The 72,089-nt window shown below is 35.5% G+C and overlaps 2 protein-coding genes and 1 long non-coding RNA gene across 3 annotated transcripts; all 3 read right to left on the bottom strand.

The window, feature by feature from the left end:
- Positions 1–272: 272 nt before the first annotated feature.
- On the bottom strand, positions 273–10,219 carry LOC126815616 (uncharacterized). The gene is made up of 4 exons (XR_007678000.2): positions 10,107–10,219; positions 5,098–5,186; positions 3,262–3,934; positions 273–932 (listed from the first exon to the last, which is right to left on the bottom strand). It is a non-coding gene; the product is annotated as an uncharacterized LOC126815616 (long non-coding RNA).
- A 13,991-nt stretch (positions 10,220–24,210) lies between these two features.
- Positions 24,211–37,258, bottom strand: LOC126815613 (3-ketodihydrosphingosine reductase). Its single transcript, XM_050541342.2, has 9 exons — positions 37,067–37,258; positions 34,870–34,959; positions 33,926–33,985; positions 33,680–33,745; positions 31,547–31,834; positions 30,753–30,836; positions 29,167–29,250; positions 28,936–29,037; positions 24,211–25,347 (listed from the first exon to the last, which is right to left on the bottom strand). The coding sequence occupies exons 1-9, from the start codon at positions 37,178–37,180 to the stop codon at positions 25,228–25,230; spliced, it is 1,008 nt and encodes a 335-aa protein (XP_050397299.1). The 5' UTR covers positions 37,181–37,258; the 3' UTR covers positions 24,211–25,227.
- A 19,590-nt stretch (positions 37,259–56,848) lies between these two features.
- LOC126815608 (A disintegrin and metalloproteinase with thrombospondin motifs 16) lies at positions 56,849–64,042 on the bottom strand. The gene is made up of 10 exons (XM_056099278.1): positions 63,830–64,042; positions 62,652–62,735; positions 61,867–62,026; positions 61,048–61,153; positions 60,555–60,692; positions 59,303–59,456; positions 58,914–59,012; positions 57,644–57,792; positions 57,269–57,332; positions 56,849–56,980 (listed from the first exon to the last, which is right to left on the bottom strand). Exons 1-10 carry the CDS (start codon positions 64,040–64,042, stop codon positions 56,849–56,851), a joined length of 1,299 nt encoding a protein of 432 aa, XP_055955253.1.
- Positions 64,043–72,089: the final 8,047 nt, after the last annotated feature.

The raw sequence follows: 72,089 nt of genomic DNA on the forward strand, positions 1-72,089 counted from the left end.
ATTCGCTATCCAGGAGGTACTACTTCCAATTCAGAACACTACCCGTGCAACACCGTGTCAACCGGGCTAGTCAAAACATATTTTCAATAATTTGAACTGCAGATAAAAACAACTAAATGGTCTTTGGAAGTACTGGTTTAATTTAAGATTTACATATATGAGATTGTGAACGTCCGTGTTACAATCTAATGTCTACTAAAAACTGAATATAAAGAATGGGTAGGCCTACAAGGTTGATTGTGACACAAACCAGAAGCCAGTATAAGGCCTTTTAAGTATGTGAGAGAAATGTTTGTAATTTGGTGCGGAAGTAAATATATAAATGCAAAATTTTAGAAATAAATATCATCTGATTTGTAGTTTTAGACTAGAGCGAAATAAAGAACTCTCTTTAGGAAGAATAATTTAATAATAATTAACTCTTCTTCCAATTTAAAGACGTTGAAATATTTGGTTCATCATTTAGACCCCCCGGGATATTCGAATTGTCGTGATCGAAACTCGTGTTCAGGTCTGTTTGTTAATTTCCAACAATTCAAGAAAAATGTCTATCACCATAAATGTAACTGATGGTATTAGAAGTGTAACTTAAACTGACTACTGTAAATATTAATTTATATTACAGAATGTAAGCATTCAGGGTAATTATCTCAAATGTTTATTTCAATCAAAATGTGAAAATAATCAAAATACGAAAATAATCAAAACATGGGTAACAGAAACATAAACTACAATAAACAATAAACAGGATTTCCTTTCAGCTGTATCTCTTGTGATTTAACTTAGAAAAATTAAAGATTTAGTTTATTTCTTCTTTAGTTTAGAAAACGTTCCACTGCCAGTAGCATGAACGCCTGTTCCTTTTTTAATTTCAGTGTGGCTTCCACCTCTAGTTCTATCTAAATTCAAACCCAAACGTCCCCGAATCTTATCTGCAAATATAAAAAACGCAAATAGACATTTAGTTTATTTTGTTCAAGATTCTCAAAAGTAACCAGGCCAACAGTGAGGCTGATGTCCCCCGCGGAAATCCCGAAATAAACAGATGACACATATTAAGTAATCGCACATTCATTTTTTTTCAAGAAATCAAACTGATTATCAACTATACACTAAGTTTCATCACTCTCTAGCAGATATAATCAAAGTTATCTTGTCCCAAAGCATCGACCAATGAAATTGCTTAGCTCTGCTTAGCTTTAGCTCGAAATGTTAATCATTGAACTCAGTCAAGACATTCACCTAATGAACATCTACATCAAGTTTAAACATTCTACCTCAATTAAAAGCAGGGTTGTTATGTTCCAAAGTCTTGACCAATCAAATTGCATATCGCTCCTTAGCCTAAGCAGAAAATGTTCATGGTCGAACTTAGTCAAGGTAATGATATAATGAATCTATTACTCGGAGTTTCATCACTCTCACTTAATTATAACCAACGCTATCGTGCCCCAAAGCATCAACCAATCAGATTGCTTATCCCTCCTTACCGTAAGTAGACAATGTTCATCATCAAACTCCATCAAGGCACCTAATGAACGCCTACACCAAGTTTGAACATCCCAACTTAAATAAAAGGAGCGTTATTGTGTTCCAAAGTCTCGAGCAATCAAATTGCTTAAAGTCGAACTTAGTCAAGGTATTGATGTATTAAACTATACACCAAGTTTCAACACTTTCACTTAATTAGAAATAAAGTTATCATGTCCCAAAGCACCAACCAATCAAATCGCATATATCTGCTTACCCAAAGCAGAAAATGATCACCAAGGCATTGCCCTACTAAACACCGACACCAAGTTTGAACATTCTAGCTCAATTAGAAGGAGAGTTACTGTGTCCCAAAAAGTGTGACGGACAGACGTACGGACGGACAGATATTTTCATATCGGACAACAAAATTATCTATTGACAAAATAATCAATTATAAATAAACCATGAATCATATAAATACGTGAACTTTAACGATATATCGGTGTTACACTCAGGCGTGTTACACTACACAGTCGAGCAAAACGATTTTGGGGGGCAATCATTAAATTTTGGGGGCAGTGGCCAAATGATGCAAAAAATAAAATGTCAGTGGATATTAAAGGAGAAATATTAAAATTATTCCATCCCCATTCAGTGGTGTGGTGGAAAGGGCTGAGGGCGGGGGGGGGGGTGCAATTCCCAACCGGAGTTCGGGGTTTCAGAAGATCATAAGATTCTGATTTTGATTCAGGGCGTCTAGTTCCCAAACTCAAACTGCAGTCCCAGAAATTATCTCCGCTAGGCGCTAATTTCAGTTACTTTTCGAGATTTACTTTGGTTATTTTGTGAATCTTGCGGCTTTGCCAGGCATTTACCATCCCGTGATTGAAAATGACATGGATGACATTATCGATACTTTTGGTAATTACGAGAATCGTAAATGCCGTTTCTGTCCGAATGAACTAGGTTGTTTTGCTGTATATTATTATTACAATCGGGGGATGAGGTGGGTGGATGGCCGAATGGTTAGCACGTGCGCGCTGTACCATAACGTCTGTCATTGAGTCAACTGTCGTGGTTTCGATTCCGATTGTACGTGATTGTACCTGTCCAACCTCGTGGGTTTTCTCCGAGTCCTCCGATTTCCTCCCACTGCTTAAGACCCCTACGCGCAAGCGAATTATTGAAATAAAATTGAACCATGTGTTAGTCCCGAAATAACCTGGATTGTGTCGAGTGGACGTTTAACCCTATTTTACTCTCTCTTTATTACATATTTGGCCTAGAAAACAAGTTCTTTATCTGGCCTGATGTATAAACCACTCAACAAAAATCCCTCGTCACAGCCAGATTACTATTTTATACATAGATCGATTTCGATTCAGATAGTTGTGTTATAACATGTTGTAAAAATATACGATAATTATTAATAAGGTGTGATGATGAATAATACAAGAGATCAGTCAGTGTACACATTTTAGTTCTTAGCGAATTTCACGGATTGTCGACCGGGCGCTATCTGGTAAAGTGATGAAAGTTCATTTTTTGGGCGCTGCCGTCGTATTTGGAAAAAATAATAGATTCAAATGACAACTAAATTATAATTAGAGGGCTAGAGAATTTAGAATGTTGTCGTTTATAGTAGTGACATATAACAAAGATAAAAATAATAAATTCAAATGACAACTAAATTGTAATTAGAGGGCTAGAGAATTTAGAATGTTATCGTTTATGATAGTGGAATAGAACAAAGATAAAATTGTACTTATACAAGTGTATTAATCCTACCAGTTATAGAACTTTGATCCAAGTGTCCTGATTCCATCATATGCGGTATATTTCGGCCAATTTTTCCAAGAAGATTTGGTCCTGCAACATTTTTTGCCAATTTAGAAAACACTGTCGGTTTATCATCAGGCTGTTTGAATTTATTCTCATTTTCTTGATCTGTGGTTCTTAGCTCTGAAAACTCTAACGCAGCATCTTGAAGGTTGACTTCGGTATCAGAATACAGTGTTCCTTCTACATCACTAATTTCTTCATTCTCATCTTCATCTTCTCCCAAAGCGCCATTTGGACTTAAGTTGAGATCCCTCATATATTCTGCCATGTTTCGTTCCATTTGAGCAGATTGTGTTCTTAAATACTCATCATCATCTATATTCTGATGAAGATCGGTGCGTCTTGCGCAGTGATGGAGATGACTGGCATCATCAATAGCTTCATCAATCGCCAAATCCGACAAAGATTCAGAAACGCTCATCGGTTCGCCTGAAGTTGGTAGACTTTGACAAGCTATTGTTCCTCTGACGTAAAATCCGGTATCTTCTTCATCTTTGACCATCATATCATGGTATTCATGAGTTATCTCTTCAAGGCGTTTCATTTCTTTTCTCTTAACATCAAGTGCAAAAGTTGTTTCATTAACTTGGTGTTGACAATCATATTCCAGTTCATCTAACTACAAAAACGAAATATACAAAACGAATATTGTACATGTAGAGAAAAATATGGATGACGTCATAGTAGACCCGACGTCAGTCATTTTGTTTGCGTATTCAATTCTACAAAGCAGTCGTCACAAATTAATATACTGAATACATGGCCTATAGTTCGTTTCTATTGTGAAAATACTTTAAATCTAATTCAATGGCCCAGGAAAAAAAGATATTGTTTCAAGCCAAAAGTGATAATTTGAATCCATTCAACCGACATTATGCAATATTTTTTATTTTTTTAAAAAAAATTATTTCATTTAATAGTATGCTTCGAGGATTAGAACTGAACGTTACAGTGCTATAACCTTTAATGTTTTACAAATGTTTATAAAATTACTCAGTGGATATTTTTTAAGACCCTTATAAATAGTTTTGGACTGTATTGTTCTCAGATTCTTCAATAATTCTGGAAAAACATTGTGTAGGCGTTGTATACGTGGTCCCAAATTTAAGCAATATTTTTTAAGACCCTTATAAATCAGTTTTGGACTGTATAGTTCTCAGATTCTTCAGTAATTCTGGGAAAACATTGTATAGGCGTTGTATACGTGGTCCAAAATTTAAGCAATTTTGTCTATACGTAGGCTTACACATGCAATCTCGTAAAAACAATTACTTGTATCAATCCCTGTGGATGTAGATGGGTGTAGATTTATCCCTGTGGATGTAGATTAATCCCTGTGGATGTAGATGGGTGTAGATTTAACGATGTGTTAGGAATATACATTAAATTATTATTCGAAATCTAGATGTATGCCAGATGCAAATTTTCAAATCGCAATAACCTGTTTTATAAATGAAATGAAATGGGGTTAGACGTCATACTGTTTTGCCCCTTCTTATAGGCTAATAAAGACGGGCATACGCCATGCAGTGTGCTATAAGGGAAATTTTGTCCGGAAAGCGGCACTATGGCCTACACTTATATCGAATTCCAACTGCCAAGGGATCTTTTATGTGCACGTTAATGTGTACACGGGGCCTCAATTTATCGTCACATCCGAACGACTAGACAGCTGTCCTTGCCAGGTCCTCCATCCTGCACCACTGACAAGAGGAAACCACGTCGGAAAATCCAGATGAACCTAATGGCTTTTAAACAATAATAAAAGAAAATTTGGCGTACCTCGGACAGAAGGTTTCTTTCTTCTTTACAAAGGTTTAACCATTCTAGGGCAGTATGCATTCTTTCACGGTCAACCCCTTCTGGTGATTCTATAAAATAATACAATTAGTCTTATTACTATTGTATTAATTACACTAGTTTGGCGTACTTCGGACAGAAGGTTTCTTCTTTACAAAGTCAAAAGTTTAACCATTCTAGAGCAGTATGTATTCTTTCACGGTGAACCCCTTCTGGTGAAGTTAGGATATTTCTAGGGGGATATTTCTGTATCTGTGTTAATATGATGAATGCATAATGCATAATTCATCTGTTCTATTGTCGTCGCCCCAGTCCATCCGTCCACAGTGTGTTTGTGGACACTATACAGGTCACAATTTTATATCGGATTTTGACGAAAACTTGAAATATCGGTTTATATCCCACAGATCTCGGTTCCTTTCGATATTGGCATGTATCGGGCTGTAACTTCGTGTATTAAGGCCCCTGATTATACAAAAAGTAACAATTTTTATACGCACACATTTTCATTTGGACGTAGGCCTATAGACGTATGGTGTCGTCGCCCTTGTCCGCCCGTTCAAAATTTTTACCCGATTATGACGATACTTGAAATAATTGTTGGTTTATCTCCCAAATATCTCGGTTCCTTTCATTTACTATGGCCCCTGATTGTACGAAAAATCACGTTTTTAGCTTGCCGACATTCTAGAGGTCACAAGTTTTATCCGATTTTGATTAAACTTGAAATGTATGTTTATAACCCACATGTCTCGGTTCCTTTCGATATTCGCACATATCGGACCGTAACTTCCTGAATTATGGCCCCTGATTGTACGAAAAATCACGTTTTTAGCTTGCCGACACTCTAGAGGTCACAAGTTTTATCCGATTTTGATTAAACGTGAAATGTATGTTTATAACCCACATATCTCGGTTCCTTTCGATGTTCTCAAATATCGGACGGTAACTTCCTGGATTTTGGCCCCTGATTGTACGAAAAATCACGTTTTATCCGATTTATCCGTTCGAATATATCACCGTTACACCATAATTATGACATAATGATGGCTGAGTTCGAATTTCGTGAAAATCGGACCGAAGCTGCCGGACAAAATGGCTGCTCCTCGTACGCAAATTGTGTAAAAGTATGGTATATCAAGGTTGTGGACCCTCTAGAGATCACAATTTTAATCCGATTTTATCCCATTTAAAAAAAACAACATTCGAATATATATATACTATTCAAAAAAAGTAGGGGATATTTGATTTTGGGGGCATAATACTAAAATATGCAAATGACTACGAAAAAAGTCACTATAGAACCTAACAGAAGAAACATTTCCAGTTACATGTGACGCTCAAAGGCACCAATAGCTACCGCATGGAATGCAGGTGATGCTTGGGATCATCATGGGGGTCCAACCCAAGATTTGCACGACTCTGACTTTGAATGTTACAGTCATTGTGGCATTGAATTCCAGGGTGGAAACATCAGTTTAATTGTTTTAGTGACCAGAAAACAAATTTTGATATGCGTCGGCTTACCCAAAATGAAAGGTTACGTGCCCTTGGCATGCTACAGATCGGCACAACACAGGCGGTTGTGGCGCGGACGATGAATGTTTCTCAGTCTGTCATAAGCAGGCTATGGTCCAGATACCGTGATACACAATCTGTACAGGACAGACCACGCTCAGGTCGACCAAGGGCGACAACTCAAGCCCAGGATCGATTTATCCGTACCTTGGCCTTGAGAAATCGTGTCATCACAGCAAATCAGATCAGCGCTCGTCTTCAAACAGACACTGGTGTGAGAGTGAGTGGCCAGACGATTCGGAATCGACTGCATAGGGGTCACCTTCGCGCCCTACTTCCTCGCGTGATCCCTTGTTTGAGAGATCATCACATTCAGGCAAGACGTCGTTGGTGTAGGGATCGTCAACACTGGGATAATCGACGCTGGAGCAATGTGATGTTTTCAGATGAGTCAAGGTTCACTGTTGATTTTTTGGACAGACGTAGGAGGGTGTGGCCTCGTCGAAACGAGCGCTTCCAAGACGTTAACGTCATCAGACATGATCGATTTGGGGGTGGTTCTGTTATGGTGTGGGGAGGCATCACTGTTGCTGGAAGAACGGCTTTACATGTTGTTGCAGGGCGTGTTACAGGCCAGTACTACCGGGACAACATCTTGGCAGTCCATGTTGTGCCGTTCGCACGACGTCATGGCCGCCGTTTCATCTTCCAGGATGACAACGCAAGATGTCACAGGGCCAGGATCGTTACAGGTTACCTCCAACAACAGAACATCACCACATTACCTTGGCCAGCACTGAGTCCCGACCTCTCCCCCATCGAGCATGTCTGGGACATGCTTGGACAGAGGTTACGTCAACGTCAACAACGTCCTGCCAATGTCCAAGAACTTGCTGCTGCGTTGCAACAGGAATGGGACAATCTGGACCAAAATGACCTTAGACGTCTCATTAGGAGTATGCCACGTCGGATCAATGCTTGTTTGGCAAACAGAGGAGGATTTACACGTTACTGACTTGGTTGTGATGCTGTGGTAACTTTGCTGTTTGACCCCGGGTATCATTTTACCCTTATAATGGTCAGTCTGTGCCTTACTTAGTCTAACGATCATTTGGAATAAATCGATGAATGTGAACTTCATTTCATTTTGTCATTTGTTTCTTCGTTAGTTTCATTAGGTGACTTTAATAACACTTAAAAATCAAATATCCCCTACTTTTTTTGAATAGTATATCACCGTTACACCATAATGATGGTTGAGTACAAATGTCGTGAAAATCGGACTGAAACTGCCGGAAAAATTCCGACTCCCTGTACGCAAATAGCTTTAAAGTATGTAACATCCAGGTCATAATTCTGATGAAACTTTAAACACGTATTTATATCCCAAAGATCTCGGTTGATGTCGATTTTCGCGCAAATCGAATTTTAACTTCCTGGATTATGGCTCCTGAATATGCGAAAAAATTGCGATTTTAGCGTGTGGACCCTCTAGAGGCCACAATTTTTATCCGATTTTAAACATCGTTTAAATGTATGACCACTACCCTGATGATGGTTGAGTTCGAATTTTGCAAAAATAGGACCGAAACTGCCCGACAAAATGGCCGCTCCACATACGCAAATAGTGTAAAAATATGTAATACAAATAGTCCAGGCACTTTAACTCCATTTATTCGCACCATTCCGGGCAGTTGCTGCAATAGAAATGCCGATCACGGTTTATGGTCTTTTAAGACGTATATTATCACCGAAAAAAGTCCAAGTCCGAAATCCGTACATGGGTCAAATTGTCCAAAATCCAAAATGGCCACCAGGTTTGACTCGAAAATGGCAAGTTTTATCCACTTATCATAATATGATAAAATGACCAAATTTGGTGTCAAAATATACGTGTTAGAGGCAGCTGATCCTATTTTCGACACATCTTTTCATCTTGGTAATTAACTGGCTCCCCTTGGTCAAAATAATAATATGTGAAAATCCCATTGGAGATTTCAGGATTAAGAGTAGTCCAGTCTGCTTCAGATCTAATACGATGGCATTCATCCAGCGTCGTCTAAATTTCATTTAGACACTCTGGCCAACCACTGCTTACTACGGAAGCAGCGTAGCAAGCATGGCGAAAGGGGCCACTCTCAGCCCACTGTGGACGCAGCGTCGTGGGTGTGTCCGATTTCGATCACCAACCTCGAAAAAAAAATTGAGACAAGATGGCCAAATCTATTAAAACACGTGGCGAATTTATTTCACAAAACGATTCATATGTTGAAACACAAATTGATACAGTATCGCCTGTTTGTCAGATATGCAGTGAACCATTTGATAATGAACTGCCCACCTTCATTTGGAAAATGACGGAAAGAGGCCGACAATAATGAGCCGATTAAGATCCCTGGCCTACGTTCAATAATGAGCGGAGATACCAATTTCAATGGCAGAAAAATTTAGGAAAGAGTAAAACTTGGTGTAAAGTCATAACTAAGTTTGACAATGAGCCAAGGGCGTGCTAGGGTAGGCAGACCAAAGTTAGGGAACTTTGGGAGGGGGGGCAGGATCGGGAAATTTGAGTTCTGTGGCACATGATTGAAGATTTGACACCTATGTGAGACATGACATACCATACATTGACATACCCCTACACTGCTATCGCAGTGACCTGGGGGACACTCCAAATGAAATTTAGTTAATACTGGATGAATGTCATTGTATTAGGTCTAAGGTAGGAGTATCATTAATCTCCAATCCCCAATCGGAAATCTAAATCCCTAATTGAAATTTCTCATACATTGACAAAGGAAGCCACTTAATCGCTAAAATATGTACAAAAATGGATTCACCCACCTCGAAAACGTATAATTTGACACCGAACTTGATGCTTATGTAAAATTCGAATTTCCCAGCCAAAACTGTCCGCCATCTTGAATAACCCCCAATATTGATTCAGCGACAACAATTATCACAAAAGTGTGTATGGAAATGGATTCAGTTACCCCAAAAACGTATATTTTGATACCAAACTCAATCATATTATGATAATTGGGTGGAAATCGGCAGCCATTTTGGATTTTGGCCAATTTGACCCATTTGGGCATGGATTTCGGACTGGGACTTTTTTTCTTTTTTTTTTGGTGATAATATACGTCTAGGCCGACCATAAACCGTGATCGGCATTTATATTGCAGCAACTGGCCTCACTTAGGCTATCTTACCTAGACTAAAAGGTTTTGGACCATCTAGAGGTCACAAATTTTAACTGATTTTGATGAAACTTAAAATGTATGATTATATCCCAAATATCTGGGTTCCTATCGATACTTGCGTTCATCGGACCATTACTTCCTGGATTAAGACCACTGATAGTATGAAAAATCGTTTTTAATTTGTCCATCTCTTGCAAAATGTGGGTGTGCCTTGCATGGCAACCGCTTATTCAATTCTTAGCAAAAGTGGAAAAAGGTTATGGTTCTTACCATTAATGGCATTTGTTATCCTATCAAGACGAATATCATCAATAGTGTTTAATTCTTCTAAAACTTTCTCCTTTTCTTCATTTGTTGCGGACACGTGGTCGTTTACTAAAGACTACAATAAATTAAATATAAAATTCAATTGCCACAAAATTGAAAATGTGAATAGTTTCGATTATAAATCTCCGTGGTGATTTTTTTTAATCGTAACAAATGGACTTTCAAATATTATAATTTGTTGAAGAATTGTGACATTTACCATTTAATTATTGATAATCTCTAGAAATTAACCAGTCCCCAATATTTACGTGTGCATTCTAATCTTTAATATTTCTTATTAATAGATTCCCCGGTTGTACGTGACAAGGAGTAGGGTCGCCTGTCCAACCTCGTGGGTTTTCTCCGGGTCCTCCAGTTTCCTCCCACTGCTAAAGATCCCTACGCGCAAACGAATTCTTGAAATAAAATTGAACCATATGCTAGTCCCGAAATGATCTCTCTCTCTCTCTCTCTCTCTCTCTCTCTCTCTCTTACTTATTAATAATGAAAACGTTGTTAATAAGGACAGATAATTTATGTTAAATTTAAAACAATCTCAGAACTTTTCTTTAACTTGCCCATTCATTCATGATTTGGTTTTCGACTTGCAGCTTTCTATCTTTAGCGAACTGCAGTTCCTCCATTTTCTGGTAGAAGGTTTCTCTAGCTTCATCTAGTCAACGAATAAGTTAAAGTAATAGTACCAATAAGCAAAGCAAGATAACTTGACTCATCTCATGTGTAAAGATGTGAGAATTTAGCGGTCATGCATAAATAAACCGTTTTCGTCAAAAACAGCATAAGAAGATTTGACGTTAATAAGTGCCCCACCCCACCCCACACACGGTTAGCTAATCCACCTTATTTTATGCCGCCGACTGGACCCCCCCCCCCCCGGATTCCCAGGTCCTATAAAATCGGTCTTGACGTGTTTTTTCCAGAGAAATTTCAATATTCACAACAGTCCGAATCAGCATTATTTTTGATAATTAACCCAGAAATATTAAACACCTTTCTGTATTTCTCTAGGGATAGCAAGTCTTCAAGATATATCAAATTGCAGTCTAATTTACCCCCACCCCCTCTTACTCTCCCGCTGCGCCCACTCCCTTGCTATAAAATGTATGCTTGCTGGCAGCTGAATAATTTGTTCATATTTATATAAGATTGATTGGTTCAGATTCCCGACAAAACATCGGTTGACTTCAAATTAATTTCAATGATAAAATAAACATTTACCTCTTCTCTTTCTAGCACTGTTTATATCATCACTATCTAGAATAATATTATGTACTGCATAGCAGGCAGGTCGAGTACTACATTTATTGGCTAACGTTCGTTGTAACGAATCTACAAATAAACAAAAATATTTTAGGTTTTAAAAGTAAACTTAAATTATGTTATTGTATTATGTTTCATAAATTTAGAATAAAGGGGCGCCCTGAGAAAAAGTAAATAAACACTGAATTTAAGTATACTTCTTTGACATGGTCATTTTATGTGCTCATTAAAGTTTTTATTGATATGGATGATTTACAAATCTTCCTGTATTCTGACTATTGTAGTTTTATCAATGCCAGTTTTAAGACTAACGGTGTTTAGGCTAGGCAGATTTCTGTCGTGTATATATGGATCCATATAGTCCAGTTGCCAAACCCCATTTTATGCCTTGACGTGGAAATATAGTCCACCTAATGTTTTTGGTGGATTAATATCTTCAATATGTGTAGATTCAGAATCCGGAACTTGCCTTGGGGAAAGTAAAATATTCAATATGGCCGCCATGAGGCATTTCCTGGTTATTTAGTGGAGTAAAATATGTGATGACTAATTCCACTAGAGGTGGGGGTGGGGTGAGCTGGGGCAAATTCATAATGGAGGCTTATTTTGGCAGTAAACTTACAAAGTTCCCTAAGAATGTGTGCAATATATTGAAATATAGGCTTTTGGTGTATTATATATATATCTTCAATATTTGTAGTTTCAGAATCCGGATAATGCTTGGGGAAATTAAAATATTAAATTAAAAGATGGGCGTCATGAGGCATTTTCTGGTTATTTACTTTAATTTAGTGGGATAAAATTAGGAACAGATTCTCTCGGACCTCGGTATGAAGGTGATTTTCTGTAAGAATTTGACCCGCTGAATCCAGTGAACTTGGGCATTCCTCCTAAAAAAAGAGGGCTAATTCCTCTAGGAGGCCCAATTCAAAATGGAGGCTCAATTGGAGGGGGGGGGGCTCATAAAGTCCCCCAAAAAGCTGTGCAATATATTAAACTATAGGTTTTCGGTATCAGTTACTCAGTTATAAACATAAATACATGTTCCGACAAAAATTATTCCAGAATGAGCTCATATTCAAAATGGTGACCATATTTGGCAAAACATAACGATATTAGTAATGTATTATTAAACTATAGGTTTTCGGGTTCGCAGAATTCATATCTGATTGGCGAAATGTGCTATGACCGAGCGAAATGCCAATATGGTTCCCAAATTCAACAAAATGCCAAAATGTTAAGTAGACCATGGAAGAAAATAGAACCGGTAATGTAAAAGCTTATGTATCACAGGACTAAGAAGACAAATTACAGGGCCATGTGTCGCCTTTTCTACTAGAAAACACAGGGGAATAAGGGATGGAAATGTTTGTCAGCGTGATACAAAACCCCAGATTTACCGGCGCGTATGAATGACTAAATAACTGACAAGACAAATGTCATAACCGTTGCATGACACGGATGGTATTTGAAGAATCGGACTGTTTTACCGATTGCGAGTATTCCAGTGAGATAGACAAATACATGAGGTTGCCCAAGACAACTATGTAAGCCCCAGTTACCTATTAGAAATATTTGCTTTCAACTCAAGATGGTAGTGGAATACTTTCGCAAGGATACACTCTCTTGAACCATTGAATAACCCGAGCGGTATTCAATGGTCATTGAGTTCTATCTATATATTACACACGGTATTAGGGAACATTATGAGTTTACTTCAAAAACGAGCCCCCATTGTGAATTTGGCCCCCTAGCGGAATTAACCGTCACTTTTAGGAGGAATACACAAGCTCATTAGATTCAGCGGGTCAAATTCTTACAGAAACCACCTTCATACCGAGGTCTGAGAGAATCTGTCCCGAATTTTATCCCTTTAGATTAAAGTAAATAACCAGAAAATGCCTCATGACGACCATCTTGAATATCTTAAAATCCCCATGGATATCAGATTGGCATCATCCTGATTCTGAATCTACACATATTGAAGATATATAATACATCGAAAACTTATATTTCAATATATACTATTCAAAAAAAGTAGGGGATATTTGATTTTGGGGGCATAATACTAAAATATGCAAATGACTACGAAAAAAGTCACTATAGAACCTAACAGAAGAAACATTTCCAGTTACATGTGACGCCCAAACGCACCAATAGCTACCGCATGGAATGCAGGTGATGCTTGGGATCATCATGGGGGTCCAACCCAAGATTTGCACGACTCTGACTTTGAATGTTACAGTCATTGTGGCATTGAATTCCAGGGTGGAAACATCAGTTTAATTGTTTTAGTGACCAGAAAACAAATTTTGATATGCGTCGGCTTACCCAAAATGAAAGGTTACGTGCCCTTGGCATGCTACAGATCGGCACAACACAGGCGGTTGTGGCGCGGACGATGAATGTTTCTCAGTCTGTCATAAGCAGGCTATGGTCCAGATACCGTGATACACAATCTGTACAGGACAGACCACGCTCAGGTCGACCAAGGGCGACAACTCAAGCCCAGGATCGATTTATCCGTACCTTGGCCTTGAGAAATCGTGTCATCACAGCAAATCAGAACAGCGCTCGTCTTCAAACAGACACTGGTGTGAGAGTGAGTGGCCAGACGATTCGGAATCGACTGCATAGGGGTCACCTTCGCGCCCGACGTCCTCGCGTGATCCCTTGTTTGAGAGATCATCACATTCAGGCAAGACGTCGTTGGTGTAGGGATCGTCAACACTGGGATAATCGACGCTGAGCAATGTGATGTTTTCAGATGAGTCAAGGTTCACTGTTGATTTTTTGGACAGACGTAGGAGGGTGTGGCGTCGTCGAAACGAGCGCTTCCAAGACGTTAACGTCATCAGACATGATCGATTTGGGGGTGGTTCTGTTATGGTGTGGGGAGGCATCACTGTTGCTGGAAGAACGGCTTTACATGTTGTTGCAGGGCGTGTTACAGGCCAGTACTACCGGGACAACATCTTGGCAGTCCATGTTGTGCCGTTCGCACGACGTCATGGCCGCCGTTTCATCTTTCAGGATGACAACGCAAGATGTCACAGGGCCAGGATCGTTACAGGTTACCTCCAACAACAGAACATCACCACATTACCTTGGCCAGCACTGAGTCCCGACCTCTCCCCCATCGAGCATGTCTGGGACATGCTTGGACAGAGGTTACGTCAACGTCAACAACGTCCTGCCAATGTCCAAGAACTTGCTGCTGCGTTGCAACAGGAATGGGACAATCTGGACCAAAATGACCTTAGACGTCTCATTAGGAGTATGCCACGTCGGATCAATGCTTGTTTGGCAAACAGAGGAGGATTTACCCGTTACTGACTTGGTTGTGATGCTGTGGTAACTTTGCTGTTTGACCCCGGGTATCATTTTACCCTTATAATGGTCAGTCTGTGCCTTACTTAGTCTAACGATCATTTGGAATAAATCGATGAATGTGAACTTCATTTCATTTTGTCATTTGTTTCTTCGTCAGTTTCATTAGGTGACTTTAATAACACTTAAAAATCAAATATCCCCTACTTTTTTTGAATAGTATATTACAAACCTTTTAGGGAACTTTATTTTCCTGCCAAATTAAGACATCATTTTGAATTTTGCCCCCTAGCGAAATTAGCCGTCACTTTTAGGAGGAATACCGAAGCTCATTGGATTCAGCGGGTCGAATTCTTATAAAAACGATCTTCAAACCGAGTCACATATTTTACCCCAATAAAAAAAAACAGAAAATGCCTCATGGCGCCCATCTTGAATATTTAAATTTCCTCAAGGGTGCCAGGGTGGCGTCATCTGGATTTTGAATTTACAAATACTGAAGACATATAACCCGTTAAAAAACAGTTGGTGGATTATATTTCCAGGTTTGTCGACTTGCTGCCGGAATAATATTACAATTAGTGTGAAAGGATGGTTGTCTTCGTCTTAACATGGACCGTATATAGACAGTCTATGGTCTTAACAAACTCACCCGACATGATTAAAATGATATCACCAGTTGCTAAATGCAGGTTTATCACTGATAGCACCAGCATTTGGAGTGAAAGCATCCTGTCATTATATTAAATTTGTGAACGATTTCCAGTAAAAATCCACAAGACAAATTAAATCAGTAATGGATTGAGCCTTAAAACTTCCCCCGTGATGAATATCCTAGAAAATGTACAAAATATTTGTTTTCGCCTCTTTTTTAAATTTAATCAAACGGTCCCAGTTTACCGGACATTGGGCATTTGTCCGCATGGCCAATCCGCCTCTGGACTAAAAATGGAACTTAACATTCTTTAAGTAATAACCATTTTTTTTTTGTCACTCGTAATCTGGAAATGGTGGTAATTTGGAACCTTTTTCGTTGTAAATGGTAACCGAAATTAGGAAAATTGCCAGTGTGTCTCTGTAGTCGTGATTTCAATAGGCCTACCTTGTTCAATGGAAAACATCTATTTTGTGTATAAGGGTGACTTGTAATGTGTTTCAAAAACCAACTTCAATCTCCCAAGCCTACTCCTAAATGCTCAACTGAATTAGTAATGACAGCATTAAGCATGGTCCTTGTCGGTAGGTCTACTAAATTTCACATGTCTGTGTCATTATTGGTGGGGGGGTGGGGTGGTCAAAGGGTTAGCATGTGCGCACTGTATCATAAGGCCTGTCATTGAGTCAACTGGCGCGGTTTCGAATCCCCGGTTGTACGTGACAAGAAGTAGGGTCGTCTGTCCAACCTCGTGGGTTTTCTCCGGGTCCTCCGGTTTACTCCCACTGCTAAAGAGACTACGCGCAAGCGAATTATTGAAATAAAATTAAACCATATGTTAGTCCCGAAAAGACTTGGTTTGTGTCGAGTGGACGTTAAACCCTATTTCTCTCTCTCTCTCTCTCATAATTGGGATTCAATGAAAACGCACGTCTGAAGTGCCGTCGTCACACAACGCAGCTGAAATGTGATTTTTGTTCACACCTGCCCCACCCTGTTAAACCACTGCTGGTACCCAATTGATACAACCATATATTTGATAAACGTTAAATTATGTTTTGGTTTTTCTTTTCAGATATACATATACCTCGCTCTGTGAGTAAATCTTCCTGCAGTGTTTCAAGCTCCAGAAGTTTATCGGCACTCAGATTGAGTTCGTATTCCATTTGTCCGATTAAACCCACCATATCAGACAATGCCCTTTCTGTAGCGGTCATGGTTCCTTCAACATTATCAACAGCTGTGCCACGCTGTTGCGCGAGATACCGCAACCCCTGTACTTCTTTTTCTAGATCCCTTAAACATTCACGAATATCTCTGCCTTCCGATTCAGATGAATCTTGCTGCATTTGTATATCCATCTCGTATTTTAATTAGTACGTACTTTACTTTTCTGTAACTAAAGTAATTGCACTATTTATTAAACCAGCGGTGCCATGCAAGATATACCCACATTTTGCAAAAGATAGACAAAGAACAAACTGGAAAAAGGCAATATTTTGTATAATCAGGAAGTTACGGCCCGATATGCACAAACCGAGTGCTTTTGGATATAAACATATATTTTAATTTTCATGAAGATCGGATAAAAATTGTGATTTCTAGTGGGTCCACAACCTTGGTATTACCTTGGACCGTATTATATACATTTACATTATTTGCGTACAAGTAATAGCCATTTTGCAGGACGGAGGGCATGACAAGGGCGGCTGTCTTGTTCGCATTGGACGAAAAACCGAGGCCCTGTGTACACATTGGCGTGAAAATGAACAAAATTTGAACGGCCAACTTCCGCTATATCTGGAAATTGTTGTCTTCGAGCAAAATTTGACCTATTTCGACCAATTGTTTACCCTAATTTCAATACTCTCCTACCCAAAATGTTGTGTCTCTAAATTTTTGATATTGGTCAGGTAGGATGGGCTTAGTAGTCCATGTAAAATCCGGCAATTGTTGAGAATGAATGAATCGTGTGGAATTTTCTGTGAGTGATCTTAAAGTGGTCATTTTACATAATATGTTTAAAACTACGCCGTTTTAAAACTTGTGTAAGTGCTTCTTTGCAGGTCTAGCATAGAATTGCTTGGTGTGGTTGTGGAGAGAATCCCTAAAGTAAATGTCAGAAGAAAAACACTGGCTGCAACGTAACCCACTAGAGTGCCGCAATATACCGAAAATGTGTAAAAACGGTATTTTCCACGCAATTCGTCTTCTAACTGATGACGGACTACCGTCTTTAAGAGTTAAATGACCATTGATAATCAATATTAGTACTATATTTTGTTACTTGAACGTTCCTCGTGCCAAATATACTATCTTGGTTAAAATCATGAAGTTTGCGGTCATCGTAGAAAGGGGCGTAACTGCTGTATAATTTTGCAGGATCAGGCAACGATTATTCTCATCTGTATTCATTAGTTAGTAGCACGGAAGTGCATAAATTTATTAGCTGGCATGGCATGCGTTTATATTTGTACAATTTAACCAAAGAGAGAGAGAGAGAGAGAGAAATGGGGTTTAACATCCACTCGACACAAACTAGGTCATTTCGGGACTAACATATGGTTTAATTTTATTTCAATAATTCGCTTGCGCGTAGGGGTCTTTAGCAGTAGGAGGAAACCGGAGGACCCGGAGAAAACCCACGAGGCTGGACAGGCGACCCTACCGGGGATTCGAAACCACGCCAGTTGACTCAATAACATGTCTTATGATACAGCACGCACGTGCTAACCATTCGGCCATCCAACCCCAAAGTACTATTTTGTTTTGTAGCACTGGTTTTGGCCTACGTCCTCTTCTCCTTCATGGATTTCAATATGGAATGTATGGCATCCTCCCGATTGCCCATGCCTTTTCCATGAAAACTTCCAAATGTTTTATACAGATGAGAATAAGCGGGTCTGATTCCTAAAATAGTTTCGACCAAAATAACCTATTTGGCACAAGGAACATTGGGAGAAAGACACGCGAACCCAATAATCCTATGCTTGTTGTGTAGTGACTGCAACTTAATGTCACCGGATCATCTACAATCCCCTCGTCCTTTTATAAAATCTGTTACAAGCGCGAACACGTACATTCTTCAGAAACACTTCAAATCTTCAAGCCACGGGCGACTGTGATCGCGGACATGGTTCTCTACCACTCAAGAACTAACGCGGTTCGATTGTCCACGGAATATTTCCAGCCACGAGAACGTACTGAAGACGCTGCTGGGGAACCTTCCGCAGTTATTGACTGAAACATGTATCATATTTCATATTTCATTACCATATCATATTCATATAAGATGATTTATTCTGTGTAAATTGCATGAAACTTGTCCCTGGTCTAACACATGGGCTTTAGATCATAAGGTCTGTCATTGAGTTAAGTGGCGTGTGTTTTTGGTGTTTTTAATTTATTTCTCCTGTTTTTATTATGCCTGTTGCGATCATTTTATTTCTTATTTGGCTAGTTGTGGGTAGCATTCAAATTTGGTCCTAGTCCCTGCAATGTACGAACTATAGCATCTCAAATTTTGATTTTCATTAAATTCAATTTTCAGAGACTGTTGGGTATCCGGCCCGTACCAAGGTATCATTAGCAGTAGAAACTTCAAACTCTGAGTGGTCCGACTGATGTAAAACAAATTGTCTGTACAAATCAATTACTGTCCGAATAATTATTGCCCAATCTTTTGCTTACTTTTTCCAATTTTCGAGGTCATCAACTGAATCAATCTAATATTTTGTGAGGATGCATCTGGGTACTAACCCATCTCACAGAAAAAATTTGATTCAAATCCCTGACCCAAGGTCTGTCACCCCCAGCATGGTGCTCTCTTCATCATAAAAATGTCATAGAATGTTCGCCCAACAAATCTAGATATCATAATACAAATGTTTTGGATAAATGGTTTGTTTTAGTCCAGCTAGGAATTCATTGGCACTTTTTTATGCCTTGCTTGAGGTCTCTAACGAGTCAAACCGACAAAGCCCACTTGTTTGTCAGTTTCAGAACTTTCGATGTGTCGGAGGTTTTTGTTGAGTAGAAAGGTTGAATATATAAATATGCATGACTTTAGAAAGGCAAATAATACAACTTTGGAACATATATAATTTAAAGTAGGCCTATGCCAGAGACGGACTCGGTCTGAAAAATGAAAAATAAATTGCACATTAATTTGAAACTCACTTTTGGCTTTGCATTGGGTTTGGATTTTATTCCAACCGTTTTTCATCCCACGATAAAAGCTTTTGAAGTTTAGTTTGTAATCGGGAAGTCTATGTCTATTTTACAGAGAAAGCCGAAAAGAACTACTTAATAGTAAAATCTTAAAGAAAAGTCTCAGATATATTTATGGAACGGTGTTTAATGTCTCGTCAACACAATAATTCGGTCATTTCGACAATTTTTATAATTTATAGTTACATGTACCTCTGCAGTGCCAAATAATAGAATTTTGCGTTTCCGCATACTGTTCTTCGGTTTCCAAATGTCAAGGGTTTTTTTAACGTGCACGCTTATTAGCACACTTTCCTTGCTATCCCCTTCGTGGTAACCAAGTCTTTCACAAACTGAACAATTCAATTCAACGTATTCAAACAACATAATAGTTGCCCACTTGTTGAGACCTCGACCAATTCTCTTCTAAATTAGACAGTAATAAATGCTATAGGACACAAGGAAGTTGAAAGCAAGAGTCATCTGAATTTCAAATAACTTTATTTTAACGACATTTAAATTCTTTTTAAGAGCTCTTTTATAACCGATCAGGGCCAAGTCCGTCGGAGAACCAAGATAATTTGTTATTAATGTTCAGAATCACACTTGAACCATCATAGTCGAATAGGCCTATAATAATCGTTAAATTAAAACTTCTAATTTTATAGTCTGTGTGACATTTATGAAAATGACAGAGGTATAACTTATAAGAAATAAAATAGTCTAGTTGCCACTTACCATTACGTCCAATGTGCCTCTCTTTTTTCATTGGTTTCCTTGACATCAAACAATCAAATTACGTCACGAAATTCAATAAAGTTAGAATAATAAATTTAAAGAACGCTTAATCCATAACCTAACTGACCGGTAGTTCTACTATAGTAGCATTGGGTCAAGTCAAGTTTGTTCACCTCCTTGAGTCAGTGTTGAGAGATTTGAAATGCTTAGCAGGGGCGTGTGCAGAAAAATGAGAGGAGGACTGTCCCGGCGTGACTGACCACGGAGCCTCGACGCGGGTATGGGGTTCTCCCCAAGAAAATTTTGAAAGTATGAAGTCGATTTCTTTATTTCTTTGCATCTGAGGCCTTTTGTTTAGATGTATAGGCTCTCTCCTAGGCTCTCTCCTGGGTCTCCCTTGTATAGGCTCCACATGAGTTGGGGGGTGGGGCAGGAACCTGCATGCTTAGTGGTGTTTAATAAAGCTATTACTTCAGCAATTCCAGTCAAATAACTCCTCATAGAATTTCATAAATATTATGTTCGATCCCTGCATTGGCTAAGAAAGTTCATCCAGATTTTCCGGCGTGGTTCCCCCTTGTCAGTGATGCAGGGCGGAGGGCCTGATAGGCGACAGCTGTCCAGTCGTTCGGATGGGACGAAAAACCGAGGTCCCGTGTACACATTGGCATGCACGTAAAAGATCCCTTGAAAGTTGGAATTCGATATAAGAGTAGGCCGTAGTGCCGCTGTCCGGGCAAAATTTCCCTCATAGCACACTGTATGGCGTATGCCCGTCTTCATTAGCCCAAGAGACTTATCTGCACCATAAGCTTATAACTTAAAAATACATCCTGTTTTTAAATAATTACTCGAAATAAATATAATAGCTTCACATTTTCAGTTTCGAGTCTTGCAAATTATTGTCTTTGACAAAATGTTGACATTTTAAACATACTGGTCTTCTTTAGCTCTATAGGAACTAACACGCCAATATGTGTTATTAAATTCCAATATATAGGTAATATGCAGTGCTTGTCAATGGCATAGGACCCCTTTCTTATTCTGAATTTGATGTTATGTGTAGCCAAGTGAAAGATACGCTAATCAATTATTTTGCATGTAAACTATGCAAAACAATTTTCTTGTAAATGTTTAATAAATGATTTAATCCCGAAAGTTCGATTTTTCATACCTTTAAGTATTCTCTCTATACTTAGAATTGCTAAGTTCCAAAAGGACCGAACTTTCGGGCAATCTGACTTTTCGGGCAGACGGGTAAAGTGAAAACAAAAATTATTATTTCATCTAGTTGGCAAAATAAAGTGCCCGAAATCTAATGAAACACTGATTTTACTTTTCTTTTAATTGAATACCACAAATTTGTACTATATTGACTATGGATTAAAACATTTTGTCCGGAGCCATTCTACTGTTAGAAATGGTTTCACTACTGATGTCTTCCGTCTTGCTCCAGCCACAGTAGTGGACTGTCCTAAGGTCTTCATTTGAGCAAGTTTTGTAGTCAATTGACTAAAAAACGTTACTGGCCTATAACTCCCTAAATTTCCAATAACACTGACCCCAAACTGTACTGTACATAGCTTAAAGTAGCTAAGTCTCTAACTCAATATCATCCAAAACCTTCGACAATGAAAACACGAATTATTTGTCAGTTTTAATCAACATTGGTGTTGTGATTTTACCGGGAAAAGACGGGCTTCTGATATCCAATATTCAAGACAAAATAAACATTTTACGATTGGTACACGAATCGTGTACCATAATGCGTTACAGCGCAATTTGTAACAAGCGACTCGAAGAACGAGGTTAGACATATTCCACAAGTCATGTCAAACGGTGACCCTATATTCTTATCTGGAGAGCCTGCGCAATAAATACTATCGGTGTAGACTGGAATAACCAGACGCTAGAGATTGCCATTGGATTGAGACTTCTGGCGTATTTCGCCGAACATAACTGCTTTGAAATTCGAGTAAAAATGGAAACGATTGAATGTAAATCGGTTTATTTACATTCATATTATATTATTATATAGGTTGCGACCCATTTGTGTCAATTTGTAGTTCCCAAATATTAGTGATTTAGCTCCTTTAACATATAATAAACCAATTCCCATTGAAATAAAGGTGAAACCCTACCGTATAATCATATGATTTGATTAAACCCAACTGCTATGCGAAATTTCTGTTCAGTTTAAAATGGCTGCCGAACCAGAATCGCGGGGTGTCATGTCACTCGAAAAACTTTACTGTTCGATAAGATAAGATTATGATTTCAGTGTTCCACTCTTCACTATTAGTAACAAAATTACTTATTTCCATGCAAACTGTGATGATATGTGTTGAAAATTTTGCAACTGAACCTAATTTTACTTGCTTAAAGCCTCGAATAGTGTATCAATTGCAGCCGTAGATAAAAATTATCACGGCTAAAAACTGCAGCTACTCTACTGTGTGCGACATTTTTCGAGCATTGATTACTTTCAGCTGCAACAGTCCGTTAGGATGGTTTGGATTCAGTGGGATTTCGGTTGAAAAAGGATTTGAAACTTAGAAATTGCTTAACGCACGGGCGAGAATAGCAGAAAAACGCATTTCCGGCGGTTAAATTTTCAAAATTTTCTCGGGGAGGGCGAGACCTCCATACCCCTCGACGATTGATTTGTTGTTTGGGATTCAGGTCAGCCATCTAAGGTAGGCTATATTGGACCATGGACTGTATTTACGGGCTGGAATAACGCGATTGTGGCAGTGGACTGTAAAGGATTGATTGGTTGATTGGAATCCGAGGCAGCCAACAAAGCTAGTATTAGACCATTTTGGAGTTGCTGTATGCTGTATTCACGGGCTGGAATAGCAGGAAAACGCGTTTGCGGCCGTTTAATTTTCCAAATTTTTCTTGGGGACCCCCCTTCGCCTCTCGCAGACGACCGACGCCATCGTGGTAACCCGAATTTTTTTTTTAGGCATTTCAGGTTCTGCTCTCAACCCCTAACATTCATCGAGTCCGAACGCCTATGAATTCACCATAAGGGCTAAAACCAGTAAACATACTCTATATATAAACGCAAACAGGTAATTTAAATGGAATTTACCATTATACCGGTATATCACGATCGGCCATTTTACAGGAAAGGGTGAAATTGATTTCCGGAGATGTCCCAACCGTTAATGGAATTAATATTTGTTTAGCACTAACCATCTCTCTCAGATCGGAATACAAAAAAAAAACAGCAACTCAAATACATAACTCAAAATCAACAACACACTTATCTTCAATCTATAAATGTCAAAGAAAAACAATGATTAATATAATGGTAGTAGTTACTAAGAGAATAAAAAAAATATCAGAAAACGTATGCAAGCAGTCCAATTTAATTGAACCTATTTTTAAACTACATGGTTTCGTCGCAGTGGCGTGATGGTGGGGTAGTTTCAGGAAGGACTTATTGAGAGCACGTAGCACATTTTGCACAAATGCCTCCAACGTTGGTGTAAGGGATTTCATTCGAGGGCCTACTATATATTCTTCTTTCTCACTTTACGATTCCGTTCATCCATTCTTTGAAATGCCGGTATAAAATGAAATGACAGTCATAATATGCAATGATGTATTCATTAGCTGCCGTAATCTCCCAATAAAGAAGAAAATTAAGGTAGTCAGTGAAAGCTTGAAAGCAAACAAATGATTTGCCAGGACCCCCCAGGTTATACCCCTTGTACACCAAGAACTTTAGGGTAACAGTGATTGCCGACATTGAAATACTTGCCTTCTGGTTTATAAAATGTGTATTGAACAAGGCAGCTGATTTATTGAAAATATTGAAATAATGAAAATTTACAAATGGACTGATTACAATTTATAAGAAAATGATTTATTGTCCCATTATAAATATACATGTGTTAGTTTATTCTCCATTATAATTATGCATAATATTTTACATAATACATTGTTCTTGCATAGAAACATAAGTATACCAATAATGGTTCTACTTAAATAAGTAGAATTAGTGAAGATACAATAAATAATACACCTATAACAAAATGTAATAAATTAATCAAATTAATTTCAATATTTTTAAATATTTACCAGGTGTACCAGTTAATAGGAAGACAGGGTGCACCAAAATTGCATCTGAGGTTTATCTGACAAGATTTGTAATGTACACAAGGTCAAAGTTATTCTTATATAACCTGGGCCCTTATTCACGAAAACTTAAACTAAGATACAATCGAAATTTTAAGAAATACTGCAATTCGATTAGCAGACCAGTAAAATCAATTTGCATATATCCAATGAAGTTGTAGTATTTCTTAAAATTTTGGTTGTAACTTAGTTTAAGTTTTCGTGAATAAGGGCCCAGTACCTTATATTATTTTTAAACAAATGCTGTTTATCATTCATTTTAGTTTACTGATTTTATTTATCATGTAATTTTTTTTTTATGTTAAGAGACTCTAAAATCTGAAGTGCTCCCAGGCCTACATGACATCTGTGTTAAGCCATACTAAATTTCTAACCTTTCTCAATCTCCATAATTATTTATTCAGAACTTAAAATAAATGAAGACCTTAGGAGCAAAAATAATTTATACATTAAATATTAGATTTGAGTAAGTTTGTTCACTGCCAGATCTGTGTGTGCATTTAAATTTGGCAATCTGTCTCTTAGGCAACACACTAAAAATGTCTGCAATATCACTATCATTTGTAGACAATGGATAGATTGGACCTGTGACATGAGAATCAATGTTGAAATATGAAATGTCATCATTTACCACTAGTTCTTAAATAATACACAGTGGTGAAAGGCAAAGAAACACAATGAAATACAAATGTCTTATAAATATTAAAGCACACATTCATATAATCATGATGTTTTCTTGTCTTCTTTGATATTTTCTCTCTCTAGTTTACATTTTTGCACAATTCTATCAAAGTAATCCAGGTAGAAAAGGGAAATAACTCTAAATATGCCAGATGTGACAACCTGAAAAACATACAAATTACTATAAAGTCACACATTGTAAAAAATTAATGGAACATGTTATTAAAACAAGCAATTGCCATGCAAGATATGTCCACATTTTGCAAGAGATGGACAGAGAACGAGCAGAAAGAAAGTGATTTTTTGTACAATCAGGAGCCATAATCCAGGAAGTTACAGACAGACCGATATGCACAAATATTGAAATGGGCCGAGATCTTTTGGATAAAAACATACATTTTAATTTTCATCAAAATCGGATAAAAATTTGTAACTTCTAGAGGTTCCACAACCTTGGTATTACATACTTTTACACTATTTGCATACAAGGAGCGGGCATTTTGTCGGGCAATTTCGGTTCAATTTTCACGTAATTCAAACTCAACCATCATTAGGGTGCAACGGTTATGTCTTTAAACGTTTTTTAAAATTGAATACAAATTATGACTTCTAGCGGGTCCACAAGCTAAAAACAATCAGGAGGCATAATCCAGGAAGTTACGTTCCGATATGCGTGATTATCTCCATGATATAAACATAAGTTTAAGGGGTGAGGCTACCAGAAAAATGCTTTCTGAAATTCTAAAACTAGTGAATTGAAGATGGCACAAGTAGTTAGGAAATGTAATAAACAAGGGAAAACTAACATTAAAAATAAAGAAAAAAAAAGTTGTTGCCAGGGTAACACATTTTTTTGGAAAAAGTATGAGAAACATAGGTACATCATATCTCTGGCACTAAAAAAGATAAATGTCTCATTTTCAGACTGCTTATTCTTTAATGATAACCCCAAAACCAGACAAAGAGTTTTTCTCTATAATTTTTATAGTTTCTTGGTAAATGGTGTTTAAAACATTTGCCTCACCACAATATTTTGTCTTTGGAGAAATATTTTGATAACTTTTGAAATATTGATGATAATTCAAATTGCTTTCTGTCTGATTCTGTGGTAGATATTAGTTTATATATCCTGCAAATTTGGCAAAGATATCTTAATAAGTTACAGAGAGATAGTGTACCTACGTTTTTCATAATTTTTCACCAAAAAAATGTTTTACCCTGGCAACAACTTTTATTTAATGCTAGTTTTCCCTTGTTTATTTAATTTCCTAACTACTTGTACTATTTTCAATTCATTAGCTTTAACATTTCAGAATAAAATTTTTCGGATAGCCTCCCCCCTTAAAGTTTCATCAAAATCAGATCAGAATTTTGACCTCTAGATGAGTCACAACCTTGACTTACCATACTTTTATTTGTCAGGCAGTTTTTGTCCAATTTTTACAAAATTCAAACTCAACTGTCATTGTGGTATAACTGTGATTTATCACCCAATAATACATTCTACAGTAGATATCGCTTGTGTGATAAATTTCATAATCTACATGAATTTGATTGGTCAATCAAAAAGTAACTACTTTTTTATTTTCAAAGAACAGTTCAATTTTTATCAAAAGTAACTTATTATCCCGCGCCGAACGAAGTTAGGGAGGGATATTGAAATGGGGTCCGTCCGTCCGTCCGTCCGATTTCGTTTCCGGAGCATATCTCATAAACCGTTCAAGATATCTTTCTGAAACTTTGTACACACATCAACCTATTACAGTTGTTGTGCCTTTTGCTATTTAGGAATTTCTGAGATTTATATTTTTTGTGTTTCCATGGAAACAAATTTGACTTAGTTTTTGGTGTGTAATTTTGTTTCCGGAGCATATCTCATAAACCGTTCAAGATATCTTTCTGAAACTTTGCACACACATCAATCTATTACAGTAGTTGTGCCTTTTGCTATTTAGGAATTTCTGAGATTTATATTTTTTGTGTTTCCATGGAAACAAATTTGACTTAGTTTTTGGTGTATAATTTTGTTTCCAGAGCATATCTCATAAACCGTTCAAGATATCTTTCTGAAACTTTGCACACACATCTACCTATTACATTACAGTAGTTGTGCCTTTTGCCATTTAGGAATTTCTGGGATTGATATAATGTGTGTTTCCATGGAAACAAAAATGACTTACCGGTAGTTTTTGGTGTACAATTTGGTTTCCGGAGCATATCTCATAAACCATTCAAGATATCTTTCTGAAACTTTGCACACACATCAACCTATTACAGAAGTTGTGCCTTTTGCTATTTAGGAATTTCTGGGATTTATATTTTTTGTGTTTCCATGGAAACACATTTGACTTAGTTTTTGGTGTACAATTTTGTTTCCGGAGCATATCTCATAAACCGTTCAAGATATCTTTCTGAAACTTTGCACACACATCAACCTATTACAGTAGTTGTGCCTTTTGCTATTTAGGAATTTCTGGGATTGATATTTTGTGTGTTTCCATGGAAACACATTTGACTGTTCAAGATACCTTTAAAATAATTTTACCCATTATTTTATTTTCTGAAATCCAGCCTTCCATCCTGATTTTGTTTCTGGAGCATATTTTATTATCTGTTCAAGAAATCTTTTTGAAACTTTGTACAAACATTAACCTATTATAGTATTTTATTTTCTGATGTATAAGTTTATTGTTTAACATACAGCAGATAATTGAGGTAGGCAAAGGTTGTTGTGCAAACCTTACAGGGAGTAGCGACCCTGCCTTGCCGAGCTACTGTGATCAGAGTATGAAATTCTGTGAATTGATATTCCATGTGTCCGAATATGAGATTTGTCTAAAGCTCCAGTTCCCTCCACTTGCAAAATATCTCTATTTTCTATGTAGTCAAGTCTAATTTTTAAAACCAGAGCTTAATGTCATAAATTATCTCAAATCTTCTAGTAAATATCAATCAGTCATTTGTTTTCAGAAATAGAGAGCAATATCTACTAAACAGGGCCACAATATTAGGACCAGTGACACTGTTTGCGAAATCTGATACATTTTTATATTGATTACCAATAGCATAAACAAGTTATTTTTCCTTATTTCTTCCAAACAAGTGCAAGGGCGCAGGAAGTTGATGACTAGTCATCTTGTTTCTTATTAAAAAGGAACTATTTTTATTTAATTGACCTTGATGGAAACACTGTCAAAAAATGATGTATCACTACGCCGTAATGTAGTCAGGTTCAGTAAAAGTGAAATCTATAGCAAAGAATTATATTTATTTATTTGTGCATGTAAGAAGGGATTGTGTGATAAATAAAATCCCCTACTCGTCTTTTTTGATATCAAAAAAGACTTGTAGGAGATTCTCTATATTCAAATGTTTTTTTAATTAGAGGGACCACAAGCTAAAAATGCAATATTTTTTACAATCAGAGTGCATAATCCAGGAAGTTACGTAACAATATCTAAAGGAACTGAGATCTTAGAGTTATAAAGATACATTTCAAGAGAAGAGAAGCAAAATTAATAAAATCCTGAAATTCAATTCTCTTGATCCCTGAAACATTGAAAATATAATAAACAAATAATTTCTCTGATCACCATATCCGATTAATCATAACAGAGTTTTATAACAGCACATTTCTACTCACAATTATCCCTTATAAGTACCAACCAAACATTGACAGAACTTAATCCATTGATCGGAAATTAAATGTAATAAAGCAAGTATGTTTTGTTATAAAAGAATAATGTTTACCTGTTGTGTAGCATCCATCATTGATATAACTGGTGACATACCACATGTTAAACATGATAACATGTAGCCATCTAATCCCATATAACTAAAAAATTTACCATGCTGTAATAGTAATAACAAATTGATTTATATACTGAACACAAATGCAATGCATAATTATAATGAATAATGTAGGTAAGAAATCATAATATGATGTGTTTAAAAACAGTGGTTAAAAATAATGCGACTTACAGTAGAATCTTCAATAATCGATTTAGCCACTTCATGAGGGGAAAATAGCCCAGCTACTTCTGATATTAGATGTGTTTCTTTTGGCTGAAGAGGATATAAAATAAACAATTCAACATAAGGCAGCTGTCCTCTGCCTTAATCCCAAAATAGATAGATGACTCTCATAAATTATTTGTACTTTTATCTTTTTATAAAGCATTGAGCAATCAAATTGCTTAACATGACTAGAAAATGCTCATTATTGCACTTCATCAACATAGTGATGTGATAAAACAGAACACAAAGTTTCATCACTTTCACTCAATTAGAACCAAAGATATATACCAAAGCATCCATAAAGCAATTAGCTTATTTCTGCTTAGCCTAAGTGGAACTAGTTCATCATCCAACCCAGTCAAGATATTTTACATACATTAGAAACAGTTCTTGTGTTCCATAAACTGTGACAGACAGACAGCAAACATTTTAATAGTCCCCCTTTTTCTCCAAAAGCTGGGAGACAAATATAATCATTGTAAACTTTACAATTTTCAGATATACTTTGGTTAAAAGAACTTATTTAGAAGCCTTCTTCACTGACTGTGCAGAATTTAATCCCTTCAAAAACTTTCATTTTTCAATAATGATATGTACTTCATTTTTTTTAGAAAAGCAATAAAGTGCATTACATTGTACTAGTATAGACAGGGTTATCTGATTAGTATATAATGTATACTGTTTACTTGTCCCAGATAATATAGATTCACAACTATCAGTACACTAAATTGAACTTTGGTGTGAACTCTATCATCATTATAATTTGGTAATATCACAAACTCTACTCTATCTGATTTTAACATGATATACAACTTTTGTATACTACATATACTCTTCAAAAAATGTAGGGGATATTCAGAAACAATACAAAACTGCGGAAATACACTGCTGTTTTTATTAGAGGTAACGAGTGTATAATAATAACAGGCCAATTGCCTACACATGAACATAAACAGTTCATATGGGCGACTTATCTGACGGCCCCATTTCACTTGAAAATGGACGATGATTTTGATTTTTGTCTTAATAATCAGTAATTGCTCCACCAATCCTCAGACATTCAGCAATTCGTCGTGGCATGCTCCTAATCAACCTTCCAATCACGATTTGGGCCAATCTGACCCACTCCACTCCTCTTGCAGTGCCACGGCCAAGTCTTGCAGTGTTGTCGGTCGACGAAAATGTCTCCCGATCAAATTAATTGTAACACACTTAAGCAAAGATACGCTAAACAGTAAATCTTATGCAAGAACTGATAGGAAAGCAAACATGGATAGGATAAACCAGCAAGCGGCAGTTTTCATCAACCCTTCCTTGAAGTGTCAAATTTGACAATGAACCCCGCTATTGCGTTTCGCACATGCAGCTCAGTGGTTCTGTTGGGGCATAAGTTCTTCATCTGTGAACATACTCTCAAAGTATGTCAAGTGTCCATGACTATTTATCATATCACAACCTGCATAGGTATTTGCATTTCAATATCCCCCACTTTTTTTGAAGAGTATATATATACATATGATATATAATAGCAAAGTTAGTCTGCAACTCACTTTAGATTTTTGTTCTTCAGCATAACCTGGTGTATCAGTATCTGGTGGGAAAGCTAATGTGACACGAATATGATATGGTTTCAACTGTAAAAACAATTATTCACATTTTATAGATGTAGAGTAAAACTAGTAAACCAACATGCACATTAATTTCAATATTTGTTTCTTTTCTGTAACATAACAAAATAAAGAATGGGTAGTTAGTTCCATGAGTAAATCAAAACAACAAACTAATCAACTATTATTAATAAATAGATAAGCTAATCAATATAATTGAAAACAAAGCATGGTGTAATTATCTGATAAATAAATTAATATTATATATTTCCTCAACTCAAAGTAGACTATACCATGTCTTTATTTTAGGAAAGAGGTTATGTAAGGTTACATGAATTTCAGCTTTCTGTCAACTTCCTCCATATCACATTCATTTCGTGACCCATTAATTTATTGGTTTGCAATAATATAATAAAACATCCGGATCACCTGTCACAGACTTTGTGAGACACAAAATTTGGTGATAACTTGTACTTGACAAAGTCTGTAACAGGTGCCTTTTGTCCAGGATTGCATTTAATAAATTACATTATTATTACAATTGTTATTAATGATAGTTAAAACTAACTGCAACAGGATATTAATTATAATTCGTTAATAATTGTTCATCAATGTAAGTTTACTTTATGCTAGCCCTAATTTATATCCTGAAAAATAATGACTTATTTATTATATTTAATAAGCTTATAAATATATGTACGGTATTTATAAAAGAATTGATGTTTAAAACACTTTACCTCCATCTGTAGTGCTTCTGCTAAACCTCTTAATGCAAATTTTGATGCTGAATATGCTGTATAACCAAACAGACCTAATTGTCCAGCCTGTGAAGAAACAAATACTATACGACCCTGTTGTTGTTTCTTCATACTGGGTACCACAGCCCGTGTCACATATACACTGCCTAGATAATTTATATCTAGCATTCTTTTAAATTCACTGGGTGGAATTTCTTCAAACACACCAGTCATGGACGTACCAGCACAGTTCACTAAAAGTGCTACGGGTCCAAATTTGTCTTCAGCCTACAAATAAATGTTATAACTTTTACTTCAGATGATGAAAATGCAGATTTCTTTAATTTTAAAATTTCTAACATATCTTTAAATTAATTGCCAAGATATAGCCTAATTTGGTTTTCAAGGTGTTCAGTGAATGTTCATGCTATATCTATTGGTAAAATTACAGTAAAAACAGAAAAAATTGAATGTAAATCAGTTTAAAATACATCATATTACATTATCATTTATGTTAAATTCTAGGTCCCAAATATTAGCGATTTAGCTCCTTTAAGTGGTAATGCCTTTTAACTCAATGCATGGTTACCAGGATTATATGGCATTTTTCAAATCATAATCTTGAGATATATACTCTTCAAAAAAAGTATGGGATATTGAAATGCAAATACCTATGCAGGTTGTGATATGATAAATAGTCATGGAAACTTGACATGCTTTGAGAGTATGTTCACAGATGTAGAACTTATCGCCCCAACAGAAGGGTTCATTGTCAAATTTGACACCTCAAGGAAGGGTTGATGAAAACTGCTGTGTGCTGTTTTATCCTATCCATGTTTGCTTTCCTATCGGTTCTTGCATCAGATTTACTGTTTAGCGTATCTTTGCTTTAGTGTGTTTACGTTTAATTTGCAATGAGACGTCTTCAACATGATGAATGTCTATGTGCTATTGGCATGCTTCAAATGTCTCACAGTCTGTGATCAGCAGACTGTGGAACCGGTAAGGACAAACACATAATGTTGATGATAGACCTCGTTCAGGTCATCCTAGAGCCACTACACAAGCCCAGGATCGATACATTCGTACACAGGTCCTGCGAAATCGAGCTACACCACAAACGATTAGAAATCGGCTACATGCAGCCCATTTGCATGCGCGACGACCGCATGTTGTGCCTCCATTAACTTGCCAGCGCATGGCAAACAGGCCTTAATGGTGTAGGCAACATAGAAATTGGGGTAATCGTCGATGGGCGCGTGTTATGTTCTCAGATGAGTCCAGATTTACTCTGGATTTCACCGACAGACGTGCTCGCGTTTGGAGGCGTGTAAATGAGTGTCATGCTAACGCTAACGTCAGACAGCATGACAGATTCGGGTGTGGGTTGTTATGGTGTTGGGAGGAATCGCCATGACTGGCAGAACGGACTTGCATATTGTTCAAGGAAGGGTCACTGGTGTGTACTACCGTGACCACATCCTGGCACCGACAGTTCTGTCCTTTGCTCAACATGCAGGTCGACTTTTTTTCTTTCAAGATGATAATTCCCGTGCCCACCGCGCTCATGTCGTGAATGACTATCTCCAGCGTCACCATATTGTCCATATGCCTTGGCCAGCCATGAGTCCTGATCTTTCCCCTATAGAGCATGTCTGGGACAACCGACAACACTGCAAGAATTGGCCGTGGCACTGCAAGAGGAGTGGGTCAGTTTGCCCCAAATCTTGATTGGACGGTTGATTAGGAGCATGCCACGACGAATTGCTGAATGTCTGAGGATTGGTGGAGCAATTACTCATTATTAAGACAAAAATCAAAAATGTTCATTTTCACTTTTGACAGTGTATCTCTTTGCGAGTGAAATGGGGGTGTCAGATAAGCCACCCATATGAACTGTTTATGTTCATGTGTAGGCAATTGGCCTGTTATTAATATACACTGGTTACCTCTAATAAAAACAGCAGTGCATTTCCACAGTTTTGTATTGTTTCTGAATATCCCCTACTTTTTTTGAAGAGTATATGAATAAAGCAGCAGCTTAAAAATGCACTGGATGATTCATTCTAATCGAATGGCAAGTCCTCTGAAATTGACTTTGAATGATTCTGGCAATTACTGGATAAGTTTTACCTGTTGGACTGCTTTTTCAACAGCTTCATAATCTTTAGAAATATCAACAGATATACATATGACACTCTGAAAATCAAATAAATTGTTTATACATCATGTAAATCAGTCAAGTCATTTTTTTTTAAACTCTGTGAATAGTCCTGTTTACATGCATGTTGCTGGTATTTATTGGAAAGTACATTGTGGGATTATATATGTTTCAAACAGTTTTATTCTTATTTATATGTAAGAAAACTAAAGTCAAACCTGAGAATCCTTATTTAAAAAATGTTTCTCAACTTCTACCTTGGCTTCTTGTAATTTACTCTGCAATAACATCCATTAATTAAACATACATTATGCTAGAGGTAAATCTGTCAATTGCAGGTCTTTCTTTAGGCCTGAAATGTTATCTAAATTATTAATTAGACATTAATTAACTTATCCAGACCATAATCAACTCTCGATTTCATCGCTAGCCTGTTATATTTACTGGATTGGAATACTATCTGCTGCTCAACGCTCATTGATAATTAAATCAAAAAATTGATAATCGAGACTGTTTTTTATCGTACTAACTTTAGTAATGATGATCGATGCTAGGCCCAAAATTCAATCGCTAAATTCATGGTTCAAAGTGGATCAATTTGAAATTTTCAGCAAATTCCCTTTACATTATCTAGTTTTTCACTATTATAGTGACAACTGCCAGCTCTTTATCTAATCTCCCATAATGTATCTTTAATGTACCGGCTAATCATATATACTGTGTATATATATATATATTTTGGCAAATATATGAGCATTCATATCATTGCACAGTGTAATGACAAGTGATGTATCATACTATGATTAGAGAGAGGAATCGGGTTTAACGTCCACTTGACACAAACTAGGTCATTTTAGGACTAACATACGATTCAATTTTATTTCAATAATTCGCTTGCATGTGTCTTTAGCAGTGGGAGGAAACCGGAGGACCCAGAGAAAACCCACAAGGTTGGATAGGCGACCCTAGTACTTGTCAAAGTCATGTACAAGCAGAGAATTGAAACAATGCCACTTGACCCAATGACAGATCTTCTGATCCAACGTGCAAATGTTAACCATTTGGCCACCCAACCCCTCTATTATGGGATCAACTAATAACCCTGAACAGTATTATGGACAGCAAATATTGAAAATGTAATAAAATAAATAAATATACCTACTTTATTTCTTGCAAGAAGGGTTATATTTGCTCCTCTTTTAGCTACATTTATAGCTAAAGCTTTACCAATACCACTAGACCCACCAGTTACCTGAAAAATCATATACAAAGTTGATATACAATCTGCTTGTTATAGCACATTAAACGACTCAAAATGTATAAAAAAATGGTGGAGATGAGAGAGCTGAACATACCTAATCTATTACTATATTACTGGTAGGCCTACTGATCTCTCGATGAAATATAGGGCCAGGGAAGAAATTTCTAGTGACATTTAATTAGGATGTTTGGACCACTAATTGATTGGTTGTGCGGCCTATGCTATTGTAATGGTAATTAATTATATCCTGTTAATAGCTCTGCATAAATTTGTAGATAAGTGGCAGAAAAATACAGGAAGTTAATAAGAAGTCAGTTTTCTAGATATTCGATTTACTTATTAATGCTTATTTTATGCTCTCATTAACAACAATAAAACCCTATTATAGATAATGGTCACCATAATTAAATATTTTTTTTTGCATTGCCATCGTGATAGCCAAAACCCCTTAACTATATTGATCAGTTTAACTTCCAAATCACATAAGCAGAAACCAGGTCATTTTATGTGCTATATGTAATTATATTCAGCTATTTCAGAATACCCCCCCCCCCCCAAAAAAAAAAATTCAACTTGTTTATTTTGTCTTCAATCTTGCATTGTTAAACTGATATGATCAATAATGAAAATGTTTGCCATTAACTTATACAATACAGTATATAATACAGGTTATCATGCTCTAAATTAATGTTAACTATGTATAGATGGTTAGAATTAATTAGCAGATGTGTAACTAACCGTAAATGATTCAACTTCTGATGTAACCGTGTGGCTAGTTCTAATACACAACCCAACTCATATCATTCAATAATCAATGTCTTAACACATATAAATTTAATGACTACTGCCCACAATTTTAACTGACTAGTATGAGTAGTACAAATTATTTAAAATGCCGATTTAGATCTGTTAATATACATTTTTATTATTTGTTCATAAGTAAACAATATCCACTTAACAATTACAGTACAATGTTTAACTAAATGGGGCTTGATATAGGCCTACTACTTCTCTGCACCTACATGTAATGAAGATGGGGATACACCATGTGAGGGAAATTTTCCCCAGATCTATTTCCCATTCTCTTTATTTAATTCCAATTCTTTTACGTACATACCCACAAACTTGTAAATGAGACTTTAGTTTTTGTCCCAGTCATGTACCTAGACTCTGTTCCTTGCCAGTCCTCAGTCCTGCACTACTTGCAAGGGACATCCTGCATGGCTCAAAATCCCAATGAACTTTTAACTTTTTTTACTGTACAAATCCTACTTAATTAAAGAGGGTTTTATCAATACGGTATCGTATATTATCATTTGCTTGATAAAGACAACATTATCACCACCAAAATGTTGCATGTTAATAAACCAGTAATTGTTATTTCATATAGGCCTACAGTTTTTAGTGTGTAAGCTACCATGCCTACTGTTCAATTATTAAATGCCACTCAGAGCTTGAACATTCATTGCAATTCGAACCTGTGGTTTATATAATATACGTGTAAATACATGTAGTAAGTGGGGGGTTGGGATGGACTTGTAGTCTAGAGTGTCGCTCTTCAACCTCTAGCTGGCCAGTCACCTCTGGCTTGCGGTTGTGGTTTTGATCCCTGGTGTGAATGTATGTGAATGTAGGGTGCTCAACCTTGTGGGTTTACTTCGGGTACTCTGGTTTCCTTCCACAGGAAAGACCCATGCACATGCACTAAGATAATAAAAATTAAAAAATAAGATGTATGTACTTCTACTTGTCTGTGATACCTTTGTTGGAAGCAGACCTTATGTTATAAACAAAACTCAATAGTCTAGTACAATACAACATGTACTGTGGTAGGTATTTATCATGTATTGAAGTATTTAATTGTTGTACCACAAAATATGTTGCCCTGATTGGACGTTTTGTTGCAATGAATGCGAAACATTTTATTTTAATTTAGCGAGTTGTAATTGTTGTTGTCATGGTTACCATATGCCTACTTCATTATTAGCCTATTGCTGATCCTGCTGAGTGCTGCTGCTGAGTTCTGATCCTAGTCACCGTTATATTATTTTCAATGACACTACTAAGTACTAAGTAGTGTAGTACTAGGCCTACTTACCAAGACATGTGAACCTTGCAATTTCAACGCTTTTGGTGTAATTAAAGGAGAAGCAAAATATAGTATGATCAAAAATATCATAAATATTGCCAAAATTATCCACCAAGAAATCATGTTTCTTGATTGAGTTCCACGTCTCTTGTTTTTATGCCTACTGCATGAGTACTGTACACAACCTGAGCTTCCGACCGTAACAGGGTGTAAAAATGGGAGTTATCTCCCTTACACCATAGATAACACAAAATGAACTTTATTAAAGTCCTATTGTTACTAAACATAAATAGAACATTTTAATTAGAATAATTGATTGCGAAATATATAATGTTATTTTAAAGATAATAATGTGTCTACCTAAATCCTAGTTTCCGTTCAAAAACTGAGAAAAACCAGGTCTACCATGTGAGAGAATACTCTACGAAACGTCGCCTTAAATACACTAGTAGCTGTTTTCCATAAGTATGTGTTTTTTTGTTAGGTCTACCATGATGGTGGGAAAACTAAAACAAATTTTTTCTGCCTTCATCATATTTTACAGTAAATTTACACTTGGTTACAAGTTGTGTGGCACGTTTCTTTTCTGTTTTTGGCCACGAAATGATGTAGCGGTTTGGTATAAGTGGGGAATTCTGCTGCAATTGTTGCTCAGGACCCACACCCCGGTAATTTCTCTGCCACCATGCAGTGATCCATTGGCCGACCACAACTTGCACAAGCCGTTTAATAAAGTAGATCGAGCTTCTTCAGAGGATAAGTATCAACTAGCTAAAAAATAGTTGTGCTATATTCGTCTCTCTCTCTCTCTCTCTCTCTCTCTCTCTCTTCAAACAAACGGAACAAAACTGTATAAAACTATGAAGTTTTATAATGCATTATAACATACAGGTAAGTTTTAATGGACTGGGAAAACTCTTTTACACTACCGGGTATTTATAAAGAGGCGAACTATCCCAGTTCAAGTCGTTCTGGGATCCGTTCTGTTTCTGTGTAATAGCTTAAAGCTACAATTTCATATTTTTAAGTTATGTTTTTAAAATGTATTAAAATAAAGCCTTAGAATCGATGCTATGTATAAACAGTACTACCTTGTTAAAGAGTAATCCTTATTGCTAGTTGAGAAATTGGCAAAAATATCATTTTCAACTTCAAATTCAAACGTTTGAAGATAGATTCCATGGTAGGATATAGAAAAACAAGGGAGGTAATTGTGTTATTATTTCCGGTGTGAAACATTTTTGAGTGTGAGAATGATAATTATGATCGTATAATAGTGAGTTGACAACCTATTGAGCAAATAACAAAGAAATAATTGTTTTGACTTTCTTAGAAAATATGAAATTCTCGCTTTAAAGCTATACTGACAAGCAGTTAAAGGATGTATCTGTTGATTAAGCAAGCGTTTAGAGTTCCTCCATTTGTCTTTGACCAATAGCCATACTATAGATTTTTTAACCTTTCTAGGTACATTATTTTTTTATTTATTTTTTTAAATTGAAATGAATCCTTCACAAAAAAAGACCCCCCCAAAAAACTGTAGCCATTTCTTCCCCAAATCATGTTGGTATGTCGAAAGTTTGACCACCCAGAAGAATTGATGTTGACCCAGGGGGCCCAATATGGAACAGTTTGATTCACATAATGTGTTTGTAATGAAATTTGCTTTGAGTGTGGCCGACTAATTGTGACCTTTGACATACTTAGAAGTGGGTTAATCCCAGCAATTGACGGCGCTATTGCACTTTCGTACCTCTACCAGTTCCCGTGCCTACGACCACGGGAACTGGTAGAGGTACGAAAGTGCAATAGCGCCCAGACTACTCAGACGAAATGATATTTTCATTGGGGATCACAAGAAAAATTTTGACACAGGTTTTGTGGATGTAGGCCTACTAGAGATCAGTTAGAAAACCAATTTAGGCTGTAAGGTGAACAGCTCCAGTACCTGGTGGTGCCCCCAACCATGTTAATTAAATCTTCGCTAGTTCATGTCATGGAGTAATATGTTCATTTTTCATTATCCACTTTTGAACTATTATAGCAAGAACGGTCAACTCTATTTAAATCTTACATAATGCATCTTTAATGGCTTTATTTCAAAACTGGCTAGATTATTACGGTAAAGTTTACCAGCCCAAACCACCAAAAGATGCTGTCGTATATAGCTTATAGTCCGAAATAATGTGCCTTTTCCCTGGCTAATACTGGGGCGAACGGCCAGAACAAGACACCTTTCAGGGGCGGATTGGGGCCGGGAACTGGGCTCCTGTGTCGGAGCGGCCCCTTTTACTGACTGTGGAGCCCGGACGAGGGTCCAGGGGCTCTCCCCATGGAAAATTTTGAAAAATGAACCCCAAATATGCGATTTGGTGGCATATCTGATTATAATCTCTGTCAAATAATATAACGAGTTAATAAAAATGTCAAGGAATGTTTAACACCAGCCTCAGGAAATCGTCTCGCACTCATATTCAGCCAGCAGACCAGCTATCATCAAATTTTGCTGAGGCCTTAAAATTGAATTTTTTTTGGAGTTAACAAACCATTGGCAGACGTTTCTGGCGTATCCCCACAAACAGGGTGCAGATGACTTAATAATTAGTAAATTTGCGGGAAACAGTGTCGGGTGAATCTTATGAAATTTTCTGCCCACACCCAGCACACCTGGCCCAGAAAGTCTATTATACTAGCCCATTCCAGACTCCAGTGATGGCGTGGCGGCCCGTTAAAGCCACCGGCCACATACAACATAATCATCATCGCTCCATGGCCGGTCCAATACATGCCCGCCCCCGATATAATGTTCAGCAGAAAAAGGTTTTTTAGACAAAATTATTTTTTTTCATTTTTACTCCGACCACACCCAGTACAGAAAACGCACCGTCGCAGAGATTTTCACCCCTACCCTAGCGACAATTAAATCACCTTTCATTTAATTTCTCACCCCGTATCTACAGATTTTAGCCTCTTTGTATTAGATTTGTTGTGATAATTAGAATTTTACCGATATTCATACAAATTTACCAAAGTCGTTAGAAATCTATGCCCTAAACGTACAAAAAACACTATTTCCACTTCTCAGTGTATGCTTTTACATTATTTGCGTAAAGGGGAACGGCCATTATGAACTTTGAATTTGTGCTCAGACGTAATGGTGTACCGTGTGATATATTTGAACGGTTTTTACAAACAATAAAAATTGTATTCTCTAGGGTGCCCACAAGCTAAAAATGTGAGTTTTCGTACAATCAGGGGCCATAATCCAAGAAATTATGGTTATAAACATACATTGTAAGTTTCATCAAAATCAGATAAAAACTGACATCTAGAGTGTCCACTGACACCAAGCCACCTATCTTGCGTTAATAAGCAATGGAAAAAGATGTCACAAACCGTGAAGTAACATGTAACAAATGCTTATTTAATGATAATTCAAAGCGAATAGGGTGTTTATTATTTTATTAAAAACAATATAATATAAAATAATTACATAACTCAAACATACATCAATAATAGTATAATTAACCTGCCTTGATGACATCATATTATAATTAATTCTATGGAACAATCCAAGATAGATTCAAATAACTAGATCGCTTTGATTTGGGTCATTGTTTGAGTGCAGGTAGATGATTTATTTGTGTTTTGTTTTGTTGGATTGGGTTTTATTTCAAACTAAAGGGGTGCCATTATTTTTATAAAAGATATATTTTTAAGTTGTAATTCCTTCTCTTCCATATATAAAACACACATTATAATTACCAGTAATTGATTTGATAATGTAAATTCTTATCTTTTCAAAATTTTTAATATTCACCCATTTGCAAATAAAAGTAAGCAAGAAGAACATACAAATACTATTAATGTACATTCTCAATCTCAACACTGCAAGGTATGAGTTACCAATTAAAACCTCACAATTTAAATTTTGTAAAATTTTTGTCTACATACAGAAAAATGGAAATAAAGACAGGAATACACCATACAGTGTAGTACACGGGAAATTTTGTCCAGATAGTGGCATTTCCACCTACTCTTCAAATTCCAACTTCCAAGGGTTCATTTTTCATGTGCCGGCAGTGTGTACACACGACCTGTTCCTTACCAGGCCCTCCGTCCTATACCACCGACATGGGAAAACCATGCTTTATAATCCTGAGGAACTTTCTCAGCCAACACAGGGGTCGATTCCGGGATTTCTTGGTTAGTGAGCCAATATGGACATGCATATGGAACATAATATAATGCATAGTTACTAGCATCCTGAACAAAACCCCCAAAACATAAAAATATTTGTATACATTCCTTATACTATGCTGTGATGTAAAAGTTCAAATGCAAACCCAGTCATAGGTGGTAAATTTGACATAAGTTTAATCTATGAGTAGGAGTAGTTTTAATCCAGGAGTAGTTTTATTTCAGGGCATGTTTTGAGATCAAGCCTATTATCCACTGATTCTTCCACCAATTTCATGTAGTTATCATAGAGGTTAATTCAACGCAGTGACAAAACACCTAAGACTTAAACAATGTAATAAATACTGGACAGTACATGCTTCAAGAATATTATTATACAATATTTAGTCTCTAGTATACATTGATAATCAAATTGGGTAATCTCTGATGGATACTCATGCTCTGTAGGCAACTTAAACCCACTACAGAAACCATTGTCATTATCTGAAATCCTCACATTTGAAGACCTACTTGAAGAATACCTTATCAAATCACTGAATATGGCAGTCACTGACATGCAAGGTTTTGATTTTGAAAGGTTTATCAATAAATAAAATGTGAGAAATGACATGATTAACAAAAGATATGTTGCCAGACAGCGAAACATATCCCCACAGCAACTAAGTTGTCCGAGGAGTCAACGACAAGGGTTGTTGCATATTTTTGTCTTGACAGAAATGAAAACATTTACAACAAAATTTACCATACAAAAAATTTTATATCAATTTCCATAATCATTTGAATTGATAGGCTTCTTCATCTCATGACTTAAAACACTGTATTAAATATAAACTTTAGCCTCTAAAGCATCCACAAGATTTGTCAAAGTGATCAAGGGCCATAACTATGGCAGTAATTATCGAAAATTGTTAAAAATCAAGAGGCTTCTTCATCTCATGACCTTAAACACTCTGGAAATCATTGAAAATCAATAGCCTCTAAAGTGTCCACAATTTTTTTCAAAGTGATCAAGGGCCATAACTCTGGCAGTAATTATCGGAAATCGTTGAAAATCAATAGTCTGCCTGGCAGTGGTCATTCATGATTTCTGTGGTGATACTGAACAACTTCAAAGCAGTTTTAGGTGTTACAGATTTCAGCTAATTTAGCCTAGCTGTGGTCTGAAAATTAGATAACTCTTGTCAGGGATACTCACATAGCTCTCTCAGGGGTATCCCACCACTAGAAATGTCTTGTGTTTTTGTAATACCTGAAGATGTACGGTACACTGCTGTACAATTTTTATGTGGTACACTTTTGAGCTAATCTAGCCTAGTTGGGGGACATGGAATATTGGGCATGAAATACCACACCCACCACCAGATACTCGGCAGACTTACATTCTGATGATACCAGATAATTGGTACACTTTTCAGCTAGGTTGACGCCCTGGGCTCCTGCTCTACTAGAGCTTCTACAAGAGGTCAAGGGCCATAACTCTGGCAGTAATTATTGGAAATAGTTAAAAATCAATAGGATTCTTCGTCTCATGACCTCAAAGACTGTGTATAAATTTAAAATCAATCAGATATTAACTTTGTTTGTGGACGCCGACCAACGGATCAACAGACCATCGGGGGTGAAGACAATATACGACCACATTTCAATGTGGGCGTATAAAAATGAAAGTGGTTAAATTTATTATATACCTAAGAAATCTACATAATTAACCGTACAGAAAATCTATCAAAAAATGTACAGGGAGGAAAAAATTACTGACATTTCACAACCATAAATGATATCAGTCATAACTATTAAATACAATCTTACTATAATATATACACATTTAGATAATTATGTATGTTCATCACACATGCATTTACATAGTCAATCATTCCCTGATAAAATACAATTAAATAATTCTTTAAACTTTCATACATACAATTTATTTACACATACATTTATTTTCAATAACTATCACTATCGGTCATTTTTGGTAGGGTATCTGATTTCTTTTGTCTATACCACTTTGTCAGCATGGTGTACACAAAAAATTATTAATTAGCTTATAATAATAGTTTATTTGGCTATTTAAATAGCTTTTATTATCGAAATTGCTTAATTGGTTAAAGACAAATAAAGAGCTGAATTGCCCGTAGCAAAATCATTGTAGTAGCTCACGGTGTCAGACGTACGAATTACACGTGCTCTATAGAAATCACACTGGCCTTGATAATTTGTAATACAATAATTTTAAAATGAATATAAATATATAATTATCTACGACATATTTCTCACATTTATCAGTTTTAGACCATCTCTTACGGAAATTACAGGACGCTGAATTGTGACACAAATCCTAATAATGAACAAGCCAACAGTGAGGCTGATATCCCCTGCCGAAATCCAAATATAAATAGATGACAAATATTAATTAATTGCACATTATCAAAAGTATGGAGCAATCAAACTGATTATCTATACTTAGTCTAAACAGAAAATTTTCACGATCAAACTCAGCCAAGGTTTTGAAGTACCTGGAAGTGAAACTATGTACATGTATACACTAAGGGAAATGTTATTCATTGAACTCAGTCAAGATATTCACCTAATGAACATCAAGTTTAAACATTCTACCTCAATTAAAAGCAGAGTTGTTATGTTCCAATGTGTTGACCAATCAATTTGCTTGTCACTACTTAGCCTAAGCAGAAAATTCTCATTATCGAACTTAGTTAAGGTATTGATATAATTAATCTATACGCTGAGTTTCATCCCTCTCACCTAATAAGAATCAAAGTATCAACCAATCAAATTGCTAATTTCTGCTTAGTTGAAAATGAGCATGATCGAACTGTGTCAAGGCATTCACCTAATAGACACCTACACTAAGTTTGAACATTCTACCTCAATTAGACACAGAGTTATTGTGTTCCAAAGTCTCGACCAATCAGATTGAAGTCTCTACTTTGCCTATGCAGAAAATGCTCAGCATCAAAGTTTGTTATGGTATTGATGTAATAAAACTATACATGAAGTTTCACCACTATCACTCAACTAGAATCGAAGTTGTCGAGCTCCAAAGTCTTGACCAATCAAAGTGCATATTGCTCTGCTTACCCTAAGCAGAAAATGTTCATCTTTGAACTTCATCAAGGCATTCATCTAATGAACACCTGAACATTTACTCATTTCAGACCTGAACTTTTCTATTTCAAGCAAAGCCTTAAAATTTCATGACAGTCTGGTTCTTTTGAAGTCTGAGTTCAAGAACCACATTCTAGATGTCATCACAGTGTCTTTAATGTCACAAAAAATCCACTAAAGCATCATACCACATTATATCATCACTATCACATTTTTAGCACCTGTGTCTTTTCTTTCTAGAATCATCTATTACCTGTACATGACTGACAACATGTGTTACCATAGTAATTATGTGAACATATTCTATGTATGGGTACAAGTGGACACCAATCGAACTTATCATGACATGAACTATCACCTGAAATAAAATTAAGAATTTTCATCATTTCATTTTTCACACATTTAATTTTAATTTGATTTAACCAATGTACATGTAAAATTACAAATGGAATACTATTGGGTATAAATTCCCAATCATTCATGCTTTGAAGCTTACAAATAGCAAGTAAACATTCATGATTAAATCAAATTCTAAAAATGTTTTTAAACCACAGCCCAGCTTAACTGGGCCTGACTAGGATAGCGGGGCCCCTAACGCACCGAAAAGATTATTTCATTCATACCCTTTTGCATGGATTTTGACCAATCACAGAGAAGGCTGAGAGATTGCAGACTCATTCAGTCTCCACCCGTCACGCCACTAGAAGCCTAGACCGATCACCGAGTGGAACTTCACAGAGAAGGTTGAGGGATAGCTCAGTCTCCGCCCTCGCGCTGCTAGATCGATTACCGTGAAACTTTCATCTGGAATTTAACTTTTTGCCATGAGCTGTGGGGCCCCCTAAACTGCGGGGGCCCCTTAAACGCGGGGCCCTGGGCCCGGGCTACTCTGGCCCATGCCTCAGATGGGCTTTGTGTATTGCTGTATTTGTTACTCCTCGGTTTTATGAGAGAGAGAGAAAGAGAAATGGGGTTTGACGTCCACTCGACACAAACTAGGTCATATCGGGAATAACATATGGTTTACTTTTTATTTCAATAATTTGCTTGCACGTAGGAGTCTTTAGCAGTGGAAGAAAACCCACGAGGTTGGACAGAGGACCCTACTCCTTGTCACGTACAACCAGGTTATCGAAACCCCGACAGATGAATGAATGAGAGACCATGTGATACAGCACACGCGTGCTAACCATTTGGCCATCCACCCCCCCCCCCCCTCAGTTTTATGAGAAATACGAAATGGTAAGTAGCGTTTGTGACTAAAAAAAATTGGCTCCGAAGTCGTTATTTCTACTGGAGAACTCGGGTAGCTAAAACTATATCTAGTTCACGACATATGACATAACAAGAACGTTTTTAATGGTAATTATACTATGTTTTTAAGTTAAATGCTTGTTGTGGATGTGCATATCAATCTGAATATCGTTACATGATTTGTAGGATTTTTCTGAACAATGACAAGAAACACATTAAATAAAAAACAAGAAATATACCGGGCTTTCTATTTTGTTCTAACTTGTTATTGCAGGGAAGTTCAGGTTTTAGGACGGTCTGTATCAACAAAAATGTTCCAGTAACATATGAGAGAAAACTCTACACAAACTAGGTCTTTTCGGGACTTACAAACATTTCTTTGAATTTAAAATGTCTACACACCGAAACAATTAATTAGACATTACCAGTAGACCTATGCCAAGCATATCGACATTTACAATTTCAGGACAATAGGCCCTATCTAATTTTTCACGGCTTAATGTACGATAAAATGTTCTCAGATTGATTATTTAACATTTAATTAAGAAAACAAAACCAATATAGGCCATCAACCATATATATGTAGATGTTTTACTAGCTTGAATCGGATTTAAAAAAGGCCCATCAAAAGATTGACCAATGTTTAAGAGTTACACTGGCTTGTTTATACCGTTTGCACTGGATGCCGAACGCTGATAAATTTTTAATTCATTGTATCTTTGTAAATACTGAACAGAGCTGAACCTTCTTTGGACTAATATTCCTTTTAGCGATTTAAATTTCACAAATGGTGATTAGCGGTTTTAATATTCCTTGAAGGGATAATGACAGCCATGTTGATTTTCTCACTTGTGCACCCGAACACGACAAGTATGGTATTTACTATTTCCTAGTGGAAAACACCATATTTCCAAGCGGTAACGAATCCAGCATAACATACACTACACTTACTTTGACTAGAACTAAAACATGGTGATATCTGACATCTTTTTCTCTCTTCAGGTTTAGGCTGCGAGCAATCTGAAGCAAGACGACCATCTTGATCAGTACACTGAATTGTTCGCATCATTATTCCATCTCCACATGTAACTGAACACTAAATAATTTTAAAATAAAAATGTAAGCTAATTTTAATTGACATAGGTTGCCACTGGGCCTGGCATCTGAACAAAAGCATTTCTGGTGCTCCAACCCACTTTAAAAACACACTCAATAGGAGGACAGCTAGGCTTGACCAAAATAAGCAGTAGAAAATGCACAATATGTTTCATTGTAAACATAAACCAGTGGCTGCCAGGCAGATACGCCCACATTTTGCAAGAGATGGATAGAGAACAATCTAAACAAAAAGAGATTTCTCGTACAATCAAGGGCCATAATTCAGGAAGTTACGATCCAATATGCACTAACATCGACAGGAACCAAGATCTTTGATATAAAATATAATTACACTATTTGTGTACAAGGGGCTGCCATTTGTCCGGCAGTTTTGGTCCCATTTTCACGAAATTTCAAAGTCAGCCATTATTCGGGTGTAACGGTGATATATTCAAAAGTTTTTTTCAATGATAAAAAATTGTGATCTTTAGAGGAACCACAAGCTAAAAACACAATTTTTCATAGAATCAAGGGCCATAATTCAGGAAGTTACGATCTGATATGCACGAATATCAAAAGAAACCAAGATCTTTGGGTTATAAACTTACATTTCAAGTTTCATCAAAAATGAGAAGAAAATTGTGACCTCTAGAGTGTCCAAATTGTGTCCTTTAGAGGGTCCATAACCTTGATATACCATATATTTACACTATTTGCGAACGAGGGGCGGCCATTTTGCACGACACTTTTGGTCCGATTTTCATGAAATTCGACCTCAACCATCATTAGGGTGTAACGGTGATATATTCAAAGGTTTTTTAAATCCATAACAATTGTGACCTTTAAAGGGACCGCAAGCTAAGTTATGATCCGATATGCGCGAATATCGAAAGGAACCAAGATCTCTTGGTTATAAACATGCATTTCGAGTTTCATCAAAATCAGATGAAAATTGTGACTTGTAGAGTGTCCACAAGCTAAACATGTGACTTTTCGTACAATCAGGGGCCATAATCCATGAAGTTATGGTCCGATTTATGCCAATATCAATAGGAACAGAGATCTTTGGGAGATAGACCTATATTTTAAGTTTCATCAAAATCAAATAAAAATTGTGGCCTGTAGAGCATCCACAAACAAATTGTGGACGTCCAGACGTCCGGACAGGAGTGACAACAATATACATCCACATGAAAATGTGGGCATATAAAAATTAGATATATAAACCAACCAGCAGGTGGGGACACCATTGGTGAAAGTTAATGAACATTGACATACTATAAAATAAATTATTTAATCAAGACTAACCATGAACAACCATAGTTATCTCCCTTCTCAACTCAATGAAATTGACGTCTGCTTGGCCTTCATTTTTTTCTTCTCACATGTGTTACAAATAAATGACAGATTGCTTTGGGGTTTTAGTGTGTTTGTTCTAAACAAACTCCAGAAGAAAGTTAAATATTGGTAATGGTGAAGAGATCAAGCCATTCAAATCCTGATTCTCAAATGTTGATTTAAAATGGGGTAAATTTTCGTTGATAATTTTTATTGCTGACATGATGAACATACCTGTGACCAGGGACCAGTACTCCAAGTTAATCTTAAACAAGGTGGCAGTAAACAGTTTTCATGTAAGACTGTATTTCTAGGTTTAAGTATATGTGAACAGTATTTATTAGCTACTTGTCTAAATTCTCTATCTTTATTACTGTGGCTACATTTAAAATGTCTTCTTCTTACACCTCTATTGCATGTTGCTGAACACTGAAATTACACAAAGTTAAATATTAAAATAAAACTATATTAACATAACATAATACCAGTGTAGCAATATCAATTTTTAATTTCAGCCTAAAAATAGTGGTTGGCTGGAAAAATAACTCCACTTCTATTTTTTTTATTTATGTCAAAGCACATACTTCAACAGTGAGGGGTATTTGGATGGGTTTAAGTCAATTGTCTATGCTTGGTTTTATTATTTTGAATGAAAAATAGTTATATTACAACCTTTCTGTATTTTTTCAAACTGTTTAAAATTTGTTGGTGAAACAAAAATAGTATAATTTGTATTTTATTATTCACTTTTACTAAAAAGGCAGGTTTTGAAATGTTACCAATGTAGGCTTATATACATGTTATGTATCTAATAGCAAGTGTTGGGTAACTACACTACACACAAACCAAAACCCGAAAAGATAAACCTACAGACAAGACAAACTACACAGACATTCCAAGAAATACACAACAAATATCAAATCAAGTGAAAAGAATAATGGTCTGTAGCCTAATCTGTATTATATTTTGAAGTTAGATAAATAAAAAAATCTGATAACACTGGCATAGTGTATAAAGATAGGTTGCCAGGCAACAAAACATACAGCCACAGCAGCTAAATCGTCCAAGCGGTCGACAAGGGTTGTCGTATATTTATTCCTTTGTAGGCAATTGGCGGCCTTTACAAGACAGTTTCATACAGATCAGATTATAATTTTTGCTGTTTGAGGGTTCACAAGGTTCTACAAACTGAAACAAGGGTCTCAACTTCGGAAGTAATCTACAGAAATTGTTGAAATTTGACAGGCTTTTTCGTTTTACTAATTTAAATAATGCATATAAATTTCATACAGATCAGATGATCACTTTTGTCATTGAAACATTCACAAGGTTCACAACCACCATAACTCTAGAAATTATTGACGGAAATTGCTGAAATCCAATAGACCTCTGTTTTACAAATTTAAATGAGTTATATAAATTTCATACATATCGGATGATAACTTTCATCAATCGAGCATTAACAAGGTTGAACAAAGTGAAACAAGGGCCATAACTCTAGAAGTAATAAACGGAAATTGCTGAAATTCAATAGGATTCTTCTTTTTACTAATTTAAATGATGCATGTAAATTTCATACAGATTGGCAGATAATTTTTGATGTTAGAGCATTCACAAGGTTCAATAAAGTGAAACAAGGGCCATAACTCTAGATGTAATAAACGGAAATTGCTGAAATTCAATAGGCTTCTTCGTTTCACTAATTTAAATAATGCATATCAATTTCAGAACAACCGGATGATAACTTTTGGCATTCAATAAAGTGAAAAAAGGCCCATAACTCTAGAAGTAATGAACAGAAATTATTGAAATTAAATAGGCTTCTTCGTTTCACAAATTTAAATCATGCATATAAATTTCATACAGATCGGCAGATAACTTTTGATGTTAGAGCATTCACAAGGTTAAACAATGTGAAACAAGGGCCATAACTCTAGAAGTAATAAACGGAAATTGCTGAAATTCAATAGGCTTCTTCGTTTTCCTAATTTAAATATAACATATAAATTTCACAAAGATCGGATGTTAACTTTTGGCATTAGAGTGTTCACAAGGTTCAACAAAGTGAAACAAGGGCCATAACTCTAGACGTAATAAACGGAAATTATTGAAATTAAATAGGCTTCTTCATCTCACTAATGTAAATAACATATATCAACTTTAAAAAAACTGGATGAAAACTTTTGGGGTTAGAGTGTTCACAAGAAAATTGTGGACGATGGACGGACCAACAGACGGGGGAGACGGCAATATACTTCTACTTAATAATAATATACCACAAGGAAAACTGTTTAAATTTCTTTTACCTTTCCCCATGATGATATAAGCCACTGATATCTGTCATTTATACCTCTGGGACATTTAACATAACTGTGACATATTTTTCTTGTTGATGGTCGAGGTAATTCTTTACAAAATGTATCTGAGGTTGTTATGATACCATATACATTTCTTTGTTGACAAAATACATTTCTTGTTTTAAAACCCTTCCCACAACTTGTAGTACACTAAAACAGAAAAATCAAAAAAAAAGGAAATATCAGTACCATTTTCGGTGCCGTCATATAAAGCAGATTTTCAGTTTCTCTAGAATATCAAATAAAATGCTTACACTAGACCAATGACTATGATGCCATTTAGGTGGACAATCCTGTTGGTTACATCGCCTTCGTTTAGATGGTTTAGCTAAATGTTTGCAGAATCGAGGCCTGATCTTTCGGTCTTTGGTAGATGATATTTTCTGCCAACATCTGACTTTCCTCTTCTGCTTTCCTCCACCACACATCCGAGAGCATTTTCCCCAATCTGAAGTTACCCATCTGAAAATGGCGTAACGAAAGTATCAAACTATGTGCTTCTCATTAAATGAGACAGAACTTCTTCTCCAGTCAATAATATACCGGTAATGGAAAAGTCATTAGTTTTTTAGTCAATGGGATCCCTTTACATAAAATCAGATTACTCAATACACTGCCCTGTTCAGTTTAATAAATTTTCACTTTTCACCTAAATGACACTTTTTACCAAATTAATTTTAAATTTTCAACTCCATTTTGCATGCAAAGGAAACAGCTAGGGTTAATGTCCACACCAATTGGTATAATAGTGTCCTATTCCCAGAGAGCAGCGTTACAGCTTAATCTTGTATCGAATTCCAATTGTCAAGGGTATTTTTTAGTCCCATCTGAACAACTAAACACTGTCCTTGCTAGGCCCTGCACCACTGACACAGGAAAAACCCTGAGGAAATTTCTTGGTCATCACCAGCAGTGGACCTGAGACCTCCTGGTTAGCAAGCCAGCGTGTTACTACTCACTGACCCATCATGGCTCCCCCATTTTACTTGCAATATTAATTCAATTTGTATTTTACAATATCTTACTTAGGTGGACATAATGTTTCAGCACAAGATTTTATTTTAGTAGCAGGTCTAGTGTATTTATCACAATATAAAGATGAAACTTCTCTATCATCATCACCATCATCTCTAAAACAATGTACTGTTACATTCTGTGTACCTTCCAATAGAAAACAGAAAATAGTATTGGATTAATGAACTTTAGAAGCTTTTCATTACATAGTTATGTTTGTTTAAATTTTATATGGAATCATATCTTAACGGTGCTGCCTATGATGTTGATTTTCTGTCTGTGTTCTGTGGTACAGTTATCTAATATTATCTATCAGATATTGTTGCAGCTATACTCTGGATGACAACTAATCCTGATTTCAAAATCTATATCATATTGTATCGTCAGTAATCTAATCTCGGTTTATCCAAATTGGTTTTTTTCCTGCATGTTCAACCGGCAAAATTCCTGAAAAAGGTCTTCAATTCACATCAGGTACATCGTTGTAACTTCGATATCAAATAATTCAATAGTTTATAAAGTCACCTTTTCAAAGTTTATGTATTAAGACAGGCTATTACAAATATAGGTTGCAACAAAACATACGCCCACAGTAGAGAAGTTGTCCAGGCCGTCAACAAGGGTTGTCGCATATTTTTTCTTTTGTTGGTAATGAAACATTTACAATACACTAAAATCTGATTAAAAAATTATCAGAAATCAGTAGAATTTGTTTGGCTTTTAGTTCTGCCACATGCTAACATTTAGCATACAAAACATTTAATATCATGGAGTTAGCTGTTCAAGTTATCAAAATTCATTGGAAATCAATATACTTGTTTGTCGCAAGACCCTAAACTCTGTGTATAAATTTAGAGCTAATCGAATGATAATTTTGGTCTGTAGTGCATCCACAAGATTTTGTGAAGTAATCAAGGGCCATAACTCTGGAAATGGGATATAAATTTTAGCCTCTAGAGTGTACACAAGATTTTTCAAAGTGATCAAAGGCCATACCTATCATAAATCATTGAAAATCAAAAGGATTCTTCATTTCATGAGCTTAAATACTATGTATAAATTTAAAGTCAATCGGATAATATTGACTTTAGAGTGTCCACAAGCAATCGTGGATGGCAGACAGACCGACAGACGGGCAGGGACGACAACAATATACAACCACATTAAGCCTGGTGCCAATATTGCCCCAATTTCATAACTGCATTTCACAAGTGATTTTTAATAGGTCATCAACATATATAGCTATTAAGTCATGTGTGTCTTTACTAAATTGTTCGGAATGCTGGAGAATCGAGAATAATAATAGTGTCACTCTTACAATCATGTTCATCAGATAGTCAAAATATTTTGATGTATTTGGTTTAATCACAGTGGATATGTGAACACAAAATAGCAATTTCAATTTATCATGATATATTTCAAATCATTAATCATAATAAATCATGAGATCTATTTTTTGTATCAGTGCAACCACAATATCAAATAACATCTAGTCTTTTCAGAATATTGGGCTATTGTATATATTTCATACTCCTACCTCCAGCACAACTCTGAGAACATGGTGTGGACTTAGTTTTCCATGTGTAATGATATCTAGGTGTGGGAAGTGTGCTAGGGTGTGAAGGTTTCTTCAATGAGTATTCATACACCACACCACGATTCACTCCATTTGATAATATCTACAAAATATGTAAATATACCATAAGTAGGTAAATATATACTATCATAAAAAAAACACATGTTAAGAATAACCTCTCATTCATTTAAGAAAAATACATTTGAGAGTTGATCCGAATTTGCCGGTGAAATTACTTCGCCTACCCAGAAAAGACAAAAATGTGAATCCAAAGATTATTGTTTGTGTTCCTCATCCAAACAACTTCTGAAATGTACAACACCATCTTATCGGTGTGAAAATGTCATTTATTAAATTATTATAGATTATAGATAAAATAATAGATAAAGACATACATGATAGATAAAGACATACATGTATACATGAATTTTTAATGACAAAAAAATAACTAAAATATCAATTAATTGTTGGGCTCAAAATTAATGATTCTGAAAATGGACAATATATTGAATACAATACCTCAAGTACTATGTCTTCTAGTATTGGGCCTTCAGTAAAGAGTACTTCAACCAGATCAGTATTTTCGTAATTAAATCTACTGCCACCAATAGTATAGGTTCCACTACTTTCAATTTTACGATTGCCATTGAGGTAGTATTTACCATATTTATTTCTGACAGCTAAATAATTAAATGAGGGTTTACGTTGTGATATTTTAACACTTGTAGCACCAACAGGCAATGTAACAATGGGATGATAAGCTGTAAAATTAAAAGTATTATCAAATTAATTAAATACAGTATTTCCATGTGTGACTTTAATAATCATCATTTAATTTACTGTTCATTTTCATGTGGACAGGCTGTGGACACTCTACTGGTCACAATTCTTATCCGATTTTGAAATATAGGTTTATCTCCCAAACATCTCAGTTCCTTTTGATATTGGTGCATGTATCAGGCCGTAACTTCATGGATTATCCTGATTGTTCGATTTAATCATGTTTTTAGTTTTTGGACACTCTAGAGGTCACAATTTTAATCCAGTTTTGATGAAATTCAAATGTATGTTTATAACCCAAAGATCTTGGTTCCTTTCAATATTTGTGCATGTCGGACCGTAACTTCCAGTATGACGGCCCCTGATAGTAAAAAAAAATCACATTTTTAGCTTGTGGACTCTCTAGGTCTCAATTTTGTGTTATAAATATACATTTTAAGTTTCATAAAAATCAGATAAAAATTGTGACTTCTAGAGGGTCCACAACCTTGGTATTACATACATTTACACTATTTGCGTACAGGGAGCATTTTGTCCGGAAGTTTTGATCCGATTGTCATGAAATTCGACTTAAACCATCATTTTAGTGTAAATGTAGAGATCACAATTTTTATCCAATTTTGATGAAACTTAAAAATATGTTTATATCCCAAAGATCTGGGTTCCTTTCAATACTTGCGCGTAACGGACCATAACTTCCTGGATTATGGCCACTGATTGTCAAAAAAATGCCTTTATTTATATCATTTATTTTCTACCAAAACCTGAAGTCCCATGCACTAGCATACCAGAGAAAGCCCCAGTTACTACATGATAAAGTGAGAAAATGGGAAAGAAATAGGGTTTAACTCTAGTTACATAAACTAGGTCATTTCATGACTAAAATAATATGTACGTTAAAACGTCGCTCAGTAATAAGCAGTAATTGTATTCCACAGAATTGTGACCTTTATATTCCAGTTCAATTACTAAATGGCATTGAAACAATTCAACATAATATGGTGCCATTTTATTTCAATAATTCACTTGCGCGTGTTATGTTTGTAGGCTCACAACACATGTGATGGCTGAACAGGAAGTCTTTAATGATGCAAACAGAGTGATCTCCTTTCATAATAATACCTAGTAGATTACAGTGCATTACAGGCATGCTTGAATTGTATTACTATGTATACTTGGACATATCACTACACATATAGAACAGTGAATAGAGGTGGAAACCAGAGGACCTGGAGAGAACCCACAAGATTAGTTAGGTGATCCTACTCCTTGTCACATACAAGATCAAAAACGTGCCACTTGACTCTGTGACATACCTTATGATCTAAAGCATTAGACCACTCGATCACCAACCATTCATACAAGAAGCTAAGATTACATGATATAACAGATTAGAATCAGCTCTAATAACTTACAGCTGAGACATATAATAGTAGGTCTACTTACTATTATGTCTAACTTGATTTATAAATACACCTGATAAATGATTACATGTAGAATTATCACCATTACATATACCACACGCATCATTTCTAGCAGTAGAATCAATTATTAAATCACACCCATATAACTGAAAATATATAATATTTCTATACACACATTTATAACTGGTTCTAAATGATCAGTTAATTATTCTAAGTCCAAAACTGTCAGTCATCACAGCAGATCCAATGGCAGTTGAATTTATAATAATAGAATGTTAAAAATGTAGTGCCTTGGCAATAACCATGTATTAGGCTAAAATAATCAAGGTAAAGAACATTAAACATTAAAACCTACAATTGTGGGAAATTTTATAGACAATATCTCAACTAATATTTGACCAAATCAATTAAAATATAAAGAAACAATTTGCAGAAGTCGAAGGCTACATACCGGTAGTTAAAGATAACCTTGGGGCCAAAGGAAACAAGGAAAGTCACCAGCCAAGTGGTTTGAATACAAAAGTTTGACAAAAATTTGTTAGCTGTGTGAACTCATAGAAACAATAAGTGGTATCAGGTGGTAATATTATCCAATGTAAGACAAAACTTCATATATCAACACTCGTCGATAAAGTAAAAAAAACCTGGTCAAAGCCTTGTTTTTTTACTTTATGGACTTGTGTTGATATTTTTTTTATATCAAAAAAGACTTGTAGGATATTCTCTATATACTCACCCTACAAGATCCTTGTACACATATATTATTACTGATATCATTACAAAGTGTACCATCTTTCACTTTATTTGATAAAGCAAAGAAAAAATTATAGTCTTTAGCTTGACAATACAGTTTACATTGATCTTCATCTGAAATAAACAATTAAATTAAACATGACAAAGAAATACAGTAGTGCCCTATTAAACATGACAAAGAAATACAGTAGTGCCCTATATTTTTATATATCAACCAGTAGCCCACATCATACCATAAAACAAATGGCAATGCACATTTCCTTTCAATAATCATTGCACTTGATCTTAATAAACTTTTGATGTTAGTGTGAGTACAACCAGGATATCCAAACATTAGCGTACATTTCCTATCAGTAATAATTACAATTGACCTTATAATAAAAACTTGATCTTAAAGTGTGAGTACAGGAAATTGGGATATATTATACTAAACACTACAAAAAAAAATCACCATTTGTAATGTGGGGTTTGAGAGAAATATCAGTTTTATATACACAATACAATAATATAAATGTGTTGTTATTAGAAGTGCTACACCATTAAATTTAGACCTTTTTACCTTTGTTAACATTCAAAACTTGATGATCTTTGGTGTTAATATCTTTTATCTTAGAATTCAATCATACATGATATTCAAATGGATTTCAAATATCATGAGAAAGACAATAACCAAACTTGAAATACCTGGATTTGCTTCTATTTGTTCTACTTGTAAGAACAATTCATAACAAATGAAATGGGGTTTAACGTCCTACTGTTCTGCTCAATCTGGGATAATGAAGACAGGCAATTCATAATAATTTCTCGCCATATTAATTTCTATTCAGTGTGCTGTTGGGATCATTACATTTTAACACACAGAAAAAAATTCTTAAGAAAACTGAACATATTTACCTCTCTGTATTTTTTTGTATGCTGTCCAATTATAAAACCATCCTCGAAATAATTTTTTATCAAATTCCTGACATTGCTCACTTCTAAAATCTGTGCTTCCTGTGCACGCCTTGAAAGAGATAACAAAAATATCATCCAATTGTCAAATATCAAGCAAAAATATCATTTGGTTGTCAAATAGCACGCAAAAATATTATCTGATTGTCAAATAGTATGTGAAAATATCAGTGGATTGTCAAATATCATAATTTGGTATTTATGCACCAATTTCTATGTGGCACTTTACATTGGACTCTCATACCCCCCCCCCCCCCCAAAAAAACAAACCCAAAAAAACCGGAACTTTATAATTTGACTTTCTTTAAATTGGACCCGTATAAATTAAGATCTTAATTACCTGAGTATTACATAATGAAAACATGACTAGTTCTCCTATACACGGTTTACCATTATATTTAGGTCTGTGAATAAATATAACAAATTATAAATGAGATGCAGTTTATAAATAGATAGGTTGCCAGGCAATGAAACATACACCCACAGCAGCTAAGTCATCCTAGCACTTGTGTCTCGTGTTCTAATGATTCAAGCATTGTTAAATGGACAATAAACCCCCTCTAAATACAAAACAGGAAGTGTTTATCTCCTAAACAATCTTTGGACATTTTGCTATCTTAATCATTCAAATAAAATAAGCTGTTTAGAACTACATGTAGCTCAGTAACATCCATGATTAGCAATTAGCATATGGATATTTGATGTTGATACTTACTTGGGATTATTACACTTTCTGTTTCGTTTCTGTATTCCTCCTCCACAAGTTCTCGAACATCTTGTCCATGGTGTCCATGGCGACCATCCTCCATTGATTTCTTTAGGTTTTTGTAAAGGTTTCTTTTCACATTTACTATGACGGCACCACTATAAAAATACAACTGTAGTTATTAATCATAAGCAAAATGTTAGTTAATAGTTTTTACACTATTATATTTGTACATCTTAACAAACAGTTGTCATTTAACAGAGTATTCTTTTAAACAACTGTTGCCCATTTACCTTGTCCACAAGTTTCAGCTTAAACATACATTATGCAAGAGCTAAATCTGCCTATTGCAGGTCTTTCTTTAGGCCTGAAATGTTTTCTAAATTATTAATTAAGACATAATCAACTCTCGATGGTATGGATTTCTCCGATATTAAATAGAGTAGAACACTTCCGCCATATTTTGATTTAAGCTAAAAATGAAGGAGCAAGACTTAGCTTCAAACAACCAGTACAGTGGTTGAAATTATTGCACATGTCTTGTCAAAACCTCAAAGGCTAATATCTTTGCTCGCAATAGAGTAATTTGAATCAAATTTTCAAATTATTCATTTTAAATTATCTATTTTTGAACTATTATAGCAAATATGGCTAGCTCTTTATCTGAATCTTACATAATGTATCTTTAATATACTTACTCAGTCATTTAGAAAACGTCATAAGAATTGTTCAATAGGATCGAGTAAGAATTTTGTATATTGTTTACAGGTTTTGAGTGACCTGATACATAAGACTACACTTGGCAAGCTCATAGACATTGTTATCCAGACACCATTAGAGTTGTCAGTTTGGAGTGACCTGATACATAAGAATTGTTCAATAGGATCGAGTAAGAATTTTGTATATTGTTTACAGGTTTTGAGTGACCTGATACATAAGACTACACTTGGCAAGCTCATAGACATTGTTATCCAGATACCATTAGAGTTATCAGTTTGGAGAGAGAGAGAGAGAAATTGGGTTTAACCTCCACTCGACACAAACTAGGACTAACACATGGTTTACTTTTATTACTCCTTGTCACGTACAACAGGGGATTCGAAACCACGTCAGTTGACTCAATGACAGGCCTTATGATACAGCGTGCACGTGCTAACCATTCGGCCATCCAACCCCCCTGTCAGTTTGGAACCTCATCAGCAATCACACTGACTGTTTGTCCTTTCTTTAAGATCTTATTATGAGTGTAAAAGTGGAATGGAATTGATTGCGTACCTACCATCCCTACCCCACACTTTGTGCCTTCTGCTGCTGGTAAAAACTTTGTCTCACACATCTTATTACCTTTATAACACCATAAACTCTTACACACTTGTAACTAAATAGTCAAAATACATTTGTAAATAATTAAAACATTGAAACCCAATATTTGATATAAAAACAAAAATCTTGCTCATCAACTTCATGGACTTTAGAGGTTAGCATGTTAGCGTTATTTTCAAATCATAATTGACCAATCAAAACGGGTTGTATGAATCGCTAATGTCCTCATTATCAAGTCTATAAACAGCGTGCAAGGACATATAAAATTAGCAGTGTGGGTCACAAAAGTGATTCAAGATGTGAAAATTAATGTTTTAAATCTGTATAAAAAGAAATGTGACTTACTTTTCCAAATTCATAGGAACAGACTTTAGCTGTAGGACCAAACAGCCATTTACACTGTGTTGTAGCATCATATAATTCACCTGGTAGTTTATCAGGAAATTTAAATTCTTGTATATAAGTAGGTCTATCAGATAAACAGTTCGACTGGATAGTACTAAACAAAAACAAACAATATTTGTATTTATAATTCATTTATTTATTGAACATATATTGGCAAATAGGTGTAAAATGAGTTAAATGTAAATCAGTTATACATTCATATTACATTAATATAATATGCGCTTTTCGAACCATTTTCTTCCATTTTTAGGTTCCAAATAATTGAGGTATCCCTCCTTTAATTAAAGGCTGAACATAAAGCAGTTAAACTAAGAACTGTAGCAATGTTGCTAGAATTTTTGCTCTTATAATTAATGGTGGTATTATATTTCATTAATTAATGTCTTTGGGCAATTGTACTAAATATGCACTAAAAATATAAGTGACGGGCTGACACATAAAAAAAAGTTATAGAGCCAAAACATAGCTGTGCCAACAAAACACATGTGATTGGAAATTTACCTATTGCATCATTTGGTTTAAGGGACCAATCATATCAGTAATTGCACAGGTTCAGGGTCATGAATACACTATTTTTGTGCGTGTTGTTCATAGGTCCTATAAAAGAAATCATGGCAAACTTTTAAGCCAGATTTCATTGGATTCCGGAGAGATTACCATCTGAGTTCCTAGACAGCAGCTTAATTCCAGAAGGGAAAAGATGTAGCAATTTCTATCAGCAGACTCGCCTAGCTGGATGAGGTTTGAGAGAATGACTTTATTATACTATGCTTGTATCTATGTATCCAGCTACGATATATAAAATGTAAAAACGAACTGTTGCACTGTTATTCCTGGTAAGACAAACGTCTTAAGAAAACAGTAAGAAGCAAATACACAACATGAAGGGGAAGCAAAGACAACTAGTGAAAATACTAGACGATCACAAGGCTACTAAGATATGTAGTAAGAAAAGATGCATGGGTCGTACATAGGATGTGGCGACCGAATTTACATAGGCGGCTCTCCACGGCTGACGAAAGACCCATGGTGCTACAGAACCACTTGATAACTAAGTATGCACCTTAAAATATTGTTTTAGTAGATGAAAAGGCAATAATTCTACTTTATATCATTATACTTTGAGATCAGATCAGGCTATTTTCTTACATCATTTTGGTTGATGGAATATTACAATTGACAAAAAACTTACTTTAAAAATTTGAGAAAATAATTTCTACTACAAGAGGACCATTGGAACAGTCCATTTCGACCTGTAAGTGTTGGTGACATGATGTTTCCTGCACCTCTTTTACAATTATTACCTTCTCCATCATGGAACATCCCAAAACTAGATAGATAACAATAACAACAAATGTTCATCAGTATTATTAAATATTCAAATAATTTAGTGTGCAAAATGGCTTGAGTTTAGTGCATAATAATAGAAATATATTATTTAAACTATTTGTCATATTTATATCTGTATATGAATTCTGAAATTCCATTCAGGTAAAAAAAAAGTACCATAGTATTATTTAAAAGTCTCCAATCAATGTGCAATTGTTTAAGGAACAAACATGCCAAGTTTCATGTTGACCGTACTTCAAAGAGCGCCACTGCCAAGAAGAAGGAGGAGATGCGTAGCCCTTTGATACCATTTCTGGTCAATAACAATTATGATTTGTCATTTCCCTGTTACTTACTTATGTCCTATTTCATGTGTAACAGTAAATGCAGTTGCTAATCCAGTATCTTCATTCATAATACAGCTTCTCAGGGGATTACACATACCATTTATAGGTGCAAAACCTGAAAATATAAAGTCAATTAAAGTAAAATGAAAATAATAATAATAATATGTCCATTTATAAAACGCTATATCCACAAAACGTGCTCATAGCGCATAATACACAAGTCTCCAATAATATAATTTAAACAGATAAATTTTCAAGTCAGATTTGAATTTATTTAGCGTAAGACTTCTGTGAAGGTCTAATGGTAGTTCCACTTTGTAGATGAGGCGACTTTTTTCAGTACAGGAGTGATATGAGAGCATATTTGACCTAGTCACAATCGAGCCGCTGTATTTTTGGATGCATTGAAGATGCATTGAAGACGTTCCAATTGATACATTGGTATGCCAACAATAGTCAAGTCTAGAAAAAATGAGAGATCTAAAGCTGCGGCTGCATCTTCAGTGATGAGATTTCAAATGGAACCAATACTTTTGAAATTAACACTTTTTGCACAGATCATTAATATAGTTGTCCATGTTTAACTGAGAGTCAATAAACACACCAAGGTTTTTAGCAACTGGGGAAAAGGGATGATGACATTGTTGATTGAAAGTGATTGGTCAGTTATTTTCTTGAGTTGTTTATGTTCATCCATAATTTTATGCAGATGTATGTTGTCATCACTTGCATGAAGTGATCAATTTCTTGTAAACACTCTAAAAAACAAAATATATTTTTACAAGATGATCTATTTGGTATAATATATAATTCTATAAATTCTATTACCTAAAGTATCACAAGGTGCATTTTTATTAGAACAGATATCTAGACCAGTTAGTAATATAGCATGATCATGTCTTCTTCCTGTAGCATCACTTAATGTAGACTGCCACTGACAAAAACTATTCAATGTATAATCTGCATGATGGCTGATATGTAATCCTGGCTAAAGTATTAAAAATAATAATGCATTAAAGGTTTGCTGAAAACTAACATATATGCCAAACTGTTTTTCTCAATCGAAAATACAACCAAAAACATTGACTTTATAAGAGAGAACTTTTTTTTTCATTGGGATATTTAATTGTGCAATGGAATTTATTCAATGGGAAGTGATTTCAAACACATAGGCAAGTTTTTAATAACAATTATTCAGTAGTTTGTTCACAATCAAAGAAATCTGTTTAAAATTTATGATGGTTCAGACTATAGTTCATGGCTAATGATGACAGTGTCTAGTAGTACTATTAAAGTTTGTGTTCATTTTTGCTAAATGCAAGAGGGGATTGGATTGTCGATTGGTCAAACATGTGCTTTAGATCATAAGGCCTGTGATTGAGTTAGTTGTGTCGTTTCAATCTCAAGCTTATATGCAACAAGGATTAGGCTCCCCTGGATTTTCTACTACTCTTCCCAGTTTCCTCCCATTACCATGATATTATGTTAGCCCTGAAATAACCTAATCCATGTCATGTTGATGTTAAACCCCAAATCTCTTTATCTGCTGAATGCAGATCTGATATTTGATAGTGTCGGGTTTATTATTTATGAAAAATAGAAACACTACTCACCTCATCAGTTTCTAGTACTACTAATCCAACTAATAAAATCTCCACAGGTTTACCTAAACTATTATCTTCAAATAACTTAGATACCTATAAATATACACATAAAATTAATACTTAAACGACCAATTTCAAAACTATAAATACATAAACACTTATTCTACAAATACATGTAGACTACTTTTAATAGCAATAACTGTTTCGATGATTTATGAATCACTACAAAATCTATAGTAGGCCTCGGTCTAAAGATTGATTGGGTTATTTAATGTAAAAGGATGAGGAATACTATTACGATTAAACTTGTTAACCATTTCCTTTCATTAAAAACTTATCTAAATTTAACTTACAAATTCAAAATTTCTCATTCACATAATATTTCCAACCAGTCAATTAGTTAAAGTTTATAAAGTATCTTTGTGTTATTTACATTTTTCAGAAAATATCAAATTTCTCAAAGTTTAATCATCATTAATATGTGCTAAGATTATTTAACTTTTAATCAAGAAAACATTATCAAAATATCTATGTTAGATAATCTCCTGGCTTGAATTTATACAATGGCACAGTCAGGCATTCCTAGCCAAATAGTATGCCATTTGCTTACCATACCTCAAAATACAACGGCAATATTTAAGACTTTTCGACGTTTTGTTTACCTATAAAGATCACAGCAAATTGCAACGATTTCATTGGCTGCTAAGTCGGTCAGCATTTAATTGCCAGTTGTCATAGCTGAATCTGCGACAAAATAAAAGCCTAAATCAAGAAAGTAATTTGGATCTGTGTTTGAGCTTGTTTTGGCAACTTGCTTACTTTATTGAATTTTTAAAAATAGTTTTTGCCATAAGACCGATGGGTGGAATAAAAAGTCATAAAAATCATGGACTGAAATATGCATCCCATACCCAATTGATCAATATAATTCTTTTTTTCTAGTTAAAGGATAATCAGTAACTTGCTCTCCTCAATACACAGCTGTTTTGAAGGGGTGAAAAAATATCCTCATTCTCTACCTTATGGGCTGTCACTGAAAAGTAGTGCACGGAATTTGAAATGGGTTGCTGAGCGACTATGCCTACTCGCCATGTGGGGCCAGGCACCCAGGAAATATATTATAAGATTTTGCTTGCATTGTTTTCCTTTATGTCACAGAAAAAGAGATACATGTACATCCAACTTACTATATTAAGAATACTAAGGATATAAGTTGTTATATTATGTCGACCATGTCTCCACACCATTGTTTTATCTGCTACAACTAGAGTTTCTACAGTTTGTCTCAGATTAGTAGTAGAATACTGATGTTGATGAGATCTTAATTCACTTTTGTTGTCTGGTGTTGTTTGAGCATTTAAACTATCTACAAGTATATAAAACAAGCAGTTGCCATACATGATACATTCACAAGTGATGAACAGAGAAAAAACTAAAAATGCTATTTTTTGTACAATAAGGGGCCATAATCCAGGAAGTTACAGTCCGATATGGGTGAATATCAAAAGGAAAGAAATTTTTGCGATATAAACATATATTTTAAGTTTCTTCAAAATCAGATAAAAATTGTGACCTCAAGAGTGTCCACAGGCAAAAAACTTGATTTTTCGAACAATCAGTGGCCATAATCCATAAAGTTAATGTCCAACACATGAATATATCGAAAGGATCCCTAACACTGAATGAAGTTATCAGGAATCATTGAAAATCGGATTGACTCATTGAAACAAACTATAGCAAGAAATCTAAACACTGGAACTTTCGCCACTTATTTTAAAATCAAATTTACTAGTCTTATTGTTTTGATTAAGTCTATTTCATCCAGTATGATGACAGCAGAGAGAAACACAAGTACATGTACCTGTACTTGCAATCAGGCAGAAGATCTTTCATCATTGCACCCACTGCTCAAATTCACACAGGCCTTAATGGGGATCTTGATATTAATACATACTTACAATCTCTTTCACTTGTTTTTTGTTGACGGAATTCTTGATGAGGTAGATCTGTTTTTTTATATAAAATATGAGGTTGTTGGTTATCAGGGATATCATCATTTTGCGACTGGATGTCTAGGTGTTTAGGTAAAGGCTCAATCACATAGTCTTCTGTTGGTAATCTTAATACCCCAGTCTGGAAAATGTAGGATAAAAAGAAATTAAAAATCTTGGCACTATTGTAGCATTTTTTATGAAATTAATTTCTCTAATGGTTCCATTCATTAAACTTGCTTTAATTCTTGGAACCATTCTTGAAATGAAATCTAAATCCATTTCATCTTAATTACTTAAAGTAATATTAAATCTCCTCAATTGTTTTTCAGTAGTTTGTTGATACTGTTTTGTAATTTTTATTAAAGATAACATCATGTTACAAAATTTATTTAAAGATACATTATGGGAGATTTTTATAGAGAGTTGGCCATTCTTGCTATAACAGTTCAAAGGTAGATGATGAAAGAAGAATGTATTGAAAAATTCAGTCAAATTACTTTATTCTGAACATAGTTATCATCGTTGTAATATTTGCCTAGAAATGGTAGCAAAATGTGTCTTCACCTTCGCCGAAAGTTTGATTGACAGGCGTTAACTCCACCTACATATCTCGATTATCAAGTAAAGTTTTCAATGGCATACGGAAACGCTTTACAGCGGCCTCGCTAAGTACACTCTATCATTTAGCCTCGATCTAACTGACGTATTTTCATCAGGTTACCCCTTATTTGATTTAATCAATTAGTGAAATCCTATTTAAATCCGAGCTGTAGCCGAGCCATCCGTGGGTCTACAGAGTTGATTTTGGTCTTGTTGTTTAAATAAAGATCTAATTTATAATTTCTATAACATCTGAAGCCTAAATTAAGACTTGCAATAATCAGATTTAGCTCTTGCATAATGCATGTTTAAATGAAAGTAACTATCACCTGCAGGTAATTTCATCTCTCAAAAATGAACACTGTGTATTACCTAAAACTTTATTCTCTTGGGCATCAACAAGTGATCAAGGGCCATTGCTCCAGAAGTAAACACTGTGTATAAAATTCATGTCAATCCGATAATATCTTTAGCCTCTGATCAAGGGCCATAATTCTGACAGTAATTATCGGAAACACTGTCCATAAATTTCCATTCAATTCAAAACATCTACCGAATGAAAGACCAGCAGTGGGACCACACTTTATGACCACATTTCAATATGGGTGTAGAAAAATCTAACGAATTTGTACCCTAAAAGGATAAAAAGAACTGACCATCAAGTACATTATAGTACCGAATACCCTGGCATACTTATATCCATTCATTTACCATGGTTTTTAGATGCTGATTACCAAAGGTACCATCAATTTTAATTGGTTGTTTTATTTGGCCTCTCAAGGGGTTTTCATGACAGCATGCTATTATTAGACTTGTTCATGACCATATGCAGGACAGTAGCTAATTCAAATACTACAAATATCTTGTCAGACGGTTATTTTGATTATGTATGTACATGTAGGGCCTACAACCCTACTAATTACTTCCATTTAGAACAATTTGGTGGGGATTATCCGTTCAATATTCATGAGGTTTTTTTATACAGTTTTCATGATAACTACATCTAAATTTCATGACAATCTGATTAAAACACAGATCCTATTTCTTTTCGTTTTTTATACTTGTCTTACTACACTACTAGGATCTGGAAGAGTTGTTATATTACCGGCGCTCTGGTTGAAGTTGAAGTGAGGGATTAGCCAATGAAAAAGTCTGTTACGGCGAGTTCTTGGCGTGCGATGTGTGGAACTGTAAGTAAACCACTAGAAACGTCAATGCTGATATGATTAATCAATGTCTGAAGTCACAGTACAGCCGGTCAGATCTTCATGTAGTGTAGGCCATTGAAAGTATAAGAAAACGAAATGAAATATAGATCTGTATTTTAATCAGATTGATTTGATCAGGACAGTATGATCAACTAATTGAAAATATAGAGATAGTATTTTCGTCCAACTCATGTGTTTTAGGATTTCAGGTTGTGGTTTTTTATTGACACCATTTTGTGTATGTGTGCAGTGTATTTATATCTTATACACATCTATATGTTTATAGTCTAACTTTATCCTTTAATCCTATACTTATCATATCTATATATAGGTAAAAGCTTATCTAGAAGAGGTAGAGAGTATGGACAATACTTCATTCCTGAATAATGCCGTTCTGAAATGTGAAATCTGTCCTTCTCTAATTCTAATATGCAAGAATTAGATAAAGAGATGGCATAAAAAATAAAATCACTTTCTTCTGTGCCAAGTTATGAGTGTATGAAGTTTTGTCATTGTCTGTTATTTTTCAACTTGAGCATCGTTATCACTGCAATAGACGTCCACATTCCTGCTTTCATTGATATGGTACTTTTTAAAATGAAGATAATGAAATATGAAATAGCTGCAAGGACCGTAATATGACAAGAGGCAAAAAAGGCTAGGCGTTGGGTTTGTTTTGCCAAATTTAGAGACTAAATATTAACAAAAAAGTGGGTGTGGCACCACCCCAGAGGGTCGGGGCATGCACCAAAACAAATAGTTGCTGTCTTTACGGTATAAGGAATAAATGTGCAAATTTCCAAGATGATCCATTCAGAATTGCAGTCTGTAGATGATAAATACAAAATTCGGGCGTGGCTCCGCCCCAGGGGGTTGGATATGGAACAATATAAATGGGTACCACCCTGTTATTTAAATGATTGATATGCTGAATTTAAACAAAATCTGTTAATTATAGCAACCTGTAGAATATTTACAGATAAATACAAGAAATGGGTGTGGCTGTGCCCCTGGGGGTCAGGCATGCACCAAAAACAGATCATCCTTAAGATATAAGGAATAAGTATGTAAAGTTTCAAGATGATCAGTTAAGAATTGCGGCCTGTAGGCGAACCACAGACACACACACACCCACACACACACAGAGACAGGGGCGACGCAAAAAAGTCCACATTATGAATGTGGATGTATAAAAAAAAAACATCCAATAATGACAAATACTTTGCACTTTGAAACAGGCAATATTTAAATAAAAAAAATGATCAAAATCTAATGCGTAAAGAAAATCATTTGTATGAAAATATGAAGGACGATTGAAATTAGTTTCACATTCAACTTAATCAATATTTGGTAAATAAAAGTATCCCTAGTCTACTGAAGAATACATTATTTCAAATTAATAGTACCATATTAATCGTACATTAGTGTCCTGTAAGCCGAGATTTGACCTGATTGTGATATCTTAAAACCAGAGTTTATTACAGGCAGGATTATCATATCACTCTTCATTATAAGCTAGAATCATTAAAGTTGACTTTAAATATCCTAAGATGAAATGTACCTACTTATGTTCATTTACAAGAGAGTGTCAGGTCAATTTACTAAAGCTCTACATTCATTGTTGTGTAAATATTGACAAAACTTTCGCCAATCACATCTACAAATCATACATAAGGTCAAAAAGTCAACCTAATATTACGCTCATGTCAAATTATCTGCAAGGAATGAAATTATATTCCACAATCAAAATATTAAATTTTATAGGTTCATTCCCTCTTTGAATGGTTGTAGTAGACCAGAATTGTCTGTGTTGAGATTCCTCATTCTATTCTAGATAATCTCTATAAATGTATTCAATCTATATTTTCTTGTCTAGTCATTTGGATGGGATGGAAAAAATGAGGTGTCATGTAGACAATGGCATGCACGAAAATAAACCATAGACATTATCAGTTGGAATTCAAACAAGAATTGGCTGTAGTGGCACTGTCTAGGCAAAATTTCACTCATACCACCCTGCAAGGCATATGCCCGATTTCATTAACCCAATCAGTGCAGAACAGTAGGACATTAAACACCATTTCATTTCTGTTTTTGGGAATTTAAAGTGTCAGCATATAAAAAACAACCCCTTTTAAGCACATATTGCAGCACAATTTTGATGTGTAACATGAAAAGACCTGTTTAAAATTCAGGCAAAAAATAAGAGTGTCCCTTTAATACAATTTGATGAGCTGATTAGCTTGGTTAAGTAGATATCTTGAAAAAGTTAAAGCCAAAGATGAAATTAAAATTAGTAAGTAAACCAACTTAAATCACCTAGATATCATCACTAATTCAATTCACATCATATCAACTTTATTTTGATCTAAATCAAAGAGACTTAGCTCCTTAAACTTGGCTGTGATAAGCGTTCTTTTCTCGGAACCGTTCCAGGCCATGATAAATTTCAAGAAAATTACCCATTTACATTACTCTACAATAACCGGTCTCGAAACCGTTCCAGGTACCCTAAATGTGGAATTCTTCACAGAAAAGTTAATTTCAGTCAATAAGCAAACTACCCCAATGAAATCTATTATGGCGAGTGTTTAGTTACATTTGGCCGTTCTTTTTTTATTTTATTTTTGTTATTGTGAGTATGAAAGAAATCAAGAAGGAAAGGTTATTTTTTATGCGACTTGATTCCAAAGTGAGCTGGAGATTCTGCAAGACTTCTGTAAACCTTACATGATAATGTCTTGTACTCTCTAGCTGAACTTGTACTATTTCATCTCCCCAAAGCGAATTCAAATCAACTCTCTTCGGGTGTCCATACAGTTACCCAGGCAGCCATTTTGACAGAACTATTGAAGCTTGCGGGAAAAAAGGTAAAGGTTCATTTGGTGCCTGCGCAATAATCCGTACTGAGAATCGTTCTCAGACTGGGTAACGTTTACATTAAGAAAATTTAGCCGTGCTGTACTGAGAACTGTTCCGAGATCACCTCACTTCAGTGGTCCAAAATGGAACGGTTCTCAGTGCGGAATGTTTATGTTTGACCAGTTTACACTACTAAAATATTAACCATTCCATTCTGGGAACCGTACATGGCACGCTTGAAATTTGTAATGTAAACAGGGCTTTTGATGCCGGCTGGTTTTATATTTGTTTTAATAAAGATTGTGTTTTTCAGGAAGGTGTGAAAATACCAGCCTCTTACTCCCTTATTCATCAAGATGTCAGTAAAATTATTTTTTTCCATGATGGCATGTTTTAAAAACTAAAGTTTTGGCAGCGGATGAAGACTTTCAAAATATGTGAATTGACAGGGTAAATTATGTAAGAGTACTATCTGAACTTAACGCTTACACATGTTTACAGATGTACTACACACAGTCTAAACAAACGATTGCATCCAGATAAGTATTTCTTTGTGATTAGAGAAATTAATCAAAGCTAAGGTCTCAAAATGTTACAGAACTGACAAATGAGTCCATCAATTTATCCAATAAAGATGATATGTATATAATGTAAGTAATGAAAAGAAGGCATACCAAGTAATAAAGACAATCATGTAAGATATGCTAGGTATTTATCTTTGTCTAGATCAATCAATTACCTACCACAATTCTTACCATAAACCCTTTATTACAGACACATAATGTTCAGAGAGTCAGCAGCGTTACCAGCAATATACAAAACATTTAACTAACTGTCTTTATAATGTCTAACAATGTACAGAAGAAACAGTTGTAAGAACTTTTGATATTGTTTCTACTTTATAGTTATAGTGGTTATACATTTAAATTACAAGAAGTGATCTATTCTTGAATTAATTAAATTCATATAATAGTAAATATTGCGACCAAATATTGGTACCAAAAAAATTGCAATATTAAATTGTTAGCCATCTGAACTCATCAAATTAGAAGTGGCATCTGACCTGCAGTTCGAGGTTCAAGAAATAATAAGCATACCCTTCAGTGGTTAAAGTACAAAGTTGCAATTAATATTTTTTTAGGCCTTGTGACTCATTATGTGAAATGTTATAGGTTCTTGGAAGATTGAGCATAGACTGTCTTGTGCACAACACTAGTCACTACTTATGGCTAATTTGGATTTCACATGATAAACCAACAACTAAATGTGAACATATTACAAAATAATAATAAAAAGAAAATTGATACTTACAACACCACGACATAGTGATATGGCTGCTTTACTGTTCTCATGTGATGTCACATCCCCAGTAAATATACAATCACTTTCAATCGGTTCATCTGAATCTGTTTTTATGGTATCGGTCCTATTGTCATGGTGACGGATGTAAACTTTGAATCCAGGAGCTAGGAGACCTGTATTTGCCTTAAGGCGAAGGTTGAACTTGACTGAATCACCAGTAATATTTAGATAAATAATCTCTGACTGGTCGGCTGCTCTTCTTTTTCTGGATTGTTTTGGATTATTTGAGATAAATTGTTCTTCCTGAGAGGTTATCTGAGAGGTATAAACAATTTGGTAGGCTGGAAAGGCAACAAAGTAATATTCAATTAATAATCATCAAAATTATTTTGAATCAAGGACCATTGAATAAGGTAGAACATATATTAGCTATATATTAAAAGAAATCTTCTTCCAAATGGGAGTTGGATGGCCGAATGGTTAGCACGTACCCGCTGTATCATAAGGCCTGTCATTGAGTCAACTGGCGTGATTTTGATTCCCGGTTGTACGTGGCAAAGCGTAGGGTCGCCTGTCCAACCTCATAAGTTTTCTACGGCTCCTACGGTTTCCTGCCACTGCTAAAGACCCCTAAGCGCAAGCGAATTGTTGTATGTGACAAGGAGTAGGGTGGCCTGTCCAACCTCGTGGGTTTTCTCCCACTGCTAAAGACCCCTACGCACAAGCAAATTATTGAAATAAAAAGTAAACCATATGTTAGTCCCGAAATGACCTACTTTGTGTCAAGTGGACGTTAAACCCTATTTCTCTCTCTCTTTTTCTCAATTGGTCAGTGACTTCATGCAGGGTTGCTAGCTCCCGAAAAGAGGGATTGGATGTACCAACATGGTGATGACAATATATGCCTAATCTATAGAGGTAATCTACAGAGTTCCAATAAAATGTTATGCCATACTACGTGTTAATTATAATATTCTTGCTAATTTGTGGGATGATGTACTTGATAAATGATATATCTTACTGATAGATAATGCAATTCAGTTCACAGATTGTATCTACACTATAGTATAGATGTATGATATATATCAATCATGTCATAATTGTAATTTGTGGAGAATCAGCTACTTCACACTGATATTCCATATAAACAAACTGCTTAGATTCCTTCATCGTTTATAAAGCACTTATCTTCCTTATGCACAAGGAATAACAAATTCTTTTGATGATTCATTAATTGAGGTGATTGACGACATTGCTTAGATTCAATAAGGATATCTTTAAAAACCATCTCCAGTTGGTTTCTATCACTGTTAATGAGATATGTGGATTTCATAACAAAATCTAACACCTTACACAGAATCTGTCCCTTAAGAACCTAACATAAATATTTCATTCTGTGTGGAATCTCTTCACAAAGTATCAATATCAAAGTATGTAGAAAATCTACAATTGTTCTGAAGTGATTGCACCAAGGTATCCAT

The sequence above is a fragment of the Patella vulgata genome, chromosome 3 (genome assembly GCF_932274485.2).
Source record: "Patella vulgata chromosome 3, xgPatVulg1.2, whole genome shotgun sequence".
Lineage (NCBI taxonomy): Eukaryota > Metazoa > Mollusca > Gastropoda > Patellidae > Patella > Patella vulgata.

What these genes read in the sequence shown, in the direction of transcription:
- LOC126815613 (XM_050541342.2), bottom strand. Translation starts at nt 37,180, where the DNA reads ATGATTTCTTGGTGGATAATTTTGGCAATATTTATGATATTTTTGATC. An exon ending in TTTTAAATAAGGATTCTCAG is followed by an intron (nt 33,746 to 33,925) that starts GTTTGACTTTAG and finishes TTTGATTTTCAG; the next exon opens with AGTGTCATATGTATATCTGT. An exon ending in CTGAAGAACAAAAATCTAAA is followed by an intron (nt 29,251 to 30,752) that starts GTGAGTTGCAGA and finishes TATCCTCTTCAG; the next exon opens with CCAAAAGAAACACATCTAAT.
- LOC126815608 (XM_056099278.1), bottom strand. Translation starts at nt 64,042, where the DNA reads ATGTATGGCAACTGCTTGTTTTATATACTTGTAGATAGTTTAAATGCT. An exon ending in TGCACCTTGTGATACTTTAG is followed by an intron (nt 61,154 to 61,866) that starts GTAATAGAATTT and finishes TTATATTTTCAG; the next exon opens with GTTTTGCACCTATAAATGGT. An exon ending in ACACATGAAATAGGACATAA is followed by an intron (nt 60,693 to 61,047) that starts GTAAGTAACAGG and finishes TTATCTATCTAG; the next exon opens with TTTTGGGATGTTCCATGATG.